The following is a 72,089-nucleotide window of genomic DNA, read 5'->3' as shown; positions in this document are numbered from 1 at the left end:
GGCATCAAGAGCAAAAGAAATAAATAGTTGATAACCACTTCATTTTCATTCACTTATCAATTTGGTTAATATCAATTTTTATGTTCTTGAACATGCTCTATTATTTACGTAAAGCGCGATAGGATTTTTTCAAGGTGGTCACCGGATTTTTCTTGAAATGGGTGTCACTGTCTAATTTTCTTATGAAATAGTGTGACCCGTACCTTATAATCAATTGAGGTTATATAATGTGGTTACTAATGTTAATATTATGCAGCGGTTGTGGTGAGCCCTCCATATGTGTTCCTTGCCTCTGTATAAAATTCGCTTCGATCAGGGCCGGTCCTGACTTTTTGGTGGCCCGAAGCGAGAACCGAAAAATGTGGCCCTTATACAATACGCAAATCATAATTAAATCAGAAAAAATTACATGTACATACATATTTTCATTATATTTATATTCAAAAAAAGATATTGATAATTACATTCATTGAAATTTCGTTATTCTTACATTTTTAGATGCAAAATCACTAATAATTATCAAGTAATCGAGATTTTCAGTCATTTGTCTCTCAATTGACAAGATAGCTAACCCATTCTTGTAACATAGTAGATCAAGTATAAGATTTGATCAACTTCAACTTTGAGAAACTTCTTTCGACGGATGCAACGGTGACGGGTACCTTCTTCCGCACTTTCATCGTTTATGTCTCTATTGTGTCTAATAAATCTATCGAGAGCACCGACTCGGGATTGAACTAGTTCGTCATCTCTTCTCTTCTTCTTTTTTTCTTTTCAGACCCTCGCATGCGTGCTTTCGAACTTTGTTAGGAGGCATAACAAAATCTCCAACTATCTCTAAAAATCAATAAAAAAAATTTAATCACATGATATTTGCAAGCATAATAAGAACAATAGTCAATATGTGAATCAATTAGAAAAGCTAGCTAGATTTTGGTAAAAAAAAATTGTAATACTAATAATTTAGAAATCTAAGAGACTAAAACTAAGAGATACCACAAAATCTAGAAATTTAAGAATCCTGATGATGAAGAAATCTATAATAATAATAAAATCAATAATAGACTAATAGTTTTATAGATTAGTTAGATGATTAGAGAAAGAGAAATAGTCAAACAACCTTATTATATAATATTATAATGATAAAAATCATTAATAGGTTAGTTACTTAGTTATTTAGTTAGAGAGAGAGTAAAGATTACCTTGATATCTTGATGATTTTGTCCAAACCCCCAAATTAGTTGGTGGAATGGTGTTACGGTGGTTGCCTTAATGCCTTGTTGTCTTGTTGAAATTAAAAATTTGGACAATGAAGTGCCAAAGTGAGAATGTGGGATTCGTGGAAACTCGTGGTGGAGTGGAGTTACTGTTGATTGTTGAGACTTGAAGTGGAGGGTGATGGGTTGTGTTAATTTAGGGGTTGTGATTAATTTGGGAAGTAATGGAAAGGGAGGGAAAAAGATTTTGGGGATGGGCAGCCTAGGTAAGGCTTATGTTTTAAAAAATGTGGGTTTGAGTTGTGTTTTAAAATGTGGCCCATTAGTTGTTTTAAGAATTTTAGGGGCCCTCAAATTCTATCTAACATGTTATAAGATCTGGGGATGCTTTTAAATTTTTTTATTGAAATGTGGCCCCTATTGTGTGGTGGCCCAAAGCGAGGCTTTGCCTGCTTTGGGCTCAGGGCCGGCCCTGGCTTCGATCCGTGTTTCATGTCGCTGCACATAATTGTTGAGTGTAGTAGTAGTTTTTCTTTTACAAGTTAGGGCTTCTTTTTCGATCCAAATAACTGAAGTTGCTCTTATTAAACGGTTGATATTGCTCTCTCGATTTTCTTCAAACCCGCAATTTTCTTACCATTGAAACTGAACATAAAGCCATAAAGGTCAGCTTTTGTTTTCTATTTCTTATTCTTCTTTTGCAGGGCTGCTACCTTTGTAAGGATTTATACCAACTTAGCTAATGTCTTACGGTTGATGGCTATATTTTTATTCTTTTAAAAAAATTTGTTCTTTTTTTGCTTTGGGGATTCTATAGTTAATACTTTCATATGTTTAACTGTTATGTTCTTCATGTACTCTTTACGCTTTTCCAAACCTAACTATAACTATTATTTGCAGATAAAAATTTGAAAGTAGGAAACAATAAGTTACCGAGAACATAAATGAAATTGTCAAGTTTTGCTTGCTTTCTATTTTAACCTTTAACTTCTCAAATATTCACAACATTCATCATTATTTTATAGAGTCCATGGGTATATAGACCAAAATCAATTTGATAATAGGTTTATAGACCACTCTTCTTAGATTATGGATTTTTGGTCCTTTTACAAGAAGGGCATAAAGTATGGATAATTTATTTGGTATTACCCAATGTATCCCAAATCAAAAAACCCCGGGATATTTGAATTTCCGAGGGTTTTAGGAAACTTTCCCAAAACCCGTGGGCGTGATTTGTGGAGAATCTATAGAAGCCGAAACAGAAAGTGGATGTCACACTTCATAAAGACACTTTCTCTCTCTAAACCTACTCGATTTGGGTTTTCAACCAAAATCGTCCGAAGATCTCGTTGAAAAACCCTAAAGAGATCGTCTAACCCAGAAAGTTTGCATCCTTTCATCTTCTCCATTCATCTTTTCCATTGAAGAACCTGTTCAGGGCATAAATAACTCATACTTTATTGATAAATACCTTCCATGTCCCTCGTCTAAAAAATCCGGGGTTTTTAAATTTCGGAATGAATCCGGAAAGTTTCCCAAACCAGGGGGCGTGATTTGGGGGAGATATTTAGGTTATAAACTGAAAAGATTTAATAGGAAGTAACGGATCAAGGATATTTTCCAAAACAGATTTTTCAAAACAGATTTGGAAAACGGATATGTTCCAAAATAGATTTTCTCTCTCGTCCTTTCAGATTTGGAAACCAAATCTATATATCACTTTCTCTCACTTAATTTTCAGATTTGGAATGAGTATATTTTCTGAGATCAATTAGCGTGATTTGGGGGTTAATATTCAAAACATATATATCAACTTTCTCTCACTTAACTTTCGTTTTTTACTCATACATAAACACACATCGAATACAAATTATGAAACAAGTTCGTAAATTATGTGTTATTTATGACGAGGAAACCATCATTTGTCATGTATACAACGTAATTTATCATATGTGTGTGTGTCATCCATTATGTACCATTGAATACTTAGATTATTTTCTGACATAAATTACTTGTTTTTTACGCGTACATGTCCATTATGTACCATAAATTATAGTAACTTGTTAGGAAATGTAAATCTGAAATCATGTTTTTTGTTATAAAGTATGTGATTTATCATAAATTATGTATACTGTATAGTAAATAACACAACCTTTGTACGACTGAAACGAAATTTTATTGAACAATAATCTGTGTTTTATTGTAAATGAAAAGAACCATAGTAGTCTAGGTAACTTAAAAACAAACTCCGTCAGAATGTTGCCCGAGCTCTCGATCCTTACTGTCTTTGGTCTTCCAGGTTTACGGCGAATCAAACATGGTAGTGTTTTTTACTCTTCATTAAATGTACATGGTTTATCGAAGTTAGGGGCAAGGTTTATATGTTCCTTGTAAGTCTTCACGTAAGACTCCGTTGTCCAAACAGGATCATAGAAACAATCTTCTTCATCGTAATTTATACTTCTATAGTTTATGTGATGATTCTGTAAGAAATTCCATCAGTGCTGGTTTACTACAAGAAAAAAAAACATATATATTAGTTAAAAAAATTTATAATCAAATTTACATACATTAATAATGAAACATTTAATAAAAAACAAATGAGATGGATCATAAATAACAGGTACAGATCAATAAGTTATGTATAATGTATGGAAAAGTACAATTGTTTATTAGGTTAAGAGAAGTTTTATATGCTTGTCATGACCACTGTTCTGGTAAAAAAAGGACGTGTAATGTTGGATAATTTTTCATACTTTACGCACCTTTGTTCATTAACACATCATCTTATGTGAAATGTATGCAAATTGTATCAGAAAGTTTGGTAATTTATCGTAAAGTAACTGTACTTTATATTCTGTTAAAGGAATAAGTGTGGATAATCACAAAGATCAAGAACTGTACGGACAGATGATTCTGATCTGCAAAAAAAAAATAAAAAAAAAGAGGAATTAACGTAGATCTGAAGAAATATACAATGAACATTGGAAGGAGAAATAACATACTAACATTGAACACATCATTAAATAAGAAATAAACATCAAAGATCTTAAAGAGTTATGAAAGTTTTAGAGAGAGAAAATATAAATCTTCCTTTCGAAGGTAGTTAAGATGGAAACAGATCTTATGTAGTTGGATCACAAATGTAATATGTTCAATAATAGAGCATCGTAATCTGATAATGGAAAAAAAGAATCATCATTAGATCTTAACAATGGTGTTAATACAAAACTGAAAATCTTAAACTTTATAAAAGATGAATGATTTTCGAGCAATCTAATGAAGATGAAAGAAAAGTTCTGAGATTAATGAAGGTTTAACAACTAGCTTCGAGTTTAAAAGAGAAGAAATAAAAACATTAAACAGAAAAGAAGAAACCAAAATCTTTAACATTACCTGGAAAGCAATATTAAATCTGATTTAATGGAGGTGTTTACAGCTGCTCTAATGAAGATGAAACAAGCTTTCTGAGTTTAATGGAGGTTTTGTTATGTGAATCGGATTTAGAGAGAGAGAATAAAGAGGTTCGGTTACTAAAAATAATTAAGCTAACCTTACTTTGTTTAGAAACGTGATTGGAGAGAGAATGTGGGAGATAAAAAGGGAAGAAGATATTTATGGATTTTGAAGATAAATCAGTTATAATATATGAGGAAGGTTAGATTAGGAATTATGATTTATTTGGTAATCTAGAGATTTGTGTTTTCTCTCTAGATGAGACCAAATGGACTAGATATCCATTTATATTATTATTTTGGTTTTAAAACCCTTTATAGGATTATAGAGGACTATATCTCCTATTAGGACCCGTTTTTTGGGTTATAAACTCAAAAACTTTATTTTATATAAGATTTAATAATCTAACTTTTTTTCAACGACGTAACACTTGCCATGTAATGACACTTCATTGTCCCTGAACTGTTTCAGATGAATCACATCCTTTTGCTTTCTGGTTTCTTGTTAAAAGATTGTTTATTTGCTTATTTCTCCCATAATCCGAATTACCTATCATGGTTTCGAAAATTTTATGTGTTTCTATAATTGATCCCACGGTTTTTTTTTAAGTGATGTGTAAGATTATTTTGTCTTTTTAGTGTTTGAATGTGAGATGAACTAAGGATTCCAATGTTTAAATTATATAGCTTTCATGTAATAAGTTTCTAAGACAATGTTTCTTTGTTAATTTTGTGTTAAATGTTAATGTCTGGAAGTCTATGAAATGTATTTCTCATGTGTTTGGTTATCTAGATTTTAGCAGATTGTCGATGGAGGAGATGAAACAAACTATCTCATCTTAGTATCTTTTCCTGCTTCCTCTCTGTAAATTTTGTTCACTATATGTATAAAATTTGAAGGTGGGGATCTTCATTGTACTTAGTCTACGGAGTTGTTTCTTTTAATAAATAATCTTTTGGGGACGATCTAATATTTTATTTCAAGATGATACATTTATGTTTTTTTCGTTGTGATCTTTGGAGTTTTCGTCATTAATTATTTCATTTCATTACGGCCGAATAAAAATGTATGCTCTTTTGAAATGCTTCTTTGTCATGGTTAAAGGAGACACACCTCCAGAGAAAAAAAACTCCCAATTTCTCTCTGTTGAATTAGGAAAAGCCAAAGTCCCTTTTTAATTGATATAGGGTTTTGGTTGTAAATGATTTCCGTTCAGATATTCTATCTGTAGTGCCTTGTACATATTTTGATTGATTGGTTTTGAACAAAAGAAAAAGAATTTGTAATTTTTCCCCCTTTATTTGTTCAATTAAGATTTGGTGTTTGGAACTGTATTTTGGAAGGATATTTGCTTGATCAATCAATACACATTTATATATATTTCATGTAGAGAATGTGGAAGTGTTGATGTATCATTTCTTATTTTTGACTTCTCAAAGCGCTATCCCGAGTTTTGATGTGAGAGAAGCACAACCTATATAGCCAAAATGAATGCGCGTAAAGAACTCAACGAACACGCCCGTGCCGTAGGCACGGGTTATGCCTAGTATACACATAACAAACAAATATTCTTTGAAATTCACCTAACCCAGCCTAATGTTTTTTGAAATAGTTAAGTATACCTCTATTTTTGCAGAGGTAACAAAAATACCTAACCTACTGTATATTTGAAATAATAGATAAACCTAACCTAATGTTTACTTGCAATACTAATTAAACCCTCTATTAATAGAACCAACCTACCCTTTAATGTTTACTGTATCCCAAATTAGATTAGTCCACTCTATTTTCACAATCTAGATTGATATTAATTATGTTCCTAGGGAATTGGTTTTTGAGTGTGAAAAGTAAAAACACCCATGTTGGTAAATAATAAGGTAGTGTAGTGTACAGGAATATGCATGTGATGATGTAGTGTAGTCTTTTGTAGTGTACAGGATGATGATGATGATGTAGTCTAGTCTACTTCATCGGGTTCTTTTGTTTTCCCTCTCTAGTGTTTTTTAGTCTACTCTAGGATGATGATATAGTGTAGTGTACAGGAATATGCATGTTATACATTGTTAGTAAAGGAATAATAATAAAATTAACCCTAACCTATAGAATACCATGGAAAAGGGAACCTCTAGCTTATAATAAATAAACCAAACCTATACATAGTTATGGAAATGGAGTACCTTGTTCTTTGTAGTTTGAAGAGAATGAGGAAGAGACGTGAGCAGAGAGAAAAGAAATCTGGACGTGAGTTAGAGATGTAGCCGTTTTTTATAGGGAGAAATAGGGGTTTGGGTTTGGGTTTTGGTTTTGGTTATTGTTTCAACCCTAGAATTTCTATGCACACCCAAATTAATTATCACTTCAAAGTTTCACCTAAATAGGTGGATCTTTTAGTTAGGCAGAAATACAAGTAAAAGTCGTCTCTAAAAGATCCGAGACAAATTTTGGCTAAAAGATCTGAATGCCCCTTAAAAAACGAATAACACGTCCCAAAAAGCTCTTAAAAAAGATTCTGAACCAATAACGCTGACTTTTAAAGATTTTAGAAAAGGTTCGGAACCAATAACGCCGATTTTTAATGTTCTTAAAAAAAGCTTTAAACCAATAACAACGAACTTCAAAGATCTTAAAAACTTTGAAGATCTTAAAAGTCTTAGATCATTAAGTTCTGAAACATGTTTATTAAAACTTTAAAGTTCCAAAACTTTTTGTTAGAATTATAAAGGGTCTGTTTTAAATATAAGCCGTCCAAACTGATGGTTGAGATTAAAATGAAAGTTATATTATTTTAAGAGCTAAACTTTAATATTATTTGTATACTTCTCTTCTTCATATTCTCTTTATCTTCACTAAACACCACCATTCTCTTTCACGCACTGATGGTTGAGATTAAAACGAAAGTTATATTATTTTAACAGCTAAACTTTAATATTAGTTGTTTACTTCTCTTCTTCATCTTCTCTTTATCTTCACTAAATTCCACCATTCTCTTTCACGCACTCATTCTTTCTTTCTCTCTCTTTATTTCACTCTTATGTAAATACGAGAAGATAGAAACAATGACAATTCAAGAAGGTTTTTATTTCTAAGTACAAGGTATTATTTAGAATTTAAGAAGAAAATAAAAAAAGTAAAGGCTAAAAAAAATACCAAACACATAGACTTCTTTGACTCGCGTGAAAAGAATTCCAAGAAAAAAATCAATTATTTATATGAAACAATAATTTTTTTAAAAGAGATGGATGATATGGATACAAACAGATTAGATAAGGAGCTTGAGAGGGAAAAAAAGATATTTGAGATGGAGAGAAATCAGAAACACTAAACAGATCAGTAGAGAAAAAAATTAATTTTCTGATGGGAAAATCTGGGTGGGGGTGAGAGAGAGAGAAATTGTGGAGGTAGAGAGTATGTAACTTGTTACTTATTAGGAAGAAAGAAATGACCCCTTATGGTGGGGACTAAGTGCGGGTGTGCATCCCGCACCTCCTACCACTCGGGTTTGACAATAATTTTTATGTACACCTAATGTAAGAATTTCAAAGATCCATTTGTTTAGGTGGATCTTTGAATTTGACTAATTTATGAGTAAATTTGTCATGAAAAGTTCATGGGTCAGGTCTTTGATTGAAAGTTCGTAATTTTTCATAAAAAATGAATAACGCGTTCTTTCAAAGTTCTTCGAAAAAGTTGTAAACCAATAACGCTTAACTTTGAACTTCTTAAAAAAAATCTGAACCAATAACGCGAAACTTTAAAGTTCTTAAATAAAGGTCTGAACCAATAACACAAAAATTCGAAGTTTTTAAAATAAAAGTTGAAACCAATAATGTTATACTTCAATGGTCAAGAGCTTTAAATATCTGACAAAAGTTCCGAACGACGAACCCCCACTTAACACTCACAACCTGGTTAATAAGAGTGAAACTTTAAGAGAACTCCTTCACCACTCCCAAAACCTATAAGTCTCTTCATTGATTCATTTATTAACCATATACTTTGGGCCATTTAAGTTTTTTGTTAATAGGAACATTTCTAAATTACACCATTATCTTTCTCGGATATCATCTTCTATGTTGTAGGTGTGTATTGGTGCTTTATTGGTGAACTCATGAAAAATAGAGAAAGTGCAAATTCTTATTTCAATCCAATTATAATGATAAAGATATAAGAATCACTCACTACAAATCTATAGAAACATTTCGTGATATCTTTTCAATGAAAGTGGTGTATTACTTGGGGTAGGAAAAACTTCATTAAGTAACTGATATTGTTAGAAAGTGATTTTCCACGCTTCTCCACCATGTGAAATCTACTAAATGTCCTTAATGAATTAAATACGATCTCATACAGGGAGGCTTGCAAAAAGACATTCTGATGCTCAAATCAGACTAGTGTTGCACGTTATGAAGTAATTTAGTGAAAGAGTGAAAAGATTCCTTCCTGTTATGGTGGCTGTCAAGATTCTCAATTAAAGAGAATGATGGTTTTGAATCATGCTATATTGAGGAATGTGGACAAATACATGATTAGTCAAAATGGAGAGAAGCACTTTGGCAAAACTTGATTCCCTTAATAACCGGTTTTTGAACCATAGTCTTGACACCCAATATGTAAATCATGATGGGTATAAGTAGGTGTTCGTTAGAAAATGCAATGGATATAATGAAATTGACAGCTAAAACACGACTTATTGGTCAAGCTTTTTTGCGAAATCAATGATGAGGAAACATATTCTTGTGTTATGGATGCAATTACATTTAGGTATTTGATAAGTCTTATAATTCTAGAAGAACTCAACATGCATCTAATGGACTTCGTTAATGCATATAATTATATATATATAGGATATCTGGATATTGATACTTACATGAAAGCCTCGGATGACTTTAAATTACACGTAGAAAAACCACGCACCACGTATTCACCTAAATTAAATCGTGATTTATACGCGTTGAAGCAATTTGGACGATGCGGTACAATCGCCTAAGTGCATACTTTTTTTTTGATGAGATATTCTAAGTGAATACTTAATCAAAAAAGAATATGTAAATATTCCTATATGCCTATGTGTCTTTACTAAGAAGTCATATATTGAGTTTCCTGTAATTGCAATATGTGCTGATGACGTCAACATTATTGAGATACTTGAAATGTTTGCAAGGCTGCAAAATATTTAAAAAAAACTCGAGATGAAAGATCTCCGAAAAATAAAATTCTACATTGGTTTTCATTTTGAGAGAAATAGTAACGTTACACTTTAAAATCAAAGTTTATATACTAAGAAAATTTTAAACGATTTAACATGGACAATGCATGTCCCCTGAATATGGTTGTTATATATAAAATACCGATTTAGTCTGAAGGAAGAAAACGAAACACTCCCCGATCTAGAAGTGCCATATATTAAGTGACATTGGCGTCTTACTAAATTTAGCTCAATGTACTAGGTCTGACATTACTTTTGCAATAAACTTACTAGCGAAGTTCACCAACAAAGAAACATTGGATCGTTGTGACACAAATTCTTTGATATCTTCGAGAAACTACTGACATGGAGCTACTTTACTCAAAAGACTCCATCTAATGGTTCACAAGTAGTAAAATAAACGGATGTTGGATATCTCTTTGGTCCACATAAAGAGATTTCATTTACTTGTTACATGTTTACCAATGGTCGCACAACTTTATCATGCCGATCGAGTAAGGAGAGTATGTCAGCTACATTTTCTAATCATTCAGATAATATTGCTTTCCACGAAACTATTAGAGAATGTGTTTAGTTACGTCTATTGTTAGTCCCATTAGAAACTCATGTGATCTATTTCAAATTACAAAATTGTCCATTATAATATAATGATATCTTCGAGAAACTACTGACATGGAGCTACTTTACTCAAAAGACTCCATCTAATGGTTCACAAGTAGTAAAATAAACGGATGTTGGATATCTCTTTGGTCCACATAAAGAGATTTCATTTACTTGTTACATGTTTACCAATGGTCGCACAACTTTATCATGCCGATCGAGTAAGGAGAGTATGTCAGCTACATTTTCTAATCATTCAGATAATATTGCTTTCCACGAAACTATTAGAGAATGTGTTTAGTTACGTCTATTGTTAGTCCCATTAGAAACTCATGTGATCTATTTCAAATTACAAAATTGTCCATTATAATATAATGATATCTTCGAGAAACTACTCACATGGAGCTACTTTGCTCAAAAGACTCCATCTAATGATTCACAAGTAGTAAAATAAATGGATGTTGGATATATCTTTGGTTCACATAAAGAGATTTCATTTACTTGTTACATGTTTACCAATGGTCGCACAACTTTCTCATGCCGATCGAGTAAGGAGAGTATGTCAGCTACATTTTCCAATCATTCAGAAAATATTGCTTTCCACGAAACTATTAGAGAATGTGTTTAGTTACGTCTATTGTTAGTCCCATTAAAAACTCATGTGATCTATTTTAAACTACAAAATTGTCCATTATAATATATAAAGACAATGCGGCTTACATTCCTCAAATCAAGAAAGGATTTATCAAGATGATATTTCAAGGGGAAATTTTCTTTTGCATAAGAGAAAGCGTTCATTCTACTGTGAAGTCTTGTGTATTCATTGAACTATATCTGAGTTGTATTATTTATCTTTGTCCATTTTATCCTACAAGATTTTTCAGCAAAGTTATAACGAAGCAGCTAAAGCTTAACCCCCACATCTTATAGTTTTCAACAACGTTCGTTTTTCTTTGAGTTTTAGGGTCAAGGATTTTATGTCAAGGTTTTAATGTAAGACAATCATTGTAGAAACGACAATGGTCATCCATTTGAGAGTGTTATGAGGCATTATGTCACTGCCCATAAACTATTTTTAAGATCAAACATACGAGGTGCATGCAGCATAAGTGATTTGCCTCCACCTCACACAAGCAAGGATGAGGTGCCTCTAAAGCAAATTCCACACTCATATTCTACACATCTCTTGCATTACCTTTCATGTTCAAAATAGGACATTATTGTTGTTGGAGAAATATGAAAATGGAGATGATGAAATGCCCTAGAGTTTAGCTAAATGTCCTACTAGAAGCTGATGTTGATGGCGGATTTCTTCACACTATCAACATACAAATTTGCTTTAACAAAAAATCAATTTACAAATTTTTGGCAATGTTGAGCTATCAAAGTTGGATTTGGGGCATCCCAGTGTAAAGACCTTCAAAGTCACGTGCGGAGATTAGATCATCAGGGAGATATAATCGAGTGACACGTAGCACAAGAAAAAGAAAAACGGAAACTTTGTTGGGCAGTTGTCTTAGGTCTAGGAAGAAGAGCACGTGATAAGCACGAGGGTCCCCGTAGTCGAATGTTTGTCACTCTTTCTTTTTCTTTCCCCACGTCCAAATTGCTTGGCCCAATCTTTAACACCCCCAAGAACTCCATCACTTCCCCACACTTTAATTACCCACTTATCTAGCAAATGAGGCAAAATGCTTCCCAAGAGAAATTACATTTATAACACAACAACTAACAAGTAAATTACAACATAACAATGTGTAACTCAAGCCCATCGATCAATCACTCAGATTTTGCCACTCAAGTCTGGGCCAATCTTTGAGGCCGCACTAGTACACTATTTAGGTACCTCATATTTTTTATACAAAATGTCACATAAAAGGGATATTTATATGACCTTGTTTACTATATTTTGTTGAGTGAGCTTCACTCCATTTATTTGAGTCAATAAGCCTAAGATGAATCATTTATTAGCATCAAACAAGAGGCCAACGGAACTCGTTGTGATCCTACATCAAAAGAACCTTTCGACCGGATATGCCATGGCCATATATAGATCATAAATTGGGATATGTTTATATCTTTTCTGTCTCCTTTTCTTGATTGTGAGTTAGTGGCTTTCTTTGGTTCTTTCTTTCTCTCTTATTTCATGATTGTCTCCTTGTGTTTCTTCCTGTTTTTTGAGTTCATGTTAGTTCGCCTGTGAGGTTTAGTCCTCCTGCAACTTAGAGAGATTTTGATAGTTAGTTAGTGTGTGCCTTTAGATTCCCTCTGGGGCAGGTTTTACCTCTTTTTGCGAGTCGAGTGGGAGGGGCCTCTTATAGTTGAGAGTCGTTTTTTGGAGGTACCACGTTGGGCTTTCTGGTTAGTGGAGAGGTAGTAGTAGGGAGTGCCTGTAGACTTGTAGCCTTGAGGAGAGAGTTTGTGGTGTATGCTTAGGTCTGTCTTCTAGAGTTTTATAGGGGTGCCTTTTTGGGTTGGGTTATAGCTTGGAGAGTCAGGCTTAGGGGTACCTTTAAAGGGCAGAGTTTGAGAAGCGTTTCTTAGGGGCGCTTTCAGGGTCCAGTTCCTTACTTGGCAAGTTTGGTGGAGTGAGTGCTCTTAGATAGGTGAACCAGGGTTCGGGGGGGTGCCTTCAGGATATTGACTGCAAGAGATAGGTTGAGAGTTCTCGTTTAGGTCTTTGATCTTAGGTCTAGGAGTGTGCCTCCAGAGCCTTGTCTTTGAGGGCTAGCCCGGGGGCGATTTAGGCTCTAGTTTTAGCGGCAGTTTTCTTAGAGCTCCGAGTTCCGGTTATTAGTTTTTGGGAGTGCTGTTCTCTCTTAGGATTAGGGTTGAGTTTTGCGGCATTGTCTGTCGTATCGGGTGTTGGATTGATGGATTTAAAGGTGCTGGCCTGGAATGTTCGAGGTTGCAACAACTTTGCCAACCGTAAACACCTTCTAAATATTATCAACACTCATAACCCTGATATTATCTTTCTTTCTGAAACGAAATGTATGAATGCTAATATTGACAAAATGGTGAATAGGAATAATATATTCAATAAACATGTTATTGACCCGGTGAATAAAGCCGGGGGTTTAGCTCTTTTTTGGAACAACAACTATGACACGGAGATTATTCATGCTGACACTAATATGATCCATGTCAATATTACTGAGGTCACTTTGGGTAATAAAATTTTGCTGACAGGTTTCTATGGTAGCCCTTATAAGAACAATAAAATGAAACCATGGGAGACGCTCAGTAAATTGGCCCCTTGTGACAAGACCCCGTGGTTAGTTATAGGCGACCTCAATTGCATCCTTGATCCGTCGGAAAAGTCGGGTGGTCAACCGGCTCATCTTCCGACGATTCATTTGCACAAAAATTTCATAAATAAGCTGGGCCTCCATGATTTAGGTTACATTGGTTATCCTTATACTTGGACTAATAGACAATTTGCAGGTAATCTGATTGAAGAACGCTTGGATAGAGCGATTGCAAATTATAATTGGCTTACCAGTTACCCTCAATCCAGAGTTAATCATCTTGATACTCTAGGTTCTGATCATAACCCTATTCTTCTTTCGACAAAAAACCAGTCCGCTCTTGGTCGTAAACCCTTTAAATTCATTCGCACATGGATGTCTCACCCTGATTGTGCCGGGTTCATTAACACCAATTAGATCAACATCCATAACCCAATCCAATCCAAACTTAATTCCCTTGCAAATAAACTCTCCAAATGGAATAAAGAGGTCTTTGGTCATCTGGATACTAAGATCAAGCAACTCACTCAGAATCTTCAGAGAATTAAAACGCTGAAGAATTCAAGAACACTTACGCCCAGATCGAGACCCTGCTTCTTCAGCAAGAGAGTCTATGGAAGGAGAAGTCTAGAATTGCAAATATCAATTTGGGAGACAGAAATACTCAATATTTCCATGCCAAAGCAACCACCAGATTTCGCAAGAATAAGATACTTGCCATTAAGAGGGAGGATAACTCTTGGACGAATGATGAAGTGGAGATAGCGATGATCTTTTCCAAGCATATTCAGCAGATCTCCACCACAGCGGGTTCGGTGATCTCTACTAACTTTATGGAGTGCTTTTACCCTCAGATTTCGGAAGTTCAAAATGAAGCTCTCACGGCGCTTCCGCAATATGAGGAACTTCGGAAGGCCACTTTCTCTCTCAAGCCGGGAGCGGCTCCAGGTCCAGATGGTTTTCCTCCATATTTTTACCAGTCTAACTGGGATACTGTTAAGGATGATATTCAACTTATGACAAACACTTTCTTTCAGAGCTATACTCTTCCTGAGAAGTCAAACCATACTCACATTTGCCTTCTACCCAAAACTAAAACTCCTCAATCTCCTGCTGATTATCGTCCTATTAGCTTGCTGAACACTACATATAAAATCATTACCAAAATTCTGGCTAATAGACTTAAACCCATTCTGGCTGATATTATCTCCCCTTTCCAGGGAGCTTATGTTCCTGGCAGACAAATCACTGATAATATCATTATTAGCCAAGAAATCATCCATTCCTTCAAAAAAGTCAAAGGAGCAAAAAGCTACTTCGGTTTAAAATTAGACATGTCTAAAGCTTTTGATAGAATTGAATGGAGCTATCTGGAGAACGTTATGAAGAGGATGGGTTTTTCTAACACTTGGATCAATCTTATTAGGACCTTCCTTTCTACCAGCTCCATGGCGGTTCTTATCAATGGGAGACCGGGCAGTACTTTTAATGTTAGTAGGGGTATTAGGCAGGGAGCTCCACTCTCCCCTTTCCTGTTTGCCATTGCCATAGAGGTCTTAGTCGGCTTCTTGAGAATAATCATAGTGCTTCTTCCTTCATCGGCTTTCCTATCCTTAACGCGAACTTCTCGATCAAACATCTCCTCTTCGCAGATGACTGCATCATTTTTGGGCAAAACTCTCTGGAGAATATCTACAACCTTAAACAAATTCTTAAGGAATTCAGTGAAGCTTCTGGCCAGATGATCAACTATGCGAAGTCGAATATATTCTTTTCTAAAAATTCGCACCCCAAGTTCAAACGGATGATTATCAGAGAACTTAAAGTCCACATTTCGTCATCTGGGGACAAATACCTTGGCACTAATCTTTTTATTGATCGTAACAAGAAACAAGCTTTCAACTCTCTTGTCACTCAAATCAAAAATAAGCTTGCCAAATGGCAAACTCATCTCCTCTCGCAAGCTGGCCGCTCGGTAGTCATCTCTACAATCGTAGCGGCCGTTCCCTGATACCAGATGCAGTGCTTTGCCCTTCCTAAAGGCATTAGCAACAGCATTGAGTCTATTCAAAGGACTTTTTGGTGGGGAAAATCCAAAACTTTTCGTACGATCAATTGGAACTCTATTTGCAAACCTCGCAAATTTGGAGGTCTTGGGTTTCGTCTTCCTCTTCTTGATAATCAAGCCTTTTTGCACAAACTAAACTGGCGGATAATCAATAATCCGAAGGCTATTTGGGTCCAAATGCTTAAAGGAAAGTATTTTCACAACTCAAATAAACCTAAACCGCCCAAGAACCATCACTCGTGGCCGTGGAAATCTATATCTAAACACTATCATCAAAGTGAGAGTCTGATATTTTGGAACATCAACAAAGGAGAGCAAATCAATATTTGGACGGACTACTGGATACCTAACCATCCACCTCCCATTACGAATGATAGAGGATGCTCTTTGAATCGGGTTTCACAACTTATTACGAATGGAAATTGGAATTTAAATGTTATTAATATGTTTTTTAATAATGACATTTGCAGGGCAATACTCAGCATCAATCTCAATCCTAATGAAGAGGATAAAGCCATTTGGACACTGACAAAATCAGGTAATTTCACGCTTAAATCCATGTACAATTTTTTACGCAACAATTCAATGTTTAACACTAATGACCAGATGGACTGGTTCTTTATATGGAATATGAACACTATCCCAAGGATTAAACTATTTTTATGGAAATGTTGTACGAATGGCTTACCAGTCAGAGCTAGAATTGGCAAGTTCATTGGAAATAATTACTCCTGTACTAACTGCAATGAGGAAGAGACTATTGATCATGTCATGCTTCATTGCCCTTTCGCGAAGGCAGTCTGGTTTCATTATAATGTTAGAACTGATCATATTGAGACCATTATGCAATGGATTCAACAATGGAAGTCCCTTGAAGAAGAAACTATTAATCTGTATGCTAAAATTCTTTGGTTACTGTGGAAATCCAGATGTGAGAACTGTTTTACGACGAATAAACAGAATCCAGTCCAAACGATAGAAAGGATAAACAGCACCACTACAACCCCACTCAGAACAGAAAATTGCATCACCACTAAGAGTAAGGAAAAAACGGATATACAAACATGGAAACCTCCTACGGCACCTTATATTAAAATCAATGTAGATGCCTCTTTTATGAACCTTACAGAACAAGCAGGGATTGGTTACATTATGCGTGATGCAGATGCCAAAATTTTAATGGCAGCAGCAGATATTGTACGATGACAGAATGCGGAAGAATGTGAAAGCTTAGCAATATTATATGGGCTTCTAGGAGCGAGGCAACTACAAATTGCTTATGTGCATCTAGAAAGTGATAACAAGTCAATAATCCAAGCTATCAACGGTGATGAAGGAAGAACTCAATGGCAATCTCAAGATATCATCCAACAGATCAAGAACATCAAAGTTAAATTTTCGGGAATTATTTTCACTTATGTGTCTAGAAATGGCTATGCTGATGCTTTAGCTAAATGGGGACGTACTCATGGGTATAAGAAAATATGGAATGATGTAGCATCATTCTTTTCTGAATTTTAAGTTGGCTTGTAATAGACGCTTTATATTAATGGTATTTCCCTTCATCAAAAAAAAAAAAACTCCACATTGGACCCCAATTTGTACACTTTTGGCCCCCATATTTGTCTTACATTTTAATTTAGTTCTCCATGTCACAGTTCCTTTGGTCAAACTTAACAAGTGATATATTTTTCGTTCTCTCCATAAGACAATTCCTTCTCTTTCTTCTCATTCTCGTTCTTATTCTCCTTTTTTTTTAATTCTCCTCCTCCTATCTCCACCATTTCTTTCTTATCTCCACCATTTCCTTCCACCACCACCTTCTCCTTAACCATCAGCTTGTCCCACCATTATTGTCGGTGTCTCTCCCTTTTTTTAGAAGGTTAGATTACGATAGTCTTCTAGTAATCAGGTTTATTAAAGTCAGGGCCAGCCCAAACATTTGGGAGGCCCCAAGCGAAAATTAAATTTGGGGCCCTAATATGGTGCATATTTGAAAAAATAAGTAAAATTCCAAATAACGCTATAAAGAGGAGTCGAACCCTTGACCTCTTCCATAAAGTCCATGCCCTTATCCACTAAGCTACAACTTAACTCATGTCTTAAATCTATTTGAAATATAATTATTATTTCAAAGTCAGTATACAAAATTCGAAACTTGAGGCCCTTCACTATGTTGGGGCCCAAAGCGACCGCTTTGGTTGCTTTGGGCCCGGGCCGCCCCTGATTAAAGTCAACAACCATCATTGTCTGTCTCCCTCCTCCTTAAAAGGTTACGTTAAGATAATCTTCAATTACTTGGGGGTTTTAAAGTTAGGAAATGGAAATTCAAAGTTTAATCTAAATCTCTAACAAAACAATAAACAAATGGTAGTTGAGTGGAAATTAAACACACACAAGAATAGTGGATTCGAAATCTCCAACTTCAGATTAAGTAGGAAAGAACTCCAATGTAGAACCGACTTGGACTTTAAACAAATCAAACTTCGATTCAATCCTTGTCGATTTCTATGCTCCATGATGTGGTCACTGAGTCACCATAAACACTCCTTTCTCATTTTCGAAAACTCCAATGTTTGTGAATCTTCGTCGAGATTTTTGAAAAATAAACCCTCAATTAAGGTTTCTGGAATTGAAACCCATGTTACTTTGAAACCCCACATGAGTTTCTTATATTGCGATTTCAAATCATATTGTAATATAATGCTCCCCTAATAGAGATAAAAGAAAAGATGGAAGCGGCGGTGGTGGTGGTGGTGGTGGTGGGAGAGGAGGAATGTGTGGACGAGATTTAAATAAAAAGAAAGAACAACTTTTTTTTTGTGAAGATCGTCGATAAGTGACCGTAAACTTGTTTGTAAGCGATAAATCTACGTCAGAGAGGAAGAAGAGAAAGGATGTTGACTGTTGAAGTTGACTAACAAAAATATTATCTCCGTCAGGTCATTTTAGACACAGGATAAAGATAAATATGTGTGCCGAAGTTTTCACTTTCTCATATAGTGGCAAACTAATTCTTTTTTTCACTCTCATATAGTGGCAAGCTAATTGGAATAACCTCTTTGATTTCAAGTTCATTCGCACTTGGATGTCTCACCCAAATTGCGCTAGCTTTATCAATACCAATTGGCTTAAACCTCCCCATCAGATTCAACTCAAGCTTAATTCCCTGGCCATTAAGCTCTCTAAGTGGAACAAAGAAGTATTCGGTAATCTGGAGATGACTATTAAGCAGCTCACTCAGAATCTTCAAAGGATTAATAATGCTGAAGCGTTCAAAACTACTTACTCCCAGATCGAGCATCTTCTTCTTCAGCAAGAGAGTCTTTGGAAGGAAAAATCTCGAATTGCTAATATCAACTTGGGTGATAGAAATACTCAGTATTTCCATGCCAAGGCCACCACTAGACTTCGTAGGAATAAGATTCTGGCCATTAAGAAGGAGGATAATACGTGGGTGAATGATGAAGCGGAAATTGCGACGCTCTTTTCGAGACATATTCAGCAGATTTCCATCACAGTGGGTTCTACTATCTCCTCGACTATTACTAGTTGCTTCGAACCTCAGATCTCGGATGAGCAAAATGAGTCTCTTACAGCGATTCCGCATTCCGATGAGATTCGGAAGGCAATTTTCTCTCTTAAGCCTGGGGCGGCACCAGGGCCAGATGGTTTCCCTCCTTATTTCTACCAATCTAATTGGGAAACAGTTAAGGATGACATTCATCTCATGACCAACTCTTTCTTTCAGCACTCTACTCTTCCTGAGATGTCGAATCACACTCACATATGCCTTCTGCCTAAAACTAAAACTCCGCAATCGCCGGCCGACTACCGTCCTATTTAGTGGTGGCCAACGGGCCGTGCCGACACAGAAACGGACCGGCACGGCCCGTTTATTTGAGGACACGGAACGGCACGGAACGGTCCGTTCCGTGCCGTGCAGACCCGTCACGGGTCTGGCGTGCCGTGTCGGGGCTGGGATTTTAGAGCGCCAGACCCGTTAAACACGGCCCGTTAGACACACAGGAACGACACGGAACGGATCGTACACGACACGACCCATGGGCACGGAACGACACGGAACGGAAACGGCAACAACGACACGCTAGCAACGGCCCAATTTATTTATTTGAATTTAACAAAAGAGGTTTTACTTTTTTTTTTTTTACTTAGATTTTTTTTTGTTGAAACAAACTAAAACTTTTTTTCAGAAAAATAAACAAATAAAGTGGTAAAGATAGTCCCACACCTAAACCACAAAATATAAAGTAAATGTGGAGAGTCTTTATACAACTCTTCTCCAATAAAATAAGCAAAGATATGACATAGATTCTAAAGTTTTTGTACATCACAATTTTTTACTTGAAAAAAAAAATGTATATTTCTTTTATTACCTTTTTTTGACAAGTAAAAAAATATTTACGAATGGGTCGGAGCCGCGGAAGCGACTACGGGAACGCCACGGGAACGACTACGAAAACGCCACGGAACGACCACGGAAACGGCCAGAAACGCAACGGAAACGGGTGGGCCGTTCCCATGGGCCGTTTCTGTGCCCAGAACTTTGTGGTCTGGGCACGGAACGGCACGGCTCAAGCCGTGCCTGGCGTGGCCGTGGCGTGTCTGACACGCCACGACTGCCAAACGGGCCGTGCCGGCACGACACGGCCCGTTGGCCACCACTAGTCCTATTAGCCTGCTAAACACCACGTATAAGATCATTACCAAAATCCTGGCTAACAGACTGAAACCCATTCTAACTGATATCATATCCCCTTTTCAACGAGCTTATGTCCCTGGCAGACAAATCACTGATAATATTATTATCACTCAAGAGATTATCCATTCATTCAAGAAAGTTAAGGGTTCCAAAAGCTACTTTGGGCTAAAGTTAGACATGTCTAAAGCTTTTGACAGAATTGAATGGAGTTATCTGGAGAGTGTTATGAAATTGATGGGTTTTTCTTGCAGATGGACCAATCTCATTAACACTTGTCTTTCTACGAGTTCGATGGTGGTGCTCATCAATGGGCGTCCGGGCAGCACTTTCAATGTGAGCAGGGGTATTAGGCAAGGCGATCCGCTCTCTCCTTTTCTGTTTGCCATAGCCATGGAAGGTCTTAGTCGGCTTCTTGAGAAAAATCATAATGCTTCCTCTTTCATTGGCTTTCCCATCCCCAATGCGAACTTCTCGATCAAACATCTCCTTTTTGCGGATGACTGCATCATTTTCGGCCAAAACTCTCTTGAGAATATTTTCAATCTTAAACAAATTCCTAAGGAATTTAGTGACGCTTCCGGTCAGATGATTAACTACGCTAAGTCGAATATCTTTTTCTCGAAAAATTCGCATCCTAAGTTCAAACGGATGATTATTAGAGAACTTAAGGTTCACCAATCTTCATCTGGGGATAAATACCTAGGTACTAAACTTTTCATTGATCGCAATAAGAAACAAGCTTTCAACTCTCTTGTCACCCAAATCAAGAATAAACTTGCCAAATGGCAAACTCATCTCCTCTCGCAAGCTGGCCGCTCGGTAGTTATATCAACCATCGCAGCGGCTGTTCCCCGATACCAAATGCAGTGCTTTGCGCTTCCTAAAGGCATAAGCAACAACATTGAGTCTATTCAACGGACTTTCTGGTGGGGAAAACCCAAAACTTTCCATACTATCAACTGGAATTCTATTTGCAAACCTCGCAAATATGGTGGTCTCGGGCTTCGTCTTCTTCAACTCGACAATCAAGCTTTCCTTCACCAACTGAACTGGCGTATTATCAGCAACCCGAAGGCTATTTGGGTCCAAGTGCTGAAAGGGAAGTATTTTCATAAATCCCAGAAACCTAAGCCCCCCAAGAATCATTATTCGTGGTCGTGGAAATCTATATCGAAATACTATGATCAAAGTGAGAGTCTGATTTTTTGGAATATTAACAAAGGAGAACTAATCAATATTTGGACTGACTACTGGATACCTAACCATCCTCCACCTATTCTTAATGATAGAGGTTGTAACTATGATCGGGTTTCTCAACTTATCACGAACGGTACGTGGAATTTAAATGAAATAAATAAGTACTTTACTAATGAGATTTGCAGGGCGATACTTAGCATCAACCTTAATCCTAATGATGAAGATAAAGTAATCTGGACATTGACTAAATCAGGCAACTTCTCTCTTAAATCCATGTACAATTTTTTACGCACCAATACTATCTATAATACGCAGGACCAGATGGACTGGTTTTTCATATGGAATATGAATACTATTCCTAGGATCAAACTATTCCTATGGAAGTGCTGTACTAATAGCTTACCAGTAAAATCAAGGATCGGCAAATTCATCGGTAATAATTACTCCTGTGTGAACTGTAATGAGGAGGAAACGATAGATCATGTTATGTTGCATTGCCCGTTTGCGAAAGCAACTTAGTTTCATTACCAAGTTAGAACTGATCACATTAGTACCACTATTCAATGGATACACCAATGGAAATCCCTTGACGAAGAAACTATTAATTTGTATGCTAAAATTCTTTGGTTTCTATAGAAAGCCAGATGTGAAAACTGCTTTTCGACGATTAAACAGAATCCAATGCAAATGATAGAAAGGATAAACAAAACCACTACTACCCCTCTCAGAACTGAGAGTTGCACTACCACGAAGGGTAAAAAACAAACGGTTATACAAACATGGAGACCTCCATCAACACCTTATATTAAAATCAATGTAGATGCCTCTTTTGTTAACTTACATGAACAGGCAGGAATCGGTTACATTATGCGAGATGCAGAAGCCAACTTTATACTGGCGGTAGCAGATAGTGTACGAGGGCAAAATGTTGAAGAATGTGAAAGTTTAGCGGTATTATATGGTCTACTTAGCGCGAGGCAAATGCAACTATCTTATGTGCATTTAGAAAGTGATAATAAAGCAATAATCCAAGCTCTCAATGGCGAGGAAGGATGTATTCAATGGCAATCTCAAAGTATCATCCGGCAGATCAAAGACATCAAGGAAAACTTTTCAGGAATTATATTCTCTCATGTGTCTAGGAATAGTAATAATTATGCAGATGCGTTAGCCAAATGGGGGCGAGCTCACGGGTGTAAGAAACTTTGGAATGATGTTGTGTCTTTTTTTTTCGGATTTCTAGTTGTTATGTAATAGACGCTTGGTTTTAATGGTATTTTCCTTTCATCAAAAAAAAAAAAAAAGTGATTTTCTACTACTCTGGTTAGTGGTTACTTTTTGTTAGTCATGGCCTCACGGGTCGTGGTTCATGGGCCTAGCAGATGAATGGGAGCTATCCGCCTATCCCTTCACAGCTAATCAAACACAAAAGCAAGGAAATGACTTATGAGAGTGAGAAAGATGCAATGGGTACGCATTAACTCCCACAATTGACACCTTATCCTCCATATCTATGTGGGCCCTTGTTTTAGTTATGTCCTTGTGGTGGAGGTGTGTGTCCTTGTGTTGGGTGGTGACCCCTTTCTTTTTCCTCATCAAAATCAATCAATGGTGGTGATATTTTTTGACAATCCTCCACTTACTTTGACTAGAATGTGTCTTGAAAAATAATTGGTCACTCGGATTGATAAGTGTCATAGTGTGACACATCATATTGATCACTCTGAGGCCCACGGACCAGGTACTCTGAGGGCACTCGGATTAATCTGAATCCGTGTTGTTCAAGTCCATCATGAATTTGGTCAAATTCGAGTGCCCTTGCTTGCCTAGTCTGTTGAAGCCCAGAATAAAGACGGGCTTGAGTAAAGAGGTTCCCTCAACTTAGCCACTCAGATAGTTAACCACTAAGCTGGTACAGTTTCAGTTTTTATGTTTTCACATGACGATCTCCCTATGCAATGGACCTCAGTACCTCATTGACCCATTCCCAGTAGGAAACCTAATACATTGATTTATGTGCACCTAATTTCAAATTCTTCAAAGTCCTTTTTTTTTTTTTTTTTTTTTTTTTTTTTTGTTGAGGGTTCAAAGTCCTTAATTGAATGATAAATTGGGAGGAGATTTCAACAATGAAAAGATGGATTGGCAATGATATCTAGGTGCAGTGAGTTTCCCATTAAGCTTGGAATATTATTCATGGCTTGTCCACTATGGAAAATTGTTGTTTTCGGTGTACCGATTCAACGAGTTGACTCAGCGAGTCTATAACCGAATCACTGGTGAAACTGGTTACTACTTTGATTTTATTTGTAAATCAATCAAAAACACTTTCTTTCCAAATTAATGGAGAAAAACTAAGGAATAGAACAACTCAATATCTTTCATATTTCTAACCGATAATGTCTGTTATCTAGAACAGATGATTCGTAGTCGAATCTCACTATCGATTTAAGATCGAAAAGAGGAATTGTATCCTTCTGTGTTTACTGATTTATTACTTTAAAAATCAACACACTTCTGATTTGGAAAATCAGAATGTCTTTGATTAAGAAATCAGATAGACTAAAAAGAAAAAGAAAAATCGGAGGATAAGAAGAAGAATAATTTTTTTTTTAATCGAGGCGAGGTATTCCTCTTTCCTTAAGACAATTGACGCCCTGTATAGTACCAAACAGTTACCGGCGTTTGTCTCCCAGGATACAACGATTAACCTTTCGATTCAATGGTACTTCGAATCAGAAAGCAGTCGAACTTGAAAGTATACTAACCTCTGACTTAATGCAAATGGACCAAACTTATTGCTTATGAAACTCCTTGAAAACTCTGCTAAATCTTTCTCTTAGATACTCTAATATGATCTTCTAACAATGCTTGACACTCTGGAAAAAACGGATTGAAATTTGGAGTTGATTTGGGTCCTATAAATAGGTTTCGAATAGATGCATTCATAAGGGACACTTCTGTTGGGTTTTAGGGACGCATCTGTTGGAAAGTAAAGTGACGGGTCACTTCTTTAGCAACAGACGTGTCGGCTGGGATTTGGGCCGTCTGATCTGGACGTGTCCTCTTTGCGTAAATAGCCCCCAAACCAACTTTTCCTTATTGCGAATTTAGTCCCTAAATCAACCAAAAATCGATCAAACTTTAAACTTGAATATCTCATTCATCCGGAATCGGATTTGAGTGATTCTTGAGTCTAAACTTAAGAGCTCGACGAGACGAACGCAATGGTGTGCTTCGTTTCTGAGTTTGACGACTTGAACCGATCCAAAATCGGCTCCGATTCCAATAATTCCCCACATGAATGAATATTCGAGATTTCCTATCATGCAGACTTACTAGACTGACACACTGACACTGACAGAGGTTAGAGGCGGAATTTCGCTGCATCGGGATAGATAGCTTGCGGCTTTGAATCTTCCGTAGTGAGTAGCCATCGGGTTTACAAAGACCTTAGTGAACTATGTCTTGAACTAGGTCCCATGAGTTGTAAACCAACGAGTAACTATCACACAACTAGTTCCTTACTTTCAAAAGTTCTCGGTTGTGTTCATTTCGGCCCTGAACAACCTGGTTTTCATGTGTGCTCTAGAGAAGTCGGCCATTACGACCTTCTCATAGAACCGGCATCAGTTCGCACACATATAGGTTATCCGTAATAAGGTATTCTGCTATACCTCACGTTAGACTCAAGTTCTAAGTTTTCGGATTCATTAAAAACTTAACGCTTAACCTCTCATTGCAGACAACACTGATGTCATCCTAGGAATGGGTAAGAGATAAATCTCTTTCAGTGTTCCGTTCGAGTCAGTATATAACTTCAGTTTTCCCGTTGAACCTACATCTTGGGATCTCTAGTCACATAGGTTGGGTTTCCGTTATGACTTTACTCATTTACTTTAGGCAAAAGTCCCATTCCCCTTGATGAAGCAATTACTAACTCTCTAGGTAACCCTTTTGTAAATGGATCCGCTAGGTTATCCTTAGATTTGACATAATCTACTGTTATGACTCCTTCTGAGAGTAATTGCTTTACGGTGTTATGTCGTCGACGAATATGTCGTGACTTACCGTTATACATTTTACTATGTGCTCTTGCAATAGCTGCATGATTATCGCAGTTTATTTTTATTGCAGGCATCGGCTTAGTCCATATAGGAATGTCCTCCAGGAAGTGTCGCAGCCACTCTGCCTCTTCTCCTGCTTTATCCAGAGCAATGAATTCTGAATCCATTGTCGATCGAGCTATGCATGTTTGCTTTGAGGATTTCCATGATATGGCAGCCCCACCCAGTGTGAATACGTATCCACTGGTTGACTTGGTATCATCAGTATCTGAGATCCAGTTGGCATCCGCATATCCCTCTAATACTTCTGGATATTTGGTATATAATAGCCCATATTCTTTTGTCTGTCTCAAATACCTGAGTACCCTTACTATAGCCGTCCAATGTTCTTTACTTGGATTGCTAGTAAACCTACTCAATTTGCTAACAGAATAAGCTATGTCTGGATGTGTACAATTCATCAAGTACATCAGACTTCCGATAATCTGTGAGTACCTTAACTGGTTTACTCCTTGACCACGATTTTTCATCAAATGCACGGTCGGATCTATCGGCGTCCGAGCTAAATTCATATCATTCTTGCTGAATTTTTCTAGAATTTTCTCAACGTAGTGAGTCTGAGATAATTTTATCCCAGAAGAGCTTCTAGAGATTTTTATTTCGAGAATGACTTCAACCCTACCTAAGTCTTTCATGTCGAAATTCTTCGACTACATTTGCTTAGTTGTTTTTATGACATCTATATTATCTCCCATAATAAGCATGTCATCTACGTACAGACATAGGATTACACATCCTTTAGCAGTGACCTTAGTATAGACGCACTTATCACACTCATTTATTTTGAACCCATTTGATAACATTGCTTGATCAAATTTCAAGTGCCACTGCTTAGGAGCCTGCTTTAAACCATAAAGCGACTTTACTAACTTACACACTTTCTTCTCTTGGCCGGGTACCACAAACCCTTCTGGTTGAGTCATATAGATCTCTTCTTCCAGTTGTCCATTTAAGAAAGCTGTCTTTACATCCATCTGATGTATTTCTAGATTGTGGATAGCTGCTATCGCAATTAGCAATCTTATTGACGTGATTCGAGTAACAGGAGAGTAAGTGTCGAAATAATCTAGACCTTCTCTCTGTCTGAATCCTTGAGCCACAAGTCTGGCTTTGTACTTGTCGATTGATCCATCTGTCTTCAATTTCCTTTTGAAGATCCATTTGCAACCTAATGCTTTGCAACCTATCGGGAGATCTACTAACTCCCATGTGTGGTTATTCATGATGGACTCAATCTCACTGTTCACTGCCTCTTTCCAAAAAGGAGCTTCTGGAGTTGACATAGCTTCTTTATATGTTAGAGGCTCACTTTCTAACATGTAGGTTAGAAAATCAGGACCAAAGGTTTTTTCTACCCTTGCCCTTTTACTCTTTCGAGGCTCTTCCGACTTGTCCTCTACTAGATTTTTCTCTCTTTCAGAGATTTCTGTATTTTCTTCGTTTCTGACTCTTTTCAGAGATTTTTCCTCTGATATAGATTTACATGGAAACATATTTTCAAAGAATTCGGCGTCCCGTGATTCTAAGATTGTATTCACATGTATATCTTCTATATCAGACTTGTGAACCAAGAATCTGTATGCACTACTGTTTTCTGCATATCCAACGAAAATACAGTCTATTGTCCTTGGTCCTATTTTGACCCGTTTAGGTAAAGGCACCAGGACTTTGGCTAGACACCCCCACACTTTAATGAATTTAAAGGATGGTTTTCTGTCGTTCCACAACTCATAAGGTATCTTACCTGTTTTCTTGTGAGGTAACTTATTTAATAAGTAGTTGGCCGATAATATTGCCTCCCCCCACAAGTTCTGAGGTAATCCAGAACTGAGTAATAATGCATTCATCATCTCTTTCAGAGTTCGATTCTTTCGCTCTGCTACACCATTTTGTTGAGGTGTATAAGGAGAAGTAGTCTGATGAATGATGCCACTTTTGGCACAAATTTCAGCGAAAGGAGATTCATACTCTCCGCCTCTATCACTTCTCAAAATCTTAATTTTTCGATTAAGTTGATTTTCAACTTCATTCTTATAGATTTTGAATTTCTCTACTGCTTCATCTTTACTTCTTAGCAAGTAAACGTGACAGTACCTTGTACTATCGTCTATGAAGGTGATAAAATACTTTTTACCTCCTCTAGTCTGAACCATTTTTAAATCACATATGTCACTGTGAATTAACTCTAATGGTTCTGTATTTCTTTCCACAGAATGAAAAGGAGTCTTTGTCAATTTAGACTCTACACACGTTTGACATTTTTCCGAAGAATTAATATCAAACTTTGGAATTAAGTCCATGTGCATTAACTTTCTCAAAGAGTTATAATGAACATGACCTAGTCTCTCATGCCAAATATTACAAGAATCAACAACATAAGCTAATGCTTTTTCTTTATTAATAATATTTGGAGTTACAGTTGCAACATTCAATTTAAAGAGCCCCCCACATAAGTACCCTTTTCCCACATACATCCCATTTTTGGATAAAACAAAATTATCGGAAACAAATACAAGTTTGAATCCATTCTTCCTAAGGAGCGAACCAGACACAAGATTCTTTCGAATGTCTGGTGCATGCAGGACGTCATTTAGGGTTACTTCTTTTCCTGAAGTGAACTTCAGGATCACTTTCCCTTTTCCCTGAACTTGACTTGTTGCGGCGTTTCCCATAAACAGTGTCTCGCCTTCTTCAAGTTTGGTATAAGTGGAGAACATGGCTCTATCTGCACAAACGTGCCTGGTGGCCCCAGTGTCGATCCACCATTTTTTCGGATTTTCAACTAGGTTAACTTCAGAAATAACCGCACACAGGTTCATATTCTGAAACTTTTCAGCCACATCTTCGATTCCAGTAACCATTGCACACAGGTTCTGGACATCTTCATCTTCAACAAGAGAAGCATGATGCTTAGCTTTCTTTCTCTTGTTGATCTTGTCATTTTTAGAATGACAATCTTTGGCAAGATGCCCCTTCTTGCCACAATTAAAGCAGTTGCCGTCGAAACTCTTCTTCGTCGGCTTTCCTGAGCCCATTTCACGTCCCGAGCGTTTCCGCTTTAGTTTTGGTCCCCCTTCGATGACGTTTACTTTTGGAGCATTTGAAGAATTCTCTGTCTTCTTCTCTGCAATACGACTATCCTCTTCTATTCGAAGTTTGAGGATAAGTTCTTCAAGGCTCATATCTTTATTTTTATGACGAAGGTAATTCTTGAAGTCTTTCCAACCCGGAGGCAATTTTTCAATCATTGCTCGGACTTGAAAAGCTTCATTTGTTACCAATGATTCGGCCTTTAACTCCTGAAGAATTATTTGGAATTCTTGAACTTGGGTTATGACTGGTTTAGAGTCAACCATTTTAAAGTCCAGAAATCTTCCAACGATAAATTTCTTCACTCCTGCAGTTTCGGCTTTATATTTATTGTGTAGTGTGTTCCATAATTCTTTTGCACTATCAATCACTCAATACACATTATAAAGCCCATCATCCAACGAATTCAGAATGTAATTCTTACATAAAAAATTACTATGTTTCCAGGCCTCTACGGCCGAAGTATGTTGGATATCTCCGTCTTCTCGAAGGACTGGTTGGTCTTCAGTCAGATATTTTACTAACCCTAAAGTGGTTAGATAAAACATCATCTTCTGTGCCCATCGCTTAAAATCGATGCCCTTAAACTTCTCCGGTTTTTCGGCATGGACAGGACCAACACTTTTCGTTATGGCTTCACCAGTTGTTGCCATCTCTATTTCTGTCTCTGACACAGAAAATTAGTTCAGTATACCGAAGTAATTCAATTGTCTTAAGATTGTTGGTTTCGGTGTACTGATTCAACGAGTTGACTCAGCGAGTCTATAACCGAATCACTGGTGAAACTGGTTACTACTTTAATTTTATTTGTAAATCAATCAAAAACACTTTCTTTCCAAATTAATGGAGAAAAACTAAGGAATAGAACAACTCAATATCTTTCGTATTTCTAACCGATAATGTCTGTTATCTAGAACAGATGATTCGTAGTCGAATCTCACTATCGATTTAAGATCGGAAAGAGGAATTGTATCCTTCTGTGTTTACTGATTTATTACTTTAAAAATCAACACACTTCTGATTTGGAAAATCAGAATGTCTTTGATTAAGAAATCAGATAGACTAAAAAGAAAAAGAAAAATCGGAGGATAAGAAGAAGAATAAATTTTTTTTTTTTAATCGAGGCGAGGTATTCCTCTTTCCTTAAGACAATTGACGCCCTGTATAGTACCAAACAGTTACCGACGTTTGTCTCCCAGGATACAACGATTAACCTTTCGATTCAATGGTACTTCGAATCAGAAAGCAGTCGAACTTGAAAGTATACTAACCTCTGACTTAATGCAAATGGACCAAACTTCTTGCTTATGAAACTCCTTGAAAACTCTGCTAAATCTTTCTCTTAGATACTCTAATATGATCTTCTAACAATGCTTGACACTCTGGAAAAAACGGATTGAAATTTGGAGTTGATTTGGGTCCTATAAATAGGTTTCGAATAGTTGCATTCATAAGGGACACTTCTGTTGGGTTTTAGGGACGCATCTGTTGGAAAGTAAAGTGACGGGTCACTTCTTTAGCAACAGACGTGTCGGCTGGGATTTGGGCCGTCTGATCTGGACGTGTCCTCTTTGCGTAAATAGCTCCCAAACCAACTTTTCCTTATTGCGAATTTAGTCCCTAAATCAACCAAAAATCGATCAAACTTTAAACTTGAATATCTCATTCATCCGGAATCGGATTTGAGTGATTCTTGAGTCTAAACTTAAGAGCTCGACGAGACGAACGCAATGGTGTGCTTCGTTTCTGAGTTTGACGACTTGAACCGATCCAAAATCGGCTCCGATTCCAATAATCCCCCACATGAATGAATATTCGAGATTTCCTATCATGCAGACTTACTAGACTGACACACTGACACTGACAGAGGTTAGAGGCGGAATTTCGCTGCATCGGGATAGATAGCTTGCGGCTTTGAATCTTCCGTAGTGAGTAGCCATCGGGTTTACAAAGACCTTAGTGAACTATGTCTTGAACTAGGTCCCATGAGTTGTAAACCAACGAGTAACTATCACACAACTAGTTCCTTACTTTCAAAAGTTCTCGGTTGTGTTCATTTCGGCCCTGAACAACCTGGTTTTCATGTGTGCTCTAGAGAAGTCGGCCATTACGACCTTCTCATAGAACCGGCATCAGTTCGCACACATATAGGTTATCCGTAATAAGGTATTCTGCTATACCTCACGTTAGACTCAAGTTCTAAGTTTTCAGATTCATTAAAAACTTAACGCTTAACCTCTCATTGCAGACAACACTGATGTCATCCTAGGAATGGGTAAGAGATAAATCTCTTTCAGTGTTCCGTTCGAGTCAGTATATAACTTCAGTTTTCCCGTTGAACCTACATCTTGGGATCTCTAGTCACATAGGTTGGGTTTCCGTTATGACTTTACTCATTTACTTTAGGCAAAAGTCCCATTCCCCTTGATGAAGCAATTACTAACTCTCTAGGTAACCCTTTTGTAAATGGATCCGCTAGGTTATCCTTAGATTTGACATAATCTACTGTTATGACTCCTTCTGAGAGTAATTGCTTTACGGTGTTATGTCGTCGACGAATATGTCGTGACTTACCGTTATACATTTTACTATGTGCTCTTGCAATAGCTGCATGATTATCGCAGTGTATTTTTATTGCAGGCATCGGCTTAGTCCATATAGGAATGTCCTCCAGGAAGTGTCGCCGCCACTCTGCCTCTTCTCCTGCTTTATCCAGAGCAATGAATTCTGAATCCATTGTCGATCGAGCTATTCATGTTTGCTTTGAGGATTTCCATGATATGGCAGCCCCACCCAGTGTGAATACGTATCCACTGGTTGACTTGGTATCATCAGTATCTGAGATCCAGTTGGCATCCGCATATCCCTCTAATACTTCTGGATATTTGGTATATAATAGCCCATATTCTTTTGTCTGTCTCAAATACCTGAGTACCCTTACTATAGCCGTCCAATGTTCTTTACTTGGATTGCTAGTAAACCTACTCAATTTGCTAACAGAATAAGCTATGTCTGGATGTGTACAATTCATCAAGTACATCAGACTTCCGATAATCTGTGAGTACCTTAACTGGTTTACTCCTTGACCACGATTTTTCATCAAATGCACGGTCGGATCTATCGGCGTCCGAGCTAAATTCATATCATTCTTGCTGAATTTTTCTAGAATTTTCTCAACGTAGTGAGTCTGAGATAATTTTATCCCAGAAGAGCTTCTAGAGATTTTTATTTCGAGAATGACTTCAACCCTACCTAAGTCTTTCATGTCGAAATTCTTCGACTACATTTGCTTAGTTGTTTTTATGACATCTATATTATCTCCCATAATAAGCATGTCATCTACGTACAGACATAGGATTACACATCCTTTAGCAGTGACCTTAGTATAGACGCACTTATCACACTCATTTATTTTGAACCCATTTGATAACATTGCTTGATCAAATTTCAAGTGCCACTGCTTAGGAGCCTGCTTTAAACCATAAAGCGACTTTACTAACTTACACACTTTCTTCTCTTGGCCGGGTACCACAAACCCTTCTGGTTGAGTCATATAGATCTCTTCTTCCAGTTGTCCATTTAAGAAAGCTGTCTTTACATCCATCTGATGTATTTCTAGATTGTGGATAGCTGCTATCGCAATTAGCAATCTTATTGACGTGATTCGAGTAACAGGAGAGTAAGTGTCGAAATAATCTAGACCTTCTCTCTGTCTGAATCCTTGAGCCACAAGTCTGGCTTTGTACTTGTCGATTGATCCATCTGTCTTCAATTTCCTTTTGAAGATCCATTTGCAACCTAATGCTTTGCAACCTATCGGGAGATCTACTAACTCCCATGTGTGGTTATTCATGATGGACTCAATCTCACTGTTCACTGCCTCTTTCCAAAAAGGAGCTTCTGGAGTTGACATAGCTTCTTTATATGTTAGAGGCTCACTTTCTAACATGTAGGTTAGAAAATCAGGACCAAAGGTTTTTTCTACCCTTGCCCTTTTACTCTTTCGAGGCTCTTCCGACTTGTCCTCTACTAGATTTTTCTCTCTTTCAGAGATTTCTGTATTTTCTTCGTTTCTGACTCTTTTCAGAGATTTTTCCTCTGATATAGATTTACATGGAAACATATTTTCAAAGAATTCGGCGTCCCGTGATTCTAAGATTGTATTCACATGTATATCTTCTATATCAGACTTGTGAACCAAGAATCTGTATGCACTACTGTTTTCTGCATATCCAACGAAAATACAGTCTATTGTCCTTGGTCCTATTTTGACCCGTTTAGGTAAAGGCACCAGGACTTTGGCTAGACACCCCCACACTTTAATGAATTTAAAGGATGGTTTTCTGTCGTTCCACAACTCATAAGGTATCTTACCTGTTTTCTTGTGAGGTAACTTATTTAATAAGTAGTTGGCCGATAATATTGCCTCCCCCCACAAGTTCTGAGGTAATCCAGAACTGAGTAATAATGCATTCATCATCTCTTTCAGAGTTCGATTCTTTCGCTCTGCTACACCATTTTGTTGAGGTGTATAAGGAGCAGTAGTCTGATGAATGATGCCACTTTTGGCACAAATTTCAGCGAAAGGAGATTCATACTCTCCGCCTCTATCACTTCTCAAAATCTTAATTTTTCGATTAAGTTGATTTTCAACTTCATTCTTATAGATTTTGAATTTCTCTACTGCTTCATCTTTACTTCTTAGCAAGTAAACGTGACAGTACCTTGTACTATCGTCTATGAAGGTGATAAAATACTTTTTACCTCCTCTAGTCTGAACCATTTTTAAATCACATATGTCACTGTGAATTAACTCTAATGGTTCTGTATTTCTTTCCACAGAATGAAAAGGAGTCTTTGTCAATTTAGACTCTACACACGTTTGACATTTTTCCGAAGAATTAATATCAAACTTTGGAATTAAGTCCATGTGCATTAACTTTCTCAAAGAGTTATAATGAACATGACCTAGTCTCTCATGCCAAATATTACAAGAATCAACAACATAAGCTAATGCTTTTTCTTTATTAATAATATTTGGAGTTACAGTTGCAACATTCAATTTAAAGAGCCCCCCACATAAGTACCCTTTTCCCACATACATCCCATTTTTGGATAAAACAAAATTATCGGAAACAAATACAAGTTTGAATCCATTCTTCCTAAGGAGCGAACCAGACACAAGATTCTTTCGAATGTCTGGTGCATGCAGGACGTCATTTAGGGTTACTTCTTTTCCTGAAGTGAACTTCAGGATCACTTTCCCTTTTCCCTGAACTTGACTTGTTGCGGCGTTTCCCATAAACAGTGTCTCGCCTTCTTCAAGTTTGGTATAAGTGGAGAACATGGCTCTATCTGCACAAACGTGCCTGGTGGCCCCAGTGTCGATCCACCATTCTTTCGGATTTTCAACTAGGTTAACTTCAGAAATAACCGCACACAGGTTCATATTCTGAAACTTTTCAGCCACATCTTCGATTCCAGTAACCATTGCACACAGGTTCTGGACATCTTCATCTTCAACAAGAGAAGCATGATGCTTAGCTTTCTTTCTCTTGTTGATCTTGTCATTTTTAGAATGACAATGTTTGGCAAGATGCCCCTTCTTGCCACAATTAAAGCAGTTGCCGTCGAAACTCTTCTTCGTCGGCTTTCCTGAGCCCATTTCACGTCCCGAGCGTTTCCGCTTTAGTTTTGGTCCCCCTTCGATGACGTTTACTTTTGGAGCATTTGAAGAATTCTCTGTCTTCTTCTCTGCAATACGACTATCCTCTTCTATTCGAAGTTTGAGGATAAGTTCTTCAAGGCTCATATCTTTATTTTTATGACGAAGGTAATTCTTGAAGTCTTTCCAACCCGGAGGCAATTTTTCAATCATTGCTCGGACTTGAAAAGCTTCATTTGTTACCAATGATTCGGCCTTTAACTCCTGAAGAATTATTTGGAATTCTTGAACTTGGGTTATGACTGGTTTAGAGTCAACCATTTTAAAGTCCAGAAATCTTCCAACGATAAATTTCTTCACTCCTGCAGTTTCGGCTTTATATTTATTGTGTAGTGTGTTCCATAATTCTTTTGCACTATCAATCACTCAATACACATTATAAAGCCCATCATCCAACGAATTCAGAATGTAATTCTTACATAAAAAATTACTATGTTTCCAGGCCTCTACGGCCGAAGTATGTTGGATATCTCCGTCTTCTCGAAGGACTGGTTGGTCTTCAGTCAGATATTTTACTAACCCTAAAGTGGTTAGATAAAACATCATCTTCTGTGCCCATCGCTTAAAATCGATGCCCTTAAACTTCTCCGGTTTTTCGGCATGGACAGGACCAACACTTTTCGTTATGGCTTCACCAGTTGTTGCCATCTCTATTTCTGTCTCTGACACAGAAAATTAGTTCAGTATACCGAAGTAATTCAATTGTCTTAAGATTGTTGGTTTCGGTGTACTGATTCAACGAGTTGACTCAGCGAGTCTATAACCGAATCACTGGTGAAACTGGTTACTACTTTAATTTTATTTGTAAATCAATCAAAAACACTTTCTTTCCAAATTAATGGAGAAAAACTAAGGAATAGAACAACTCAATATCTTTCGTATTTCTAACCGATAATGTCTGTTATCTAGAACAGATGATTCGTAGTCGAATCTCACTATCGATTTAAGATCGGAAAGAGGAATTGTATCCTTCTGTGTTTACTGATTTATTACTTTAAAAATCAACACACTTCTGATTTGGAAAATCAGAATGTCTTTGATTAAGAAATCAGATAGACTAAAAAGAAAAAGAAAAATCGGAGGATAAGAAGAAGAATAAATTTTTTTTTTTTAATCGAGGCGAGGTATTCCTCTTTCCTTAAGACAATTGACGCCCTGTATAGTACCAAACAGTTACCGGCGTTTGTCTCCCAGGATACAACGATTAACCTTTCGATTCAATGGTACTTCGAATCAGAAAGCAGTCGAACTTGAAAGTATACTAACCTCTGACTTAATGCAAATGGACCAAACTTCTTGCTTATGAAACTCCTTGAAAACTCTGCTAAATCTTTCTCTTAGATACTCTAATATGATCTTCTAACAATGCTTGACACTCTGGAAAAAACGGATTGAAATTTGGAGTTGATTTGGGTCCTATAAATAGGTTTCGAATAGATGCATTCATAAGGGACACTTCTGTTGGGTTTTAGGGACGCATCTGTTGGAAAGTAAAGTGACGGGTCACTTCTTTAGCAACAGACGTGTCGGCTGGGATTTGGGCCGTCTGATCTGGACGTGTCCTCTTTGCGTAAATAGCCCCCAAACCAACTTTTCCTTATTGCGAATTTAGTCCCTAAATCAACCAAAAATCGATCAAACTTTAAACTTGAATATCTCATTCATCCGGAATCGGATTTGAGTGATTCTTGAGTCTAAACTTAAGAGCTCGACGAGACGAACGCAATGGTGTGCTTCGTTTCTGAGTTTGACGACTTGAACCGATCCAAAATCGGCTTCGATTCCAACAAAAACAATCTCCTTCTTCCCAGACATTTTAGAGAAGAATTTTTATCATTTTGCTAGAGTAAGTGGATGAGCAAAGACTAGCTAAAGAGGAGAACTATTGAAACAAATTAACAAGTTGTGGTCTCTCTTTCTTTTCCATTCTGTCTCTTTCTCTCTTTAGTAATGGTGGCCAACGTGTTGTATGCTAGCCAACCGTGGCGGCTCTAACACGCACGATAACGACAGGCAAGACTCTGAACCATGTCGTGTCGTACCCAAATTAGAAAGTTTGGGCACAAAAATGCCCATGACAACCGTCCAGTCATTGCAGGGCACGCTCATTCACATGCAAACCGCGGCACATAATTTCTTTTATTAGTCTGTGGTGGGATTTTGTTTAATACTTCGGTTCTTTTTTTGTTTGTTGAGAAAACTATACTGTCTTTTCTGAACTTGAAGTAATGACCAAGTAAAGCCTACTGTTGTCAAGTGGAACTCTGACGTGTTACCGATTAATCTTTATTTAATATAGGGGGGTTGGGCTAAAGGCACAAAACCAAAACCCTAATAAGGGGGTCAGACGAAAAATTGGGAGCAGGTCCAATGAGGTAGAGGCTATGACGAAAAGACATAAAAGGCCATCGATTTTTCGAAAAATCACAACAATGCTATCAATGAAAATCCCGCCAAATCTATAAATATCTTCAAAAAGACTGGCGCCCTTCAACTTTCCTCTTACCTGTACACTCAACCGTTCCCTCTCATTCATTTCAAACTCACGCCTCTTTTCCGTTACCAGTTTTCATTTTTGCTTTTTCTCCGAAAAACTTTTCTTCTGTTATTCAAATGGTGAAGAAATACATGACAAGCTAATATTAAAAAAAATATGATATGCACCTCTTTTATTCATCAAAGACCTGTGTTTATATTAACGGTGAAGAAATCATATCTAGGGTTATTGATTTTAGAAGGGTTTGATTTGTCAGACAGATTTGGTAAAAGTTTATTGCAGTGATGAAATCAGACTTGTTCGTCTTGTTGGTTTGGGGAAGATATATTGAGATATGGTTTGTGTTTCTGTACTTCAAAGACCTTAGGTTTTTTTTTTCTTCAACCTAGTTTGCTTGCTGCCTTCTTACGAATATGTTCGTTTCTCACCTTTTCTCACCCTTTCATGATGTAGATGGTATACAAGCCCAAGGAATGTTCAACATCAGAGGCTATGGAAGAACATAGGGTGAGGAAAACAAACCCTAGGAAGAAAAAGTTAAGTATTATGACTAAGATTATATTTCGATTTCATTGTATAATATCGTGTACCCCTAATAAATAAACTTACAGTATATAAATGGATGTACTAGGACATTCTGGCATCTGATTTGTTTAGAAGTTTATATTAGTTTTTTTTTTTCCTATCCACCCAAATGTACAAAGAACATCACAACATGTACTAAATATGATTTTGTTTCCTGTACAAATTTTTGTTCCCGGTGAAGATTTTGCTTACAAAACATGGTTTTACATGGTTTGGTACCCTGTACACAATTTTGTTCCTTGTACATATAGCAATGGACTTAAAATGGTTTAATTAGTCTTCCAACTGCTCATCCTTTTCAAGAAGTACCTGCAGAAACAAACAAACTCCCAAACAAGTCAAAGGGGAAGAGGAAGGCTCCAAAGGAAGCAGTAGAGCACAGAAAAAAACTAAATAACTAGTTGAGTAAAAGATTAGACCAATCGATTTGTTGACCAAATGGAAGTTTGAAGTTTATGAACAATTAGTTGAGTCAATATGGAAGTTTGAAGTATGAGGGTAGTTTCCCATTGATTTGTTTCATTGTTTAAAAAGAACGATTGATGATGTTTTACAAATCTTGGTCCCTGTACATCTTTTCCTGTACACAGTTTTCTTGTTTTTGTAGACAATTTTCTTCCCGGTAAGTAGTTCACGACAAATAGATTTTGTTGTACTAAATTGTACTAAGTTGTATTAAGAATATTGACAATTTTTTATTATATATTGTTGCTAAAATCATTTAACCGTGTACAGTACATAACAGAATGTCCCATACATTTTCAGTGAAATAGTTTACCTTTTGGAATGAATTTATAGGACATTTTGTTATGTACAACACATAATAAAATTTCCTATACATTCCTTCCAAAGTGTAAACTATTTCAATAAAAATTTATATGACATTTTGTTAGGTACTGTACACAATTAAATGTACAAAAAATATGATTATATCCTACACATTTTTTATGTACAGTACATAATGAAACGTCTTGTACTGTATATTTGATTATGTCTTATACACTTTTCAAAATTCTTGCACTTTTGGGGGGGAATGTATATCATCATTTTTTTTGTGTATAGTACATAAGTAACTGTCTTGTAAACGTATTTATGTCCTGGAGACTTCTATACGTAGAGTACATAAAAAAAATATTTTATACATTCCTTCCACAACGTGATTTTTTTTAATGAAATTTTTGGGCCATTTTGTTATGTACATGACATAATAGAATGAATTTTTGGGGTTTTATAGCCCAAAAAATGGGTCCTAATAAGACATTTAGTCCTCTCTAATCCTATAAAGGGTTTCAAAACCAAAAAAATAATACAAATGGATATCTAGTCCATTTGGTGTCATCTAGAGAGAAAACACAAATCCCTATAATACATATTAATTTATAATACCTATACTAACCTTCTTTATATATAAAATCTGATTTACATTCTAAAATCCAAAATATCTTTTTCCATTTTTATCTCCCACCTTTCTCTCTCCAATCACGTTTCTAAACAAAGTAACATTGATCTTCATTATCTTTAGTAACCGAAACTTGCTTATTTTAATCTTAGAAATCTTGTTTCTTCTTCATTAGACCAACTGAAATCATCTTCTTCATCGTTTATCAGGTAAAACACATTACAAAAGTCATTTTTCATTCCATTGAAACAGATTCTGAATCAGATTTAATATTGCTTTTCAGGTAATGTTAAAGGTTTTAGTTTCTTCTTTATCATAACCGATTTTATGATGTTAATGTTAAATCCGTTTTTACAATTCATTTTATTTGATTAAAAAGTGTTTGTCTCTATGTATTTTGTTACTTTTTAGTAGTTTTAGATTTTGATTTTTAGATCATTTTTTCAAATCTTCATCAAGGTTTCCGTACAATTTTTGATGCAGTGAAGATATCGAACGATTTGTTATAACTGAATGCAAAGGATATATAATTTAAAATAAATTACTGATCGTTTACAATAAATTACATATCATTTTTGATCCAGAGAAGATCTAGTACGATTTGGTTGTAACAGAATGTAAACGATATATAATTTACACGACATTACATAATGTTTACTGAACATAACACATACATAACTCAAACATCTTCCGTACGATGTTTTTATAACAGGATGTAAAATATATGTATTTTGTTACAAATTATACATATTTTATAAATAATATAAAAAACATCTTATAAATCTGCATAAATTATATATAATTTATTCAACATTACGAGTACTTTTTTCCCAAAACAGTTGCTGTTTATAGTACAATAAATGTTCCAAAAATTATATGTAATTGATTGCACATTATACATATTTTTTCACATAACAGTGACTTTATGATTCAAACTAAAGTTATGTTTGTCTCCTAACGCATTATGAAGTTTAACAAACAGTATGCATAATTTATTCCATTATACATGTCGTTTCTAGTAAATTATATGTTTTGTTGACAAATGTATATGTTTTCTTTTTGTAGTTTTGCTGTTACTTATGGAATTTCCTACTGAAGTTGGTCATTTGTTTCTTGGTGGTGCAAAAGCATTTGGATATGCTCTTCGACAATATAGTGTAAATGTTGTTTGTCCTGCTCAAGACTACATATGCTCTACGACAATATAGTGTAAACGATTTTTTTGTAACAGAATGTAAACGATATGTAATGTAAAAGAAATTATGTGTAATTCATTAAACATGACACACGTACAGTTGATAAATTACGTTGTATACATGACAAATGTTGGTTTCCTCGTCATAAATAACAAATAATTTACGTATTTGTTTCATAATTTGTATTCGATGTGTATTTATGTATGAGTAAAAATAAAAACAAATGTTGTTGTAATATTCCGAGAAAAATATATTATTTCCAAATCTGAAAATTAAGTGAGAGAAAGTGATATATACGTTTGTATATTAACCCCCAAATCACGCTAAATTGATCTCAGAAAATATACTCTTTCCAAATCTGAAAGTTTAGAGAGAGAAAATAAATTTAATTTACAAATCTGTTTATAGGAGAGAGAAATTATGATTTGTTTCTATCCGTTTTTTGCAAATAAATTCCTCAAATCACTCCCAAATTTGATTTCCTTCTTTTCAGCGTTTGATTAGTTTCTGGTAATGGCGTTTCGAAGATTTCGGTTAGGATTTTTGGAAACGTTTCGTTTTGGGAAAGTCTCGATTTTGTTTCCTATAATTTATCCCAAATTCACGGTTAATTAAGTTGTTGGAATTTTCGGTTCGGCCCACAATTTAAAATCCAGTGAAAATGGTTTGGGACATAAATGGAATTGTTTTATAGATAGTATGGGTTTTTAGACCCAAAAGCAAAAGGACTAAAAATCTATTTTTTGACAAGATTGGACCCTAAACCCTCTTTGAACATTATTTTGGTCTATATACCCACGGACCCTAACAGAATTTCCTATACATTCCTTCCAAAAGGTAAACTATTTCACTGAACATTGCATTTCACGAAAAATTTCATTCACAATTTCAAGGAAGCTAAATATGATACTATAATAAAAAAATCATAGAACATAGTGAAATAGATCTGATTTTATTCATAATTTCAGAGATCTAAAAAATTGTAGATTTCATCCATACAACTCTTAATTGGAACCCGAAAAATAACAGATTTTACAAACCTCTTACAAATAAACCCAAGTTTGATAACAAATAATACCAGATCTGTTGTTATTCAATTTAATTTTTAAGAAACCCTGGACTTGATTTTAGGATTTTAAGATCCATGAATCCAGAAGAATCAAAGATTTCATTCAGAAATCTCTTAATAAGAACCTAACCATACGAAACTGATCATAAATCATCAATGATCCTTGATCTTCTGAACTATATGAAACCGATCCTTGATCTTCTTTCAGAGGGATAAAGAAACTAAAATATCGATCCTTGATCTTCTTTTAGAGGAGGACCTACTTCTTTTTGAGAGAGAAAGAAACTCAAAATATCTAGATTTTAGTGGGAAAATTGGGAGGGAGATTATATATGGAAGATTTGGTTCCATGATTGATGGGATCAAAAAATTTTACCAAATTTTTCGAAAAAAAATGACGCCATGGAAACAATTTTGAGTGAGAAAGAGAGGAAGAAGGTAAGATCTGAATCTTTTAGAAAGAGAGAAAGAAGGTAAGATCAGAAAAAATGACAAGTTTTAGGGTTTATGGAAGATTTGCATCTCATGATTGGACATGAAGTTTTTGCTCAAGTTGTCTTTAATCAGAAAATGGAAGAGAAGTTGTTGAATGTCCCGTCCAAGGGCAAGAAAAAAAGAAGAAAACAAAAAGTTGTACTTTCTCCGACATTTGAACCTGTTTCAAATTTTTTTATTGCTGGGTTGGGTTGAAATTTACCACCCAAAATTTGGGCTCCACGACATTTTTCTTTAATATAACCCATTTCTCATGGGTCTTGCATAGCGTGGCGGGCTAAGAACAACATGTGTCCTAGCAGATCGTAGTATTTTTTTTTAATTGGTCGGGGGGGCGAGTCTGGAAATCCGAAATCGTGACGGGTCTGCCACACCCCGTCAAATTCGTGACGGGTCTACAGATTGACATGCACGACTCATTCCTTGTCATGTTGCCCCGCCTCCTAAGTGGGTCGTGTTGGTTGGTTTGTGGGTCGACACGACCCGTTGTCCGCAATTATTCCCTAGAGTAGTATAAAAAGATTGGAATAATCTATCAATAGAGTGCTAATGATAACATTGAGACTCAACAAAGTCTCACCAACAACAACACATTGGAAGAACATCTCCAATATAACATTCAAACTCGAAAGACTTCACCCACATCTAAATACTAGAGTAATACATACTGTTGAGTCAAATACTGGCTGATTGATTTGGACCTTACATGACGCTGCACATGCCCAAACGGCTAAACCTACAAATAGAGCCATCTGGTGCTGGACTCGACAAAGTTCCACCACGTAAGCCCAACTTTATCCAGAGTGATTGTTGGGAGGTCGACATGAGTGTCCTACGTACCTTGAACCTTGTGTTGCCTTCAAAAGGGGAGGATTATTTGATACTCTCACTGAATTTCTTTTCAACCTGTAACACTTACTGACATGACCGTTTGAGTATTTTTTTTTTTGCAGAGTTCCCATCTCAAATAATTAGTAGTTAAAGAATGCCTTCAAGAGAGCATACACGATCAATTTTCTAGGACATACCTAAAAATCACTTTCCGACATAACTACTTTGGTGCTAGTGGAAGGGGCGCCACTTCAGCAACCTCTAAAATGTCCGTTGAATAATTAATTCAATCATTTTTTAGCAATTCGTTTCGAGAATCCAATCGCAATAAGTTTAATCACTTGAATCCAAAACTACGTACCATGTCTGGCGAGGAAGATCTACCAGCAATAATTGCCCGAGTAAGGGAAGAAACCGAAAGAAATGCTGACACATTATCATTGATGCAAACAACCCCGTCAAGGATACAAGAATAATTTGATCATATGAGAAATCAAAGAGAGATTGAGGCAAGAAAATAACCACTTCAATTACTCGTAAGAAACTTATTTTCCACACCTAGCAATCCCGTACTTCCTTTATCAGCAACAATAAAGATTTGGTGGTCATAGAAAAGCTTTGGGAAAGGAGGAAGAAACCGCAAGAAAGAAAAAAAGAAAGAAAAAAAAAGAGAAATGGAGAAGCTTAAGAAGAAGAATAGGAAGAAGCAGCTTCGGCGCAGAGAAAGAGGTTCGCTAGCTCCACCAAGCTCTATTTTGGAACCAGCATATGTAGATGAAGGGCCTTCCATCAAATCATTGATGGTTCTACAACTTGCAGAAATGAAACAAAAATAGCAGAGAGTCAATTATGTGAGCATTTGAAAATATGAACTCTCGTAGAGGTCAATTGTGTTTGTAATCGTTTATGTATTAATATAATTAGTGAATATAAGTATTTTGTTAATTACTATGTTTGCAATCAAAGAAAAAATTATTTAGGTATATAAATCCGCACCCTCAAAGTGAAAATCCTGGATCCAACAACCCTTGGCTCAAGTGGTAAGAGGTAAGTCTTCCATCTTAGAGGTCAAGGGTTCGAGGCACACGCTTACCAATTCAAAAAAAAATCCTGGATCCGTACCTGCATGTCAGTATACATACTATTCATGTTGTGTTCTTTGAACATTTCTTGAAAATGTGTTTTTCATAACTTCAACATAATAGTAGATGAAATATTTTCGTTTAAACATCTACTTTGATATATTGTGTTATACAAGTTTATGTACGTTAGAGATTAACTACATAAGGTTAGACGTCCATATTACATGGTTTCTTTTAATACTCTAAAATATTATGTCAAAAATGAAGAGAAAACTACAAGGGAGCTAGATAAAAGCAAGGATGACCACAAAAAATTGAATAAAAACTACTAAAATACAAGGGAGCCAGGTAAGTTATTTTCATTCGATGTTTTTGATTCTGATAGTGGAGAAATGCATGCATGTAACGTGTTTTAACAACGAAGTCGATAAATTGTACGATGGCATTGAAATCGAGAAAGCGTATATGATATCTAATAGAATCATGAAACCAGCCCCAAAGAGATGTAATTACCTAAACAATGGATACGAAATGTATCTAGAAAGGTACTCAACGGTTCAATTGTGTTTAGCCGCAATAGTTAGATTTAAGTCAGATTTAAGTTATGCAAGTGATTTCTTGATAGGTGATTTCAGATACATTTGACTTAAATCTGAAATCATCGTCCTTGCCAAACTAAATCTATTTTTATTGATAGATGAATCTAGAATGGTGTTTGAATTTGAAGTAAACCTAGTTTTGTGTGTCAAAGCTGCAATAGTAGGTGATTTCAGAGGAAGATCAGTGGGAGAAATAGATCTTCCTGAGGTGCGTGAATTAAAAACTGGTTTAACAAAACAAGAATAACTGCCCTTGCCAAACTAATTTCTTTAGATTCGTCAGGTATGTTGAACAAATGATGTACTCTAATTTCCCAAATCAAAAACGATCAATTGGGGACCTTTGATAAACCCAACTTCATCACAATTATTGTTATAATTTCTAATGGGAAGATCGTCATTGCAACAAAAACGTTATAATGATTGAAGATTATCAGTGGCATTGCCACAAATGTGAGAAGTCATTTGTGAGTCTGCTTTAGGTACATTCTAGAATTACAATTGCAAGAGTCCACAAGTACAACATACATCACTACATATTAGGAGGCTGGAGAGAGATGATGGGCATTTTATTAGAGGATATGTATTGTTTGAAAGAAGAAAAAGACGAAAAATTCATAGACACCATTTGTCATCTTATCTTTAACCATTATATCTTCAATTAGAGAGTTAAGATGAAACTTATAATGATTTAGCAGTAGTGCAAGTCATAGTCGTGAAGGCTGAAAAGTTGAACTACTCAGAAGAATCCAAGTTTCTTTTAGATTCAATAACTAAAATTGTACCGAAGTCTGCATGTATGCCTTGACGATAGTTTACTATTTAGTTATTTTACGTTCTTAGGTGTTTATTGTTTGGGAAATTGATTTGTTTCTTTCAAAGTTTTATTCATTACTTGATGTTAAAACACTTTGATGTTGACATTCTTTCTTTTGCTTTCAATTTGTTTTTACTATAATAAAGGCATTACAATAGTCTATTTCTTTAATATGTTACGTATGCCACCTTTGTAGCAGTGGTGGGAATCAAACCAGACAGACTTTCCACGGACAATCTCCCTATCAGACCGGACGGTTCAGACACCCAAGCCTCATGTTTGTCACTACAACCAGGCGGACTCTAATAGACACTTCACAAAATTTGTGTGTCCATGTCTATTGCTCGTCCGAGCCCGTAAAAAACATGGGTACTATGGGTTCCAGGCAACCAGTCATTGGGCAAAATATTGCCACAACGCAAGCCCAACCATGTAAAAGTGCCCATAAATCTAGCATAATGTTGTTTCTCTGGTTATCAATCGATAAGTCGATTTCTCTCTGTCTTGGCTTGATTTAGACAGAGTTTCCTTTCTCTAACTTATAGAGAGATAAACTATTAAAGAATAATGATTTATCAATATTCCTTCTTTCGGACTAACCGAGATAGATGTTAATGTAGTCGAGGCAAGAATAAGTTTTCTTTCCTTAAGACATTTTACACCCCCGTAACAGTACCAAACGTTAGGATGTATGCCTTCGGGATACAACGACTTTCCTTTCAGAGTTTTAAGATGGTACTTCTTTATTCTGAAAGCGGACGAACCTTAGTAAGTATTATGAACTCTTGGACTAATGCGGATGATCTTCTAGATGCTTCGGAAATTCAAATTTCACTCGAAACTTCTTTCTTCCTTTTTCTAGATATTCTAGTCAAACCAGAACCTCTAGAAATACTTCCTAATTAGATATTCTAGACAAACCAGAACCTCTAATTGTTAAAATGGAAGAGAAGAAGAGAAGAAGAGAATGAATTGAATTGATGAAAAATGAAGTGGGTTTGGTGGGTTTATATAGGAATTGAATAGGTACATTTGCCTTTTGGATTCAAAATACATAACTGTTCGGAACTAGGGACTCAACTGAATATTTAGAGTCGGTTCATCTTGGGCCATCAGATTAAGCTAGAAATCGCGGACAGAACGCTGGCCGTCAGATGCTGTTCGCGCGTGCCTGAGAGATGCCCAACAGAGAAGAAACTCAGCCGTTAGATGATGATCTGGTGAGATCCCGAGCCATGCCCGACACGGGATTAGCGCGGACCGTTGGATCGCGAGGATCCAACGCTTCTGCGCTCGGCCCGAAGCTATCCCGCCCTCTCATTTGCGCGACCGTTGGATCTTGTAAAATCCCGCGCATCGAACGCCATCCGTCCAGATTAGGACGTGCGCGCTTCGCTCGAACGGTCCCCAATCTGACTTGTCCTCTTTGACGATTTAGCCTCTATTTCAACCGATCTTCGTTCAAACTTTAACCTTGAATTTCTCATTCATCCAGAATCGGATTTGAGTGATTCTTGGCTCTAAATTGAAGAGCTCCGATTCCAACACATAAATCTAGGCAAGTGATTTTACCACTCGGTCCACGGTTACGAGTGTTAACTAGAGAGAAGGTTCGACTTATTTATAAAATCTCCAAACTTCCACCTAATGTTTGGCTTACCGTTGTGGGACTAATTGGGCATCCCGATTTCCTTTGCTTAAGTGCTTAACACTTCAAGCTCCCACATGACGCCCACAGGGTCCTTTACTTTTCAATAGTTTATGATCCCACACAGACCCACTACATTGCAAACACAACATATTGCATATACATAAAATGATTGGTAAGCATATTATATATACTTGTGTTGCATATACATTTATGTATACAAATGGTACGTATATATAGATATAGGCATTGATTGTATAAGCGGGTGGTCAGACGGATAATTAAACGGTCGGTTTCAGACGGTATGTCGGACAAGAAGTTGTGACCGTATTCGCCCGTCAATTCTAGTTGGTGGGTCAGACAATGTCCGTCTCGGACATCGGGCGTCCACGGACTTAGCCGGCCTCGCGCGGGCAAGGGCGGATTTGGGCTATGGGTTTTTTCCCACCCTTACTTTTTTTTTCCCACCCTTACTTTGTAGTTGTTCCTTCTATGACAGTTGATTGGTAATTAGTTCAATCTGGCTATACATATTGTTCTTTCGCATTTCATTTCAATTTCTGCCGTGAAATTGACTGCAACAATATTTTCTTCTTTTTGTCGGATGATGAATTTTCATTCATAAAGTTACGTTAATGTATCAGTTTTTTGTACCAAAGCTTGATGTTGTTCCAATTGCTTTATTGTGCATGTTATAAAAAATATTGTACTTTAGTTATTTTTTTATAATTAAACTAAGTTCTTGCCACCACTACAAAAATGAAGGTTATTTCCGACGGCTAAAAACTGTCGGTAACAAAGGAAATACCGTCGGCAGTATACTTTGCCGACGGCACAAGAGTGTCGGCTTTAAAGCGGTAGGCAATAATACTGTCGACGACACTGCCGACGGTAGAGAGGTTGTCGGTCCTTATATTACCGACGGGATCATAACTTCTCCCTGCCGTCGGCAGGATTCGTAACTAATTTTTATTGCCGACGGTGTTTCCTTTTAAAATCACTGTCGGCAATGGATTTTTGCGCAAAATTTTTTTCGCGCCCTTTATAGTTGCCCTTATTCTGCCGACGCCTGTTAGCCGTCGCTACCAATTTTGTCGACGGAATTTATACTATCGGCAATAATTTTCTTAACTGTTTTTAAAAATCGATTTTTGTCACCCATTGCTGCAGTATGTGATCCACAAACTGCAGCAACATAATGAACAATTACCTGATAAACATAAATTCGAAAGAAATTCATAACAAAATAACCTAAAGCATTCATATATATAACAAAACTCCTTTCTTCAACCGTCCAACATCAAAATCATTCACAAAACATTCATATATATAACAAAACTCCTTTCTTCAACCGTCCAACATCAAAATCATTCACAAAGCATTCATATATATAACAAAACTCCTTTCTTCAAAATTCATACTTTTCGTCATCGATTTCAATCCCTACAATGAAAAAGAAACAACACATATCTTGGTATCGAATGGCTTAACATTGAGTTTGATTCAAAGTTCACCAAACAACAACTATAGCAATTATATCAAAATAAAAAAACAACTATAACAATTAGTACTCTCAGACGTAATCATGAATTTGAATCAATCTTTCTGGAGGAACAGTAAGATTATAACGGTTCCGTAGCCGAAATGGATATAGATTAACTAATAAGCAAGACATTGTGGTATGGCCTGGACAAAACCATTCTCTCCAAATGCAGTATAAAATAGTCACAATAGTTAAGTTTAGAACTTACTTCCACATTCAGGACCACCTATCAATTTGGTCCACTTAAGATATATTTTCTTCCTATATTCTCTCCACAATCAGGACCCACAAATGAGACTCAAAACTTCTCAATTCTCTCATGGTTCAGCATTCCACGATTCCACCTAAAGACTTAATGAGCAGCATGAAGACTAATATTATACTAGAACTATAGCTAGGTTAACAACTAGAAGGCATGAATAACATGAATAAAATTAACACTAATGGGATTAACTTCAGCAACTGTGCTCAGGAAACCTAAACAACCTAAACTCTATCTGTAGTAGTCCTAACTTGCATAGCAAGTTTACCTCAGCCAAAACATGTAACCTATAAGAAAGTAACTACTAATCATAGCTGCTGAACTTACATCGTGAACTTACAATGAAAAAGAAACAACACATATCTTAGTATCGAATGGCTTAACATTGAATTTGATTCAAAGTCTTGCTAGACTAGGAGTAATTGGTTCTGGAAAGGAAAGAGGATAGCTGATTCATATCTATCACATTTGTAGCACAAAACTCAAATGGCATATTCATGATCAATTGCTTATAGAATTGAACTACTTACAAGGAGCATTGGAGTTCAAGAAATGATATACGAAAGAAACATTAAGACAAATTCAAGTTATTGTTATCGAACCTTAACAAAAGATCGACGTAAATTCAGTGTAGGTAAGTTGGTTGTATATAGCTAAATATTTTTATTAGCATACTCTAAAAAATACAAGTAGTTGGATCAGTGACTTCTAGTTCGATTATCATAAATGAAAAACTAATTTTCATACAATGTTAAAGACTACGGGATCCAACTATCCTTGAAAACATAGTTAAGAAAATGTGAAGATTAAGTAATAGCATACCATCCATGAAGGTGCTTGTGAAGGTCGACGATGTATTCCCTGCTAACAACCTACTGCCCCTGTTAAAACTCAAATACAAATAAATCATCAAAATATGTTAAGTCGACGACATTTCAATACTTATTTGAGAAAAATAATTTAGATATACCTGTGATGAAGAACCAACTCCATGTGACGAAGAACCAGCACCCTATGATGAAGAACCAGCACCCTGTGATGAAGAACCAGCACCATGTGATGAAGAACCAGCACCCTGTGATCGCATCATATTCATAAGTTCTTTCATTTGTGCTTTCAAAGAAGAAAGTTCCTCTCGTAACTCCACATTCTCCTGCTTCATGTTCGAAATCTCTTGATCTATTTTCTTATTAGTTACAGAAGATTTCCGAGGAAATAGGTCTTTTGGCTTCACATGTGGCATGAGCCGAATTCGACCACCTCGTTCTCGTCCCATGACCTGCGCAAAGATGTCGTTAGGACCTGGCGAGTCGTCTACTTCTCCATCAGTACTCTGCATTGCATTATCCCTCTTGTTCTCCATCTTTTTCTGTAAAATAGAATAAACTTGATCAGTGTCTATAATTTTATCTACATAATCATTATGAATAATAAAACATTATGAGATGTAAAACTATTACTAGTAGTTCAGCAACAAATGGGGTTTACTACTACTCCTTCGTCTTTACTTGTATAACATTTTTGAAATAGATCCACTCGAGTAGGGTTTCTGTTATTTTGATGTCGAAACTGTAAAATTCAACACAAGCACCACAATAGTTAAGGAGTTAACTATGATAAACAATAACAGAAATATGATAAAAACAAAATCCATGGGCAGACAAGCACATAGTATTTCCCGACACACACACACACACACACAATAGTTCAGGAGTTAATAACATTAGAAAGAGTTAATCACATAGTATTTCAAGAAACTTGTGCGAGTTGTACCTCATGAGAGACTTGTGCGAAATCTTTACCTTAACATCATCATCATTTTCCCAGAGTTTAAGCATATTGAACCACTTAGAAGGAACAATTCCCGGAGGGACCGCTTTTCCACACTCACTTTTGTCTTCAACATCCGTATAATATTTTCTCTTCGTAGCACATTTGTGGTCTTTCCACTTACTGTTTAATTCTTTACTTAAGTAACCATCTAAGTCATCCGGAACATCAATGTATTGTATTCCTTGAAAAACAAATAAGTAGAGTAAGCAGATAAGACAACATAAATTGAAAAGAGATAACCTATATTGATGCCAAATGTATTACCTTAATGTCACTAATGGCTTTCTTTTTATTTTCTTCGTCAATTAAGCTCCAATCTGGTCTTGTTATTGGGAATCTGGTACCATCCCTTGCCAATATTCCGATGTATTGCGCCAATTTTGGTTGGTTAGGTCCAACCGGCCTGTTTTCTTCATCTAACTCAATATGAAGTTTTTCCCCTTCTTTAAGGTCATTCAACCACGCGTTCTTGTTCGCCCCCCTTCTCCTCTTTCTTGGCGGTTCAGACATGTTTCTTCAAAATCTGCATAAACAAGACAAACATATAAGAAAATCATTAAGTTCTCGAGCACATAAGCAACATCGGTAATGTGCCCTAGGAAATAACCAAACCAAATTTCAATTAACAAAACAAAAACTGAACAAAGCAAGCATGAACTCTACTTATAAAATATATCAAGGAACAAAATTTATATTCTAAACAGATTAAATTGAAGCCCCAAATAAAAGATGAATCAAATTATATTTAATGTATAAGTAAGCTTAATAGCATTACCATAAAAAAGGAAGCAACTCTATCCCAAAATTCACAAATGATAATCGAAAAGAAAACTCTTAAAACCATTCAGAACTAATACATTTGTTATTCGAAAGGTAAAAACTAAACAAAAGAGTTGTCGTCTTCCTAATCATCCTCTTCACCGTCTTCCTCATCCTCACTGGGTTCCTCGTCCTCTTCCTCATCAAACTCTTCCTCCTCATACTCTTCCTCATCAGACTCTTCCTCCTCACACTCTTCCTCGGGCTCGTCTTCATCACCTTCTTGAGCTACATTGTCTTCGTCATCCATCATCGCAACGTCTTCCTCATCCTCATTATCACAAACATTGGTATAATCTAAAATCAACTCACTATCAAGTGGTAGGTCATCACCTGAATTTTCATTCATTTCATAAGTATCTCTTGGTCTATTCTTCACCACAACATGCCATTCAAGTTCAATCGGATCTTGAACATAAAAAACCTGGCTGACTTGAGATGCCAACACATAAGGATCTTCATTTTGGGTTCGCGACAGATGAGAGAAGTTAACAAGTGTAAAACTATATTGATCAACCTTTAAACCTTTGTTTTTATTGATGTTAACCCAGTCACATTTGAATAATACAAATCGACGGTCTCGTCGATATGTAATTTCAAGTATGTCAGTGACACGTCCATAATGCGTCAAAACCGCATCAACTGGATTTGAATCTTTTGCACTTGCGAAATAAGTCTGACTCGCATCAAGTGCCACACCACTATTCTGCGTCGTACTTCCAATCTCTTTTGCAACAGTTTTGAAATTGTACCCATTAATTGTATAACCCTTGAATCGTACGACACGTGGAAGTGGACCTGCGACAAGGATGTCCAGTTCTTCAGGATATGACTGTTTAGCTCCCTTCAATTTTTTGAGATAATCCTTAAGCCACTGAGCAAATTCTTCTGAGTGTTTTTTGTGAATTGCAAGGGCACTCAATTTTTTGTGCTTTATCGCTAAAAATTGTTTGTGATTGCTGCAAATGGAATAAGGGTTTTATCATCTTCATCACCTTAGACGTTATCATAGAGGAAAGAATTACTTAAAAGCATACTTACTCGATAAATTCTTGTGCATCCTTAGCATTTGACAAGATATAATAATGCACCCGATCAAACTCAGCTGCATCAAGTGTCAATGAGACACCGCTTCCTATCTAGGTGTTATCTGTATAACAGACTGGTCTATTTGAGCGTGACTCAACATTTTCCATATATCTTGTCACAAATGAGACACACTCGTCGGCAACATATGCCTCGGCAATGCAACCCTCTGGTTGAGCTCTATGACGAACGTATTTCTTTAGAGTACACAAAAATCTAGTAACACAAGAATAAACTGTCATTAAACGAGTAGACAAGAACTATAAACATAGTATATTGAAAAAATACAAATTTTATACCTTTCAATGGGATACATCCATCGAAAATGGACGGGACCACCCATCCGTGCCTCCATGGGTAAATGAATTGACAAGTGAATCATTATGTCAAAGAAGCTAGGCGGAAATATCTTCTCCAACTTGCACAAGATAAGTGGGATTTTATCCTCTAGTCGTTCATAATCTTCAACACGACCTACTTTTGAGCACAAGTCACGAAAGAATATGCTAAACTCTATTAGTGTAGAGCAAACTTCCTTTGGTAAAGTCTTTCGAATTGCCAAAGGTAATTGTTGCATGATGACATGTGAATCATGACTCTTCAAACCATATATCTTTTGATCTTTGATATTAACACGCCGAGCAAAATTCGAAGAGTAACCATCTGGAATCTTGAGGTTCTTCAACACGTTGCAAAACAATTCTTTACGTGACTTGTCCATAGTATAACATGCAGCTGGAATATAAAGTTTACCATTCGCCTTTTCTTTAGGGTGGAGCTCAAATCTGATTCCCATTTTCACAAGGTCTAATCTTGCCTTCATGTTATCTTTTGTTTTCCCCTCAATATCCATAAGAGTACCAAGAATATTATCACAAATGTTCTTCTCAATATGCATAACATCTAAATTGTGTTTTAGCATATTATGTTCCTAGTAAGGCAATTCGTAGAATATACTGAGTTTCTTCCAGTTATCTGGCATAACATTATTTTTTTGGCAATTCTTCTTCTTTTTCTACAACCAACATCACCTCTCAAATTCTCCTCAAATTTTTTACCAAATACATGTGGAAACTCTCTTAACTTTTATAAGATATCATTTTCCAATTAGAGGGTTTGGAGGTGGTCTTCGTTCAGTAGTTCCATCGAATTTGTTTTTCATCTTACGAAACCTATGATTCAAAGGTAAAAATCGTCTATGACCCATATAACATGTTTTCCGCCAATTAGACAAATAACTATGACATGTTTCCTCACGACATGTTGAGCAAGCCATTTTACCCTTCGTACTCCAACCTGATAACATGGCAAGTCCTGGATAATCACTTATGGTCCATAACAAACCCGCACGCAAACTGAATATTTCATTTTTAGAAGCATCATAAGTGTCTATCCCTTCTTCCCACAATTCTTTGAGTTCATCAATCAAAGGCCTCAAATACACGTCTATGTTTCCCGGACGATGAGGTCCAGGTATAAGCAAAGATAGTATCATGTTAGGTTGTTTCATGCACAACCACGACGGTAAATTGTAAGGAATAAGGACCACAGGCCATGTGCTGTGCGAAACGCTCATTGTTCCGAAGGGATTGAAACCATCACTTGCCAAACCCAATCTCACATTTCTTGAGTCTGCAGCAAATGTTGGATTCTTAACATCGAAATCTTTCCAAGCTTCAGAATCTGCAGGATGCCTTAACACACCATCTTTGTTGCGAACTTCATCATGCCATCTCATATCTGTTGCACTCTTTGATGACATGTACAGTCATTGTAATCTTGGTTTCAAGGGGAAGTGACGAAGAATCTTTGCAGGTGTCTTTTTTTTCTCATCTTTATAGCGAGACTCGCCACACCTCGTACACTTTTCTAGCCCAGAAGTTTCTTTGTAATACAACATACAATCATTCGGATATGCATCGATTTTAACATAGTTCAATCCCAAATCTAAAATCAACTTTTTGCATTGGGTAAAATTCTCAGGCAAAGTACACCCGTCAGGTAGAGCATCTCTCAGTAACTGGAGTAACAACTTGGTTGCCGACGAAGGAAATTCCAATAAAATGTTGAATTGGGAGACACGATTCAACATTGCCCTAGGAACTGCAAAGGGTATAACATACTTGCACGAAGAATGTCGAGACTGTATCGTCCATTGTGATATTAAGCCAGAAAACATACTTTTGGACGAAAGTCATAAAGCCATGTCTTCTTTAAAGCTTTCTACCTCAAATAAATTAGTAATCCTCAGTAGTAATAGATACAGATCCACAAAACTCAACCATAAACAAGAATGAGAAAAACCCCACTTTACTAAAGTGGGAAATCATCGTATTTTGAAGATTATATTGATGATCATCGTATTTTGAAGATTATATTGATGATCATCGTATTTTGAAGATTATATTGATGATGATAAAGCTCAAGAGCAGGAAAACAACAGAACAGGTAACTATGATTTTCATTTCCATTACAGATAAAGAATTACATGTTGTTATTAGAATGTCTTATCCCCCCCCCTTCCCCTTGAAATGATTACTTCTAATCTAGATATAGCATCATTAGTGGTAAGTTACTAGTATTCTTATCAATACATACTAATTGTTTTGGTTTAGATCAGATCTTCCCTTGCTCTAGGATCCTTTCAATCCTTAATTTGTAGAAATCATCAATTTAACATTCGAATCATGTCTATTGTTTATAAATTATGGAGTATTAAACTCCGCTTTACTTATACATGTGATAGTCAATTGAAATTGGAAATTATGCATTCTTTCGATAGTAAACATTAAATATGTCAACAACTTCATAGTCTTTAGTGTCGTGCGTGTTCATCAGTATGGTATAGGACATATTGTTGAGAAGCTTCTTGTGAATATTGCAGATGTTGAGAATAAGAAGATTAAAATAATGAAGCTGATGACAGAAGATTAAAATATGTCAACAACTTCATTAGAGGACCATATGTCCCTGAAGTAAACACTTTTACCTTCCTTGCCTGTTCCAATTGGCTCCTTCTCGAAATCAATGTCAACCTGAAAAGTTCACAAGTTTCATTTAATCTAAGCACTTGGTATGCCAGTGAACAATAACATGGAGAGCTTGTACTGATGAAAATGTTAAACCCAATACAGGCTTCTCAATTCATCCCTACATCGTTTAGCTTTTAGTGGCCATGCTATCTGACTCCTAAATGGATCCCATCAAATTGAAAAAGTATGAATCCACCAACAGTATGAATCCCTCTATTCACTTTACACTAGTTTAACAGGCGATTTGTGGAGAAAAATTCATCACAAAGAAAAAACAGATGAGACATCTTCATCTAGGTGACAGACAGTGAAAACCACAATGGAGAAAGTGAGTTCCATAAGCTAACAGAAAACCTGAAACGTCAAATGTCCCTCAACTCAAGGGTAGGAAATGATAAAAACAAACCCTAGACTTGAGTTTTCCAACACAAAAATCAAAAGTAGAAGAAAAAGGTCTAAAAAGAAGTTTGAAGAAAAAGGGAAAGAGTAATTGAAGAATACCTTCGAGCAAATCCTTCGAGCAAGAGATTTGAGAGATTTGAGTTGTTTGAGAGATTTGAGTTGTTTGAATTGTTTGAGAGATTTGAGAGATTTGAGTTGTTTGAGTTGTTTGAGAGATTTGAGAGATTTGAGTTGTTTGAGAGATTTGAAGGTTTTCTCCAAATCCTTCGAGCAAGAGAGGAAAAGAGAGATGAGTAATCTGTCGAGCTAGGGCGTAAGAGGGTCAGGGTCAGGGCCGACGGGCTTCGAGAAATCCGTCGGCCCAATGGTTTCGCGGAAAATATTTCCGCCAATTCATTTCCACCGCCGACGGTGAGTAAACTATTTTCCGTCGGGAAAATAGTTTCCAGAATTTTTTCCCTCCTGAAATGAATTTGTAGAAGGTTTTCACAACCGGGAAAATTCGCGCCATTTCTTTATTTCGGCCAAAGTACTTCCAACGACGATTTTCCAGGGCGTCGGCCAAGTTGTCGGTGAAAGTTGGTACCGAGTTGTTAATTGCCGACAGTTTTCTATAAAAACCGTCGGTGGAGTGCACTACTGGCGACGACTAAATAGGGAAGCCGTGGGTGATACTCTTATCCCCGACGGCATTTCTGTATTCCGTCGGCAATAGAGCGCATTTTTTTGTAGTGCACATCTGATAATAATATTGATATACAATTGTACACATCACTTCCTTTTATATAATGTTTTTCCTTCTTGCCATACATTGCAAACAACTTAGAATTTTCTTTTATTTTACAGATGCACTTTGTTGATCTGTTATATTGACGATCACGTAATACTAGATCTTATGTAGAATCCCCACCTAAATAACAAACTGATCCGGAGAATTGGGTTTCACAAAAGGCTGAAACAACTCAAACAGAGGTATGTGTCTAAACTTATGTTTCTTTCCTGACAACTTGTATTCTACGTTGTGAGAACCACAAACTCACTCCAAATGAAGAACAGAAGTAGGTTGATCCATATTGCAATAAGATAAACAGCTGTATCAAAGGGGATATCCCATGAAGAACAGAAGTAGGGAGTCTATTAATAAGATAAACAGCTGTATCAAAAGCAAAATCCCAGAAGGTTAAGGGTAGCTTAGCATGAGCAAGGAGAGCTAGACCAGTATCAACAATATGCCTATGCTTTCTTTCAATCATGCCATTTTGAGCATGCTCATGAGGACAGCTGATTCTATGACCAATTCCATTAGCTTCTAAGTATTTAGAAACATTCCTGAACTCCCTACCCCAATCAGATTGAATATATTTGATCTTAAGATTGAATATATTCTCAACATGAGATTTAAAAAGAAGAAAAGTGGAAAAGACATCTGATTTCTGAGCAATAGGAAAAATCCAAGTATATCTAGTATATGTATCTAAAAATGTGACATAATACTTGAATCCATTGAAAGAGGGAAAACGAGAGGGTCCCCAAACATCTGAATGAATAATTTCCAATGGAGAAGATACAGTAGAGATGCTAGAAATATGTGGTAAAGAATGACTCTTAGCCATTTGACATGAATTACATACAAAAGGAAAAATAGAGTCAAATGGAAGCTTATTTGTTTGAAGTATATGCTTCATAGTTCTGAAAGCTGGGTGGCCCAATCTAGAGTGCCAATCTGGTTCCAAAGTTGAAGAAAATGCTGAAGAGGATGAAAGCTTACTTGATGACTGAGATGAATGCTTGTGAAGAAGAGATAAGTTGTAAAGACCATCTTCACAAGGACCAGTCAGGAGCTCCTTATCAGTGTGAAGATCCTTTATGTTAAAAAAGTTAGGATAAAATTGAAAATAGCAATCATTATCCTTAGCAAATTTATGAACAGAAATCAGATTCTTAGTTAAATTGGGGACATGGAGTATATCATGTAAAAGAAAAGAGTGAGAGTTAGAAGAAACATGACTAGAACCAGAGTGAAGGATAGATAAACCTGAACCATTACCTATTTTGACTTGTCCCTTGCCTTTAAAGTCTGATTGAATGTGAAGGTTGGATAAGTCTGGGGTAACATGATGAGTAGCACCTGTATCAGGATTCCAAACAGTGGATTGTGGTTTGTGTGATGGATGAGATGAAGAAGGAACTAAGGAAGGAGTAGAAGAGGTATAGGTGTTGGGAACCTCAGGATAATAAGATTCCAAATCGGAGGTAGACAATTGATCAGATGAGTACTCATAATAAGGAAAAGAATCTGAATCAATGGGATAAGAAGATGTGTATCCATCAAAATGAACAGGAAAATAGGGAGATTCAGATTGATGAAGAATAGAGGGATCTTCAAACTCAGTAATATAAGAATGATGTTCTGGAATAGAAGATGAAGATATTTTAGGTGAAAAAGCTTGATTGTTCTTGTTGTAACAATAGAAGGCAGTATGACCAGATTTCCCACAAATTTGACAAGTAACAGGAGAATGAACATGAGATGAAGAAGAAGATCGACCTCTTGAATATGATCTGCCATGATATCTTGGATCAAATCTCCCTCTGCCTCTGTGAAAAGACATAGGACCACGAGAATAACCTCTATTTGAGGAAGGAGAGAAGGATTGTGTTAAATGAATGGAGGAATTAGCAAGATTGAATGAATTTTCTTGCTGGAGGCGATTTTCTTCAATAAGAAGAAGACCTAGTAATTCATTAACAGTTGTAGACTGAGTTTTAAGGGAGAAAGCAGCTCTGAAAGAGCCAAAATCAGAAGACAAACCTCGAAGAATAATGTCACATAAATCATCATCATCAATAATTTTTGAAGCTTGTTTTAACTGTAAAGCAATAGATTTAGCTTTATTGAAGTATACCTGAATCGAGTCTGACCCTTTCTTTAGATTTTGCAAGTCATTCTTGAGATTAGAAATTCTAGCTTTTGAATGAGAAGAGTAAGATCTTTCGAGTTCCATCCATACTTCATGAGAAGTATTCAAATCAAGCACTTGACTGTGAGTTTCTTCAGTTAAAGAAGATAGAAGCCAACTAAGGATCATTTGATCCTGTTTAAGCCACAAAAGAAAATCTAGATTAGGTATAGGATCATCTGAAGTAAGTGATCTGATGAACTTGGAAGGACAAGTGATAGAGCCATCAACAAAGCCAAGAACATCATAAGATCGAAGAAGAGGAATAAACTGTGATCTCCAAAATAAGTAATTTGTTGATGCCAGCTTATTAGAAACATATTGATTGACTGTTGAAGGTGCAGGAAGATTAGTGGAAGAGAAATTGGAGTGAGAAGAAGAAGATGAAGAAGTTGCCATGAAAAGAATTTGTAGAGTTTTTTATTGAATTAAAAGAAGAAACAAAGTTGAATTTGAAGAACAGAAAAACTGAATCTGAAAAGAAAAACAAGAGAGAAAAGAGATCTAAACTGAAGAACTGAAAGTTTGAAAAGAAGAAATTGAAGAATCGATTGAATTCGTAGTTGAAACAGAAAAATTGGCAAGAAAAGAGGAAAAACTGATCGAATTCATGGCTCTGGTACCATATTGAAACAGAGAGAATGTAAATAAAATTGAACTTTTATTAAAATGAAGATTGATTGTGATTTCATACAATGAGTTCAATATAAATAGACATCTAGAGAGAGAGAGATAGTCGGTTATAGAGAGAGAAAGAGTCTGTTAGAAGTGTAACTAACAAACAGATTCTAACTAACTATCTAACTACCTATAACCAATCTTATTTATTTAAGCTAACTCTTGTTTAAGCTAACTCTCTTTATTAGAATAGCTAATATCTTTAACATTTGTTTACATTTATTAAATTTATCTAATTGACGATTATACTATTTATGCATTTTTACTATTTATAAAGTATGCCTCTACCTCTATATACCTTCATATTTGATCTCAAAAGACCAACCTGGAAACTCTCACACCCCCAAAAAACCTCCTATCTCCAAAGCTGAGATCTCAAGCTTTCTTCCTAACGAATCATTCTTACCACTAAGTATAAGTGAAATTATGTGCAACCAAAACTTAACTCCTAATCCTAATGCCAACAACCATTATGTTAATAAGTTTATGTCGAAAAATTGTGTGGTATCGATCTTTTTTGTTATTGTTTCTCCCCTTTCACTAATCTTGATACCAACATACTGTAGGGATTTGGTGTCACCTAGTGTTGTTAATGGAATCTCAGACATTTGATATGTCTAACACTAGTTTCCAGGATCACATGCAAGAAATAAAGATGAACTAGAATGGGAAGAAGAATACCTTATTCGCTTTCCCTCGAACTTAGATTCCGACGCCTTTTCGGAAGATAAAGAGCTTCAAAGTATAGCTCCTATACTTGAGACACCAAGTAGGTTGACTTGAACTCCCTTCTTAATGTCAGCTAGGCCCTTATTGAAGGTTGAGATGAAGAACTACTTCTTCTTGACTAGATAGATCGATAGATTGCGAGTTTTTTCTCTGAAATCCTCTCTCAATTTGATGTTGTAGAGATTGATTTCGTCTAGAGAAAATTCCACACCTTTTCTGTTCTCTAATTAGTCCATATATAGAGAAACCCCAATTGGAATCTTATTCAAACTAGGATTCAATACAGACCTCAAAAAAAGATAATTTTAGAAACCCTTTCTGACTGGGAAGCCTTGATGGAAGGGATTCCATCTAGGGTTTCCCTCATCATATGGCTGGCCAGACCAGCCCCATTAATGGGCTTGGTCTGTCCAGCCCCATTAATGGGCTTGGTCTGTCCAGCCCATGCTCCTGGTCGACCATTTTATGGCCGGCGCCTTTCTTTTGTCCCGAGCCTCCCTTTCGGGCCCAATTCTTTCTATCTTTGTTCGGACTCTTCCAATGGGCCTGTTTCAGGGGAGGACCCACGTAGGGACCCGTGGGGGCACGTGCCCCCACAACCACATTGTTTAGGACTGATAGAGGTGAAATGTTTTTTTATAGAAAAACGCCAGCCCTTTGTCATTAAAGAATAGTTGGTTTGGTGGTAATACCTCAAGTTGTCCACCTTGTTGACTCAAGCTCAAAACCCCTGGTCCTCACTTTTCCTTTTTTATTTTCCAATGAGTAAATTCGTATATGCCCCCTAGTTTGTAATTAGATATGCTTTTAGCCCTATATTTCTTCATTTTGACCCCTAGTTAGAAATCAATTCACTTTTTAGTATTTTTCCGTCGTAAATTCAATGACTCCCATTAACATTGTCAGTGATATTTTTCTCTACATCATTCTTATGCCTTCTTTTGTATATCATTTTCTAACTAGTCTGTCAACCCTCTTTCCTTAACTTCTTTATACATAATTCGAATGTGTATAAGACTACTTACTTATATTGATTTCAATCAAAGTAACTCACAAGACGATAGTGGTTGAATTGGATTCGAATGTAACGATAATGTACAGAAATTATTCACTTTCACATCACATTAAAAAATTAAGATGCTTAGGGCACGTCCAAACGCATCTGGTTTCCTTGTCGCATCCTAAGCCGTCTCGGACTCTAAGCCCGAGACGCCTAAGGCCTCTCGAGACGTGTCCGACTTTGGCCTTAGTCCTAGGCCATCTCGGATTAGAAGTTCAAGACGCGTTTGGGGTTCCTGGTTGTGTCCTAGGCGCGACCTAGAATTCCAGATGCGCACGTCTTAGACTAGTACCGAGACGCGTCTATCTGGCCCAGACACGTCCTGGCCAGACAGGAAGCTTTCTTGACCAAAATATTTTTTTTCTTTTCTTTTTATTTGTTTTCTTTCTCTTCCACCTACTTGATTCTTATGATTCATAATCAAAAATCCAACTTTGAAAAACTTTTCAAATCCATGTTAAAACAATAAGCTTCTCTTTCGAAAACTATTTTCGAAGACCCGAAATTTTAAAGTTTTAACTTATTGAAACTCTTTCAAAACTTATTTGATTAAGCCTAAATCTCATCCAAACTAATCAAATCCATGTTTGAATATCTAAACGAACTTATCTATCTAACTAAACAAGTCATAATTTAATTCGTCTGGCTAAAGTTAGTTCGTGCAAGATGCTCTGATACCACTGTAGGGATTTGGTGTCACCTAGTGTTGTTAGCGTAATCTCAGACATCTAATATGTCTAACACTAGTTTCTAGGATCACATGCAAGAACTAAAGATGAATTAGAATGGGAAGAAGAATACCTTATTCGCTTTCCCTCGAACTTAGATTCTGACTCCTTTTCGGAAAATAAAGAGCTTCAAAGTGTAGCTCCTCTACTTGAGACACCAAGTTGGTTGACTTGAACTCCCTTCTTAATGTCAGCTAGGACCTTATTGAAGGTTGAGATGAAAAACTCCTTCTTCTTGACTAGATAGATAAATTGAGAGATTTTTCTCTAGTATCCTCTCTCCACTTGATGTTGTAGAGATTGATTTTCTCTAGAGAAAATTCTACACCTTTTCTATTCTCTAATTAGTCCATATACAGAGAAACTCCAATTGGTATCATATTAAAACTAGGATTCAATAAGGACCGCAGCAAAGATAATGTCATAAACCCTTTCTGATTGGGAAACCTAGATGGAAGGGATTCCATCTAGGTTTTCCCTCATCATATTGCCGGCCAAACCAGCCCGATTAATGGGCTTGGTCTGTCCGTCCCCTGCTCATATGGCCGGCCCCTTTCTTTTGTCACGGGCCTCCCTTTTGGGTCCGGTTCTTTCTATCTTTGTCCGGACTCTTCCGAACCGCTTTGGGCATGTTTAGTTGGATCTTGGATATAATCCACCTATTTGCCAAGTTCCCTCTAGTCAATTCTCTCCGATCAAGCCACAACTCTTTGGTGTAACCCGTTTTAGGATCCGGTAATCCGACGATCGTAAGCGGCTTCTAGCTAAGCATTACGATCCCTAATTCAACCGGACTAGATGATGTTTCGTATAAGGTCATCATTATCCTATTCGCCAAATTGCACGCACTTCCAACTTGGACGAAGGACACTCCTTCAGAAGGGCATTCCTTCAGACTGAAAGCACATATCCTTCACATAGTTGCTCACATTAATAGGCAGTCAATGCGACAAATCAGCATACAAATGTAATGAAGTGTAAGAGGTTTCTTTGTAGCATACTTGAAGAAGATGGACTATCAATCGTATTTAATTTCGCAATAGATAGTCTAGTCTAAGAATTTGTCCTAACTTTCCCTATCTATAAAAGTCACACACACTATATTCGTGCAACATCATTTAGTAGGATCTATAGACATTGTATGCCCATGTTGTAAAACACTATATTGGCTTGATGAAAAATTATTTGTTTTTTACTTCAAGATATATATTATTTAGAACTTGTTGTTTACATTGGAAAATTTGGTTTCCTCAACTATGTGAACCAGCTTTGGCATTAAAGGCGTTGTATGATGGTTGTGACACTTGATCCAAAGCATTTAGGTGTAATATTCGTCATTATAACACAAAAATAGTTTCACAAGTCTGGGGTGTACTTTGGAACCCTGAAGTATCAATGGCCAGGGTTCTATCTCATTCAGTATACATGGACAACTAAGGCATATTACTGGATCACTTTTACCTGAGCCTAAATAGTGGCTCCTACACGCAAATTTTGAGGATTCTGATGTGTCAATTCTCTGCGTTATCCAATACATAATGATAGAAAACAATGCATTTTATCCAATATATCGTCAGGCATGTCCTACTCTAATGCAAATAAATTTATCCGACCATGATATACCTGTTCGTCAACACTATAGTGCATCAACTGACCAATGATAATATATTCTACCAACAATAAAACAAAATTGCAATTAAAATGCAAGAGGTGGTATTGAACTAACTTCATCCAGGGATATTTTGTTACATTTAAAAGCTCAAATGAATTAATGCGGACATCAGGATGTCAATCGACCTATTTCTCGTCACATCACGTTTTACTATTTCTGTATGATGAACTAGGCTGGGAGCCTGAACATAAGCAATGGAGTACAAATGGAAACCGTATGAGTAAAAGACGCCTCATTCAGATGAAGTTCTTATCATTTTCGTTTGTTCCAACGACTTTACAAGTATTCAATTATATTATTGGGTTGTAGTTTATTTCAAGAATTTTTGGTTGATGCTTGGGCCTTAACGGAGCAAAACCATTTGGCTTATCGTAGATTTCATCGAAGTAAGTTGCGATCAGAACTATATAATGGCCTTACATGTATTTCATGTGCAGGGCTACGTCCTGATAAAATAGGCTGTCCGTTCATCCTACTATCGTCGTTCACAGAGGGTATTAGACATTTATTCGAAACATATCAAGACTCTATGGTTATCACACGTTACCACCATCATCCAGATATTTTCTTAACAATGACTAGAAACCCAAAATGACTAAAAATGACAGTGGCTCTATTACCTAATAAAACAGTTGTTGATAGTCTAGATTTAGTAACGCATGTCTTCGAGTTAAAATGCAAAAAATTAATGAAAGCAATTAATAAGGACAACCTTGGCAGCGAAGTTATTGCCTATGTTTTCATAATTGAGTTCCAAAGCCGGGTTTGCCTCATATGCATGCATTTATTTTGTCACAAGCCTTATTAGGTTGGCTAGTTTATTTCTGCAAAATTCCCTTCTAAGAGTGATCCTTTGTTTCTTGAAACAAAAAAATTGTATGATTCACGGTCCATAGTTAAACTAGTCGAGCTTAAGCTAGCGAAACCAGCTCGGGTAGCGAAAGCCACGACCAGAGGCCTAAGGAGGAGTCCTGGTAAAACTAATTATGCAAAACCAGCTCTGGAATAGAGAGCCGGAGGCAGAGCTAAGAACTCTAACACTATTTAAAACTTTTACACAAGGCTAATTAGGGTTCTATTTTGCAGAAGGAAATAGTAAGCTTAGGGCATGTTAGACTAGGTCTGAGAATATTTCTTTTGCAGGAGCGATCATTCGGAGCATGCGTAGTAAGCCTAAGAAAAATTGCATTAGTAAGTATAGGGCTAATTACATTAACTTTTTGATTACATATTTAAGAAAACAGGAAAATACAGTTTGGCGGCAAGCTCTTATTCACCAGAGGAAGAAGAAGACGAAGGACCGCCAACATCCACTGAAGCCCTGATCATGACGGCCAGAAGGCGACCACCCCCACGGCGACGAACCAGAAAACCCACAGCAGAAAAAAGAGCAGGTTCAGAAGTGCTGGTAGTACCAGCCAAAGAATAAACCAGAAGATAAAGCAGCTTGGAGGAACTGAGGGTGGAGAGGTGATCATCGTTCATAAGATCATGCGGACGAAGGACTTCAACAAAGCCCTCGCCGGCCACTTCCATGCAGAAGTGTTCAATGGAAAGTTCATCATGATTCATAACTATGTAGAAGGCAACTCTAACATCAGTACCAGGAAGAGTTCCACTAACCAATAAAAGAGACATTGCGAGATTTAGAAAAATTATTCTTGCCTTAAAACGTCAATTTATAGGACAAAAAGGGCCATGATGATAGGGCGTGATCAAGGAAGGTACTCCACGAAACTACCTTCAAAAATTTTTGGCAATGAAGAATTAAGAAGCCAAGGCAAACTATTTATAGCTGGAGGACCCCCTCAGCATAAGGAGTGGTCATTAAAGATGGAGACTAAACACGCCTCGAAAATATTCAAAAGAATAATGGCTTGGAGACGTGAACGGCTCAAGAATGCCGGTTACCAATGAAGTCTCAGAGAGGCAGAGCTGAACAGAGGAATCTCCCCTCTCTAAACAGAATATTATATCATAACGGAGGTTGTCTTGTATCAACTCACTTTTTCATGTTGATTTAACCGGGAGCCAATTTTCGATATAAGCAGAAGGCACACCACGCCGTCATATCTTTGGATCCGAAATTTCCTCGGTCGTCATTGGGTTTGGACTGTTCAGACTTTCCTTTCGCTATCAATACCTGCAAGATTTCCTTCCTCCCTTTAATTAGGGGGGTGTAGGTTGTGAAGTCAGCCCTGGGTCTCCTGCCTCGCTCTCGTTCCCTTGGTAGCCTGGCTTCCTCCCGTTCTCTTTTTCGGGGGCGTTCACTTTCGTAAGGAATATTGGCCACATCTTTCATCCGCATGCAAATAGTTCTTCTCTGCTCTGATAAATTGTTGCAATCGTTCTATCAGATCTGCGACGCTACGTGGCTTTCTCCCCGAGATATCTTTGATTACGTCATCCTGCCTGAGACCTCTCTGTAGGGCGACAAAAGCGACATTCGATTCCAGGTCAGGGACCTGTACCATAAGATTGCGAAATCTCTTCCAATATATAGTTTGCTAGAGTTTCGCTATTTCCTTGTACCACATTGAACAGCTCGTCGGTTCCTCTTTTGATACTAGTGCTTCCTCGGAAAGCCTCGCAGAATGCTTGGGCGAGCTGGTCAAAAGACTTTATTGACCCCGGGGCAGCGCTTGGTACCATGCCTGAGCTGGCCCTTTTAAGATGGTGGCGAATACCACACACCATATATTTCGGTTGGTCATACACAAGTTCATCCTCGCAACCACTACAAAAACACGTCCTATTTATAACGGCCTATTGTAACGGCTTTCGCATGAGCCGTTATAAATACAGTAAATATAACGGCTTTTACTGAACCGTTATAATTATATACTCTTTTGTAACGGCTTTAATATGGATAGCCGTTGCAAATGGACTCTTTAAGTTAGCGCCAACTTTTTGATGGCGCTAATTTATTTCCCGCCTCTGGCGTGTTTTCGTTTTATTATAACGGGTGCTTTTCCGTTATAACAGAGTCTTACTGTAACGGTTTTATTTGGCGTAGCCGTGATAAATGAGCTGGACTTATTGTAACGGCTTAGGTCCGTTACAACTGTGTCTATATATAACGACCTTTAGTATTTTTGGCCGTTATAATTGGGAGCCCTAGAAATCACAGCCAATTGCCCAGTTCTCTTTCTACTTCCTATTTCGATTTTAGGTTTAGGTTCGGATTTCAGAGTATCTCGGTTGGAACGATTTCTGGTGATTTGCGTTTAGGTTTTTTACTCATACCTAGATCGATAATTTCCTTCCTCTTTTATCGATCTGGAACTGATTTAGGTTTTTTTTTTGTTTGATATTTGCGTTTGTTCTTCTTCTAGGTCTATCTGCTACTTGCAACTTCTTCTAGTTCATCAACCCTGAAGTCAGGTTGGCGCCTCTCTCTCTCTCTCTCTCTCTCTATATATATATATATATATATATATATATATATATGGATAATTGGTGTCGAGGGTATCTAGCTTTTCATCTGCTCTTAAATTTCTTTCAAACTTTTGTTGGAGTCTCAATTATAATTTACTCAATTTGGATGCTTAATAGTTGGAACAATCATACCCATGATAATCCACCACCTTCAGGTCCATTTCCTCAATCTTCTTCAGCTTTTCTTTTGATGAATTCTGAAAATGGGGTTATTCTTAGGGCTCAATTTCATCATAATTTCAATTGGAAAATGGGAATGGGTGTGGGTCTTGTTTCTGGTCTTGATGATGAAATCCAATTTGGGAGAAACAAGCTTCCCACTCCATGGTTAGTTAGTTAGGGTTTTCATATTATATGCTTTTGCTTGATAACTGTTGTGATTGCATTAGGTTACTTGTTATTTTGTTTATAAATTTTAGTGATTTTGGGTTTAAAATATGTAGTTTTTTTTTCTAGTAATGAATTTAGATATATGTATTTAAATACCCTAACCCTAATTAGAATAGTCCTTAAGTTAGGTTTCTCCTTTTATTTAAGTTTTACCTTTAACAATTTATAGATTTATAAAGTCTGCAGTTACTATTTCTAGTCTAGTTTACTAATTACTTAATTAATTAGGTACCCTAGCAAATGTCACTATTCATATGGATCATGGATAATAACTCATCTTATTTTCTATTATACAAGTTAGGTGTGACAGGAAGAATCGAAAGCCCCATCGCTACTCAATGGTTTGGAGTAGTCGACTATTGGAGCAAGGACACAGTACAGGTTATATTCTTTCTCGATCCATATCTATATTGAGTTAAACTTTTATGTACTAACAAAATATTTTTTTCGAAATACAGAAGGTAACAGAGACCAACAGGATGAATAAGGCTAAGAATATGTACCCGTACTGTGGAGGGCGTGTATCTATGGCTCAACAATACCATGATGTAACAATTCAGTTTCATTTACGTTTTTTTGTGTCAATTCAATTACTTTTGTACTAAAATGATAATTTTCATTTACTTTGTATTTTGCAGCTTGAAAAGAAATATGGCACTGAGGCTAGTCGACTTCAAGTTTGGAAGAAGACTAAATTAAAAAGTGATGGAAATTGGGTTACCGAGGAAGCAGGAATATTTGCCGTAACGTTTTAATCAAACTTAATTACTGTTTTTATTTCATATCATGTGGTTTTTGTCAATTTTATCGAGTGTGTATAATATTAACAGGAAAAGTGTGACAAAGTCCTGGAACAACGACGAAGCGAGAACACCTCAGGATGCGAGTTTGTCGACACCCCTGGTCCAAATGATGTTTTCGGGAGCCAGATGCCACCCGAGACACGTGGGAGAATCCGACTCATGCCCTTTACATCACCAAAGGAAGCAGGTTTTAAAAAGCCAAACTCGGGTGGCATTTCAAATCTTCAAAATGAAAATAACCAGCTGAGAAAGGAAGTTGATCAACTTAAGGAAGGCCAAGCTGCAATGCGTGAAATGATAGAGAGACAATCTGAAATGGCAGAGAGACGAGATAGAGATATTGCTGCATTGATGACACTCTTGCAACAACAACGACAACCAACTACTTCAGAATCTTCACAACCTAGGTAAGCTTGTTTCCCTCTATTAAATACTTTAATTTTTAGGTTAATTAAAAGATCATGATCTGACACTGAAGAAAAAAATTATAAGTGACAAAGGATGACACATCTCACATGAGAGATGTTGGTAGTGGGTTATTGTGGGCTGGCAGAACCCACTAGCTCACCTTTTTTATCTGGGGTATTATGACAAAGAACAAGCAAACCAAGAAAAAAAAAGTACACAATAAAAAAACACAAGATGTGCTTCAGTTTGTGATGAGTTCTACTCCATGGTGAACAATGACGAAATCCTTTTTACTAAAATTGAGTTCTACTCATTAATTCCTTGCAATTCTAAATATTTGGCACCAAACCTATACCTGCTTCTTATTGCACATAGGTCTCAAAACAATAGTGATACATGAGAATTGAGTCATACTTTGTTTTTTTTTTTGATGAACTAAGTCATAATTTGTTAAACTCAGCTCGGGTTTAGCCGAAGCCGAACTTAGGCTGAACCACTAAGTTAGTTGTTAATATTTGTTATGTTTGAAACTTTTAGAATTTGATTTGAATGATTATAGTAGAGTTTATGGCATACAAGCGTATCAATATTCTAAATGTGGTTAATTTGTGTTGTAACTCTTATTTAACGGCTATAGGAGTTAAAGATGATGCAATGTGGAGCTATACAAGGTCGAGGTACGAAGTGGTCCAACTCCTACTGATGATTTGAATGTAAGGGAGAAGCGTGTGAGATTTTGATTTTATATAATGTGGTCTATTTGGATTGGATCGATGCACGAACTTGAAACTTGTGTTACTATCAATCAATATGAGTTGTTTCGTTTTATTTATTGTGTGGTTAGCTCGAGATGTCTCTTTTGTTTTGGTTTTCTTAATTATAAACAGGTACATCAGTAAAAGCTGCAATATTTTGCAGCTGGATTCCACAACTTTTGAATTTTTTTTTTTAAAATCAGACATTTATAACGGCCTTTCTAATCAAAGCCGTTACAAAAAAGACATTTCTAACGGCTACTTTCAAATGGAGCCGTTACAAGAGGAGGCATATATAACGGTTTTACTCAAAACAGCCGTTACAAATGACTCTTCTCATTTGGCGCCATCACATTCCCGCCAGTTTGGTGAGCTCTTTTTATAACGGCTGAAACACAACAAGCCGTTATAAAAAAAGTTATTGTAACGGCCTCTAGCCGTTGCAACTGTATTTGCAACGGGACTTTTTATAACGGCTCTTTTTTTTTATATGACGGCTTTCAACCGTTATAAAAAGCCTTTTATAACGGTTTTTCGGTCTTTTGTAACGGCTTTGGCCGTTATAATTAGGACGTGTTTTAGTAGTGAACATAGTTGTTGATGAACACTCCTGGGTCCTCCACGCCGTGATAGTGTTCCAGCGTGGGACACTTGAAGTTTGCCGGACTCTAGTGTTTCCCGGCAGAGAGGTGGCTGCCGAATTACCGTCCTTCCCCAGAGTTTGTCCTTTTCTTTTTCTTTTGTTAGTTCCGCTACCTGGTGTATAAGCAACTCGCAGAGGGTAGGGTCGTCCACGCACCGCTCACCTATCCCAGCATTCTTGGGGATATAAGGTTTGTCTGGGTTTTGCCCGCCTTGCTCCCTCAAGATACTTTCCAGACGCATCATCTGGTTGCCTGGTTGCAGGGTTAGGGTCTAAGGTGCGTAGGTGTCATCAGGCGAGAAGAGTTTCTTCGCGAACGTCCTGAGCACTTCTTTCCTTTCATTGGGTGATGCAGCCCTCCTGGCTGTCTCAGCTTTGCGGAGGCTTTCCTACAATCGTTTTGCCTCCTCGTCCCTTTGAAGGCAATCAGTTTTGAGTTGTTCAAGTTCAGCCGCGAGCTCATCTGCGCTCCGAAGCCTGTGAGGTGTTCCACGTGGAGTGTGCTCGTTTGAAGACATGTTTGCTTGAAGAGCTCAGGGAAGTAGTTAGTTCTGAAAAAAGTATTGAGTAGGATTCAAGTTACCGAATGTGATGATTTGCTGGAGAGGACCCCTCCTTCTAGCGCCAAATGCTGATGTCGAAAATTGGCTTCCGGTTAAATCAGCATGACTGCTTCCGTTATGATGGTATATTCTGTTATGAGATGAGAGATTCCCCTGATCAGCTCTGCTTCTCTGCTCTGCTCCTCGCTCCTCGCTCCTTGCTCCTTGCTCCTGTTCGTCTATTCCCAAGGGGGAAAACCTGTAAAGGGTTCGGAAACCCCTCTGACGCTCAAGACAGTCAGGGTGTTCTTTGCAGTAAAAGAATGAATGTTGATTGATCCTTTTGGGGGTGATCTGTGATAACTCTGTTTTTGGGGGTAATCCTTCTAGTATGAAGAGATCGTATTTTTAGGGAGAGAGTCTGTCTGTTCCGAAGAGATCGTGTCCTATGAAAGACGATGTGGGGGGCCTTGTATAGGCGAAGTTAGGCCGACTGTGATTAGTAGCGGTGGTGAGGCAGTGGCCGTCAAACCGTAATAAAAGTTACCTCTTTTGTGTATCTAGGGTTTCTCTTCGAGTCCATCCCGGATCTTTGATAAGTGAAAGTTCCTAAGTTCAAGGATACTTTGTATATATCTTGCCGGAGTGATAGACTCTAAAGGAGAAGTTTCTTCCTTTAGATATGTGAAGTCCAATCGGCTTAAACATTTCAAGATATGTGGCCGACTGAGATCTTTCTGGAAAGTCCGAGATTAAGTCATTAGGTTGCACAGCGCTGATGTCTCCCCAGTTCTGGGCGTAAGATATGGGTCGAACCTGTAGAGACCCCCTTATTCCTTTAGAGATCCCAGGGCTGATCTGTCCATGCCGAGGGCATTTTGTGGAGAGTTGGTTTCTTCTGGCCGACCTCCCAGTTAGGGGAGTATGTGGTGGACCATCAGGGATTTTAGCTGTCCTGCTGCCTTAAGCCGAGCTGTTCCAAGAGACTTCTACTCTGATCTTTGACTCTTCAAACGTTAGTCAACGTCTGGACATTTTATGCATCATCAGTAAGGAACCCAAAAAAAATAGAAGGTATGACAAATCTAAAGCTAGATGTTTTCATTGTAAAAAATTAGGTCATGATAAAATCAGAATGTAAAGTTTCTAAGAAACATTCTGAGCATGCTAACTTTGCTCAAGATGATGTAGAAGAGGGATAAACTCTTTTTTTAGCTTGCAGAATTGATGAAGATGATTATTCGATAGAAAATGATGAAGATGGAGTTTGGGATAGTCCTTATAAAGGTAATCATCAAATAGAAATTGATATTGATGATGAGACAATAACTTTAGAATCTCAAGTAATTGAGATTACACTTATTTATCCCAGTAATCCTGATTTATTGTAATCTAGAATTATATCCCGGCTCGACTTGTATTCAAGTT

The 72,089-nt window shown here is 36.8% G+C and overlaps 3 protein-coding genes, 2 long non-coding RNA genes and 1 pseudogene across 6 annotated transcripts; 2 read left to right on the top strand and 4 right to left on the bottom strand.

Annotated features, from left to right (window-relative positions):
* Nucleotides 1–13,352: 13,352 nt before the first annotated feature.
* On the top strand, nucleotides 13,353–14,147 carry LOC147557946 (uncharacterized). Its single transcript, XM_086658967.1, has one exon. It carries the CDS (start codon nucleotides 13,353–13,355, stop codon nucleotides 14,145–14,147), a length of 795 nt encoding a protein of 264 aa, XP_086515093.1.
* A 33,966-nt stretch (nucleotides 14,148–48,113) lies between these two features.
* Nucleotides 48,114–50,052, bottom strand: LOC147557945 (uncharacterized). The gene is made up of 3 exons (XR_015234221.1): nucleotides 49,654–50,052; nucleotides 49,506–49,564; nucleotides 48,114–48,321 (listed from the first exon to the last, which is right to left on the bottom strand). It is a non-coding gene; the product is annotated as an uncharacterized LOC147557945 (long non-coding RNA).
* Nucleotides 50,053–50,143: 91 nt separating this feature from the next.
* LOC147557944 (uncharacterized) lies at nucleotides 50,144–50,685 on the bottom strand. The gene is made up of 2 exons (XR_015234220.1): nucleotides 50,457–50,685; nucleotides 50,144–50,252 (listed from the first exon to the last, which is right to left on the bottom strand). It is a non-coding gene; the product is annotated as an uncharacterized LOC147557944 (long non-coding RNA).
* Nucleotides 50,686–51,309: 624 nt separating this feature from the next.
* LOC147557943 (uncharacterized) lies at nucleotides 51,310–54,709 on the bottom strand (annotated as a pseudogene). Its single transcript, XR_015234219.1, has 5 exons — nucleotides 54,380–54,709; nucleotides 54,034–54,169; nucleotides 52,721–53,892; nucleotides 52,377–52,637; nucleotides 51,310–52,294 (listed from the first exon to the last, which is right to left on the bottom strand). The product of XR_015234219.1 is annotated as an uncharacterized LOC147557943 (transcript).
* Nucleotides 54,710–56,841: 2,132 nt separating this feature from the next.
* On the bottom strand, nucleotides 56,842–58,944 carry LOC147557942 (uncharacterized). Its single transcript, XM_086658966.1, has one exon. The coding sequence runs from the start codon at nucleotides 58,942–58,944 to the stop codon at nucleotides 56,842–56,844; it is 2,103 nt and encodes a 700-aa protein (XP_086515092.1).
* Nucleotides 58,945–67,771: 8,827 nt separating this feature from the next.
* LOC147557941 (uncharacterized) lies at nucleotides 67,772–69,572 on the top strand. Its single transcript, XM_086658965.1, has 5 exons — nucleotides 67,772–67,891; nucleotides 67,969–68,058; nucleotides 68,149–68,253; nucleotides 68,341–68,720; nucleotides 69,359–69,572. Exons 1-5 carry the CDS (start codon nucleotides 67,772–67,774, stop codon nucleotides 69,363–69,365), a joined length of 702 nt encoding a protein of 233 aa, XP_086515091.1. The 3' UTR covers nucleotides 69,366–69,572.
* The last annotated feature ends 2,517 nt before the right edge of the window (nucleotides 69,573–72,089 follow it).

Source organism: Eschscholzia californica, unplaced genomic scaffold (genome assembly GCF_041429995.1).
Source record: "Eschscholzia californica isolate CP2 unplaced genomic scaffold, dmEscCali1.0.p SCAF_2, whole genome shotgun sequence".
Classification (NCBI taxonomy): domain Eukaryota; kingdom Viridiplantae; phylum Streptophyta; class Magnoliopsida; order Ranunculales; family Papaveraceae; genus Eschscholzia; species Eschscholzia californica.
This window is presented reverse-complemented; position numbering and strand designations above follow the sequence as displayed.

Bases quoted from the DNA above. Each gene is read 5' to 3' on its own strand.
- LOC147557946 (XM_086658967.1), top strand. From the start codon at position 13,353: ATGGATTTAAAGGTGCTGGCCTGGAATGTTCGAGGTTGCAACAACTTT.
- LOC147557942 (XM_086658966.1), bottom strand. From the start codon at position 58,944: ATGATCCTTAGTTGGCTTCTATCTTCTTTAACTGAAGAAACTCACAGT.
- LOC147557941 (XM_086658965.1), top strand. From the start codon at position 67,772: ATGGATAATAACTCATCTTATTTTCTATTATACAAGTTAGGTGTGACA. The intron at 67,892-67,968 runs GTTATATTCTTT...TTCGAAATACAG, and splicing joins GGAGCAAGGACACAGTACAG to AAGGTAACAGAGACCAACAG. The intron at 68,254-68,340 runs GTAACGTTTTAA...TAATATTAACAG, and splicing joins AGGAAGCAGGAATATTTGCC to GAAAAGTGTGACAAAGTCCT.